The following is a 72,089-nucleotide window of genomic DNA, read 5'->3' as shown; positions in this document are numbered from 1 at the left end:
TGGTCGCCATTAAGACCATGTTGCCGGCAGTCAAAGGGAAATAATATCAACTCACCAGAAGCTCATCGTCGACTTCGTTCAGTAAAGGTGAAACAGGCCGGTATCTCCAGCTTTCGGGACTCAGTGCCGCACCTTTCCGTACTATTCCATGACAATGCGACAGTGAAACTGAGAAGTATGCCGTCATGAACACTTTATACTGATGCGAATGTACCTTCAGACATTAAATGAAGCCAATAAAGATTTTAAAAATTTTATATTCGGGTCATTTTTTGTGAGTCACCTTTAAAATCATCACGTATAGTTAGTCAGTGTAAGTTTTTTCGGCATTTCATCATCAAAATAGCGTAACATAAAACAAACAAGAAAGTCTTTCGTAACGAAGTGAAGTCCCAAGTAATAGAGCAATATCATTTCGTCATTCCGCCACGAACAGTTTCCGGTTCATGAAATAAAGTTCAACAAGTTTCTTGGTTGGCTGCAATTGTTACTGCTAAGCAAAGCCGTGTGTAGAGCCATTGCCCGGGGTGAAAGAACAGTCTCACTGCCCATGAGGAACATCGATCACCAGCATGCAGTGAGTCACGTCTGTAGCCATACAGATCCTCGAAGGTATTCACCACTGGTTCTAAGACAGTTCGGTTAAAAGTCACAATCAAACATTTTCAATGATTCAAAATAAACCTTGATATAATATTGCAGCATCAATTGTTGATACCAAGTCATTATTTAATTTAGGTATTTATGAAAATATCAATAACTCCGTAGTTTAGCATCGCTGATGCACCCTTATCATCCGTATCGCTCCTACGATGAAGCGCAGGTCAACACAAATAACGTAACACGCCCATTCTATGTTCTTAATGGCCGAAAATCAATAAAGCGTGATTCGGTTCACAAGACCACGGGCATCCGCGAAAACAATGTGAACAGTTCTGTAGCGGTAGACTGTTGGGGCTGATGCGTATGGTGGCTGAATCTATCCGCAATATGGAAATTGTCACCTTCAAAGTTGCCGGCCGTTGCATTCCATTCACTTCGATCCATTATTCATCAATACCGTTGAAGGTTTCAGCGATGAGGCCACGGCTGGTTTGAGAGGTTGGCATTCTCCAGAATATCCACCAGTTCATAAGCCGGAAGTTAGCACCAAAGTCGGTGTCTTCGCCGCAAATGGGGCGATGGCGATGCCAATATTTCAGGTCTCGTGGAATGGCACTGGCACGAACCCAGTACTATACAATTTGAAACCAGCAGTACCGCTAAGAAAACCGTCGTTCGTCGCAGAAATAAAGTCGACCAGACGAATACCGAACAGGTCGATAGCGACAGCCCAGTTGGTCTGCTCGGCCGACCCACGATCGAAGTCGAATCCAAATGAACTGCTAAATGTGTTAAACCTACGAGTCGTTATGAGTAACAAGAGGTCAGCTCGAGTATTTCAGGTCGAGATCGCTGAAGTTTTGTTCCACTGTATCCATATCGTTAGTTCCCATCGGCGTTAATACGGTCCGTCTTCAGACATTCATTCGAACAGCCATCGCAACGCGTTAGTCATATGGTTATACTTAACCGAACGTTATTTCGTTGATAATTTTACTTTGCTGTTGCCGAAAATTTCAACATGAAGATTTGGACTTTCAGATATTCAGTTCGTCTCAACAAATAAATGCCAACTTCATATCAATATTCTTCATATATTATTCATTGCGTAGTTTCACTTTCGACAGTATATCGTCAGCAAGAAAACATCAAGATCGCAGCAGGAGTTACAATTCACTGGTTATGCGATATCTACAAAAACAATAATAAAACACGTCACAGTAAAACAACAACAGTAGCGTTTTATGAAGTCACCAACAGCGTTGGCAATATTTCGAAAACAATCGCATATTACCGATACGTTCAGATTCAAGATCGTACCGACACCGAATGATTATGAACGTTCATATAACAGAAACCAACACACGCCATATTTAAATATACGATCGTCAATTGGTCGAAAACGAACACGTGATAACGCCCTCATCAACAAAGGTCACCAACGACAATTTACCAAACAGGCGCCTGTTCACTGGCGATAAATATTCATCTAAAAACAGGGCCGAATTCGAACCGACACGCATTAGCCGTTAAATACTACCGGTTAAAGAATAGCACATGGTTCGAGCCCCAACAGCAGAGGATAACGACGGCAACATACAATCAATGACAACGACACTTCACATAAGAAAGAAGATCAAGCCGATCGAGCAATTAACCCAAGATACTTTTGATGTCATTTCATTCTTCACCAGAAGTGCCTGAAGTGAACGTCTTATCAACGGATTACTGAGTTCCCAAATATACATGGTCAACATACGTCGGCAATACATGCCAATTTCCGACCATTATCAATAATATACAATCCAAATTCGGCTACCGTTTTCGTTATTGCCAAGATAATAATACCGTCACGATACCCGCAAGAAAGCCAACCGGTCAGTTCAGTTAGACCGATGCCAAACACGAATAAGTCAATAATAAAAATTTCATTGTGAAACAATATCAAAGACACTGTTGCTTTCGAAGCCGCGAGACGAACAGAATAACGCAGTTGTCCCGGTTTTAATGTTAAAAGATGACAGAAAGATGAACACTAAATTGGCCTCTGGCGAAAATTGCGAATTTCCTCGTTTAATAAGTCGATTGGGAAGCGATGGCGAAGGTTTAAAGGAACATTAACGCAAACGTTTTTCATCAGTTTTCATAACAGTTATAATTATGAAGTCTTCGAGATGATACCGCGTTTCATCGAAGTAAGTATGTTCGTATGTCTTTTGCTTTCGCCGGCAACAAGAAGATGTAACGGCAGCATTAACGCATCGATATTGAGGTTAAGAGCAGCGGATCATGCCGAAGGGATCTTTTACTTTATCATTGAACAGTTGGTATTGCGTGCGATGGTGTTATCGAAATTTCATTATTAAAGATCATCACTCTTCTTCATTGTAATCAGTGCGTAATACGTACCATAAATATTTTCTGGTATTCGCAGCCGCTCGAAAGCGAACAAGCAACATAAACCGCACCAGCAATCATCAAATATTCAAGAAGTTTAAATCATCAAAACAAACTGTATTATTAGCATTAATATACCACTCAGAATGGACATATCGTTGCAATAACAGATATACTCTGGACTTTTCCCGCCGTTGTTTCTTGTTGTTCATTCAATTGTCAGAACACGCGCAGAAGTAACAGGCCGCCCGATAGCGTTAATTAACATATTTTGTCATCGATAAGTATCAAAGTTATTGGTTTATTAAACCATCAAAGTCATTCATTTTCGGTTCTACGCGCATTACGATATTGTTAAAGCGAATAATAGCCATAGCTTCAAGATATTATTAGATATTGCAATACTGGCAGAGCAAATCATATTTGGGACGTATGAATCATTGCGAAACACCGATCACCTAACCAGCCGTCAATAACCAGGAACACATTGTCGCTTCATAAAGTAATTGAAGAGCAACGAATATAGCCTGCTTCATTTCCACGTTTCGCCTTTAGCCGCATTGTTCGCCAGCTTCGTTCAAACGATCATCAGTTGCAACAGCGTTGTGATTTTCGTTTCAACATACCAGCGGTGATAAAGAAATCAGCATTAAGAAAATAAAATCTAAATTTGACAGTCCCGTGTAGAGATAAGCGATTTAAATCAGGTGATTGAAGTAATACGTATATCACGTCATGCTCTGGTGATGTCAGTGGTCATCCTGAGACGCAAGACGTTACCGCACGTGTTCGAAAGAGACAATGAATGTCAATACCGTTCATTTCACCTTCGCACCAGACGTTCGTAAAAGAACGGTTATTGAAAACGTATAGCTCCGCGTCAACGCAAAGTCGTTATATCGTAGGGCGGTGTAGTCTCGCGCGACAGCATTGATTATCGTCAATGGTCTCGCATTGGTGAGACGTTGTCGAACAATGACGTCATCGAATATCATACCCCAACGTCCGTTTATCAACGTCAACATTGAAACATATACGCTTGTATTATCGAATATCGACTTCTTCGCCGTAATTTCAACATTGTGTTTATCATGCTTGCGTCATCGATGGGATCAGATCTCCGTTATTACAGCCTGACCAGTTAACGTCGTCGAACAACCGTTACATTTGTTTTTCGGCGGAGAAATGTTGTTTACAGATGAGTCCGAAATAACATTTCAATATGTGATGATCAATGCCTATAGACGATGGGGAAGAAAGTCAGTTCGGAGAGAACGTTTGCGCAGGTTCGGTGATTTCAAGGGAATAACGAATCCAGATCACCCGCATATTCGTCGTCTCGGTTAACATTCAACAGGACATGCCCGCCATCATACGCAGCAAGGTTATAACGTTGACTCATATCGCCTGGCTCAACACCGATCTTTCCCGAACATTGCATCTATATTCACGCCGTTTTCATCCCCAAGAGGAAACGTCCCGGACTTCGAACAGAATCATTCGGCGACATTCTTCGATAAGCCTATGCCGCGACGCATCCGCTGTACCAATGATGGTTGATTACACAGTTATTGAGTCGACATTGTCGCCTGACTCGTCCGTTGTGGATCAAGTAGTGACGATTAACGATTGTTACGGTCCGATGATCCCTTCATATGTACTGACATTGTTATCAAACAATCAGATAATGTTTGACAATTAACAAAGTTTCATGCTCATGTTTTGCCCATTGTCACTTTAGCCGAAAGCGTCGACGCGTTAAAGCCTTCATGGCAGCCGAATAGTTTCCGGTAGCGCGTACCCAGTACATAAGAAATCAGCAGAAATTGTCGCCGACGATTTGATCAATTTCGTCGCAAATTTTCTTTGTCGCAGTTTATGAAGAAAGTTGTTGGTTGGTTGTTGGTTGCGTAACGTTGCGATCACATTATCCGGTTGGCGGGGTCCAGTCGAATTCAATGACAGTCCAGCGATTCACAGCATGAACGTCGATCTGTTTTACCAATAAGATTAATCGTCACGACTTTATCGAATGCCGTACGATACATGGTTGTCATCATAATCAACATGGACACGGGTCGAATAGTAAAGAGGCACCGCAGGGTGCTGGTACAAGAATAACCCCTCGCGGAACTCAGTTATTGTTCACCGCTTGTCGTGGTTGCGTTCGTAGAGTTCGGTGGTTGAGGTTATTCTGTTCCGGTGAACAAGAAGTTCCTTTCCTCCAAACAGCCGTTCACTTCCAGAGGTTGACGTAGCCCGGCTCAACCAATTCGCTTCCCCGTGCCGTACGAGATGCCGTAACCAAAATTGTTACTTCGATATTTCATAGCTTCGCCGCTGTTTCAACCAATGATTCAAATCAGCATATGTTTTGCCTGTTACGCAGAAGCAGTACACGGGCATTCCGGCGGGAAATTAAACTCGAGTAGCATATCGCCATTTCTTCGTCCCCGTGACATTCGCGGTGAAAGGAAACGTCAACCACGGCTTATGAAACTCTCGAACCAAAACGACCAAACTGCTCAAACCGCCCCGATTACGTCACTAAGCGTCGGGCTGGTTATCACCATTAAGATATCGAACTTTTGCTGCGTCTATTGCCGATGAAGACCGAAAGACACCAGTACATGTTGATTGAGCGTGGTAATGCTACGGAACACGAAATGCTCGTCGTTCACGTCATTGTTCTTCAATACAGCGAACAGCCAGATCGTGCCGCCACGGAACCGGATCGTCAACCTTCGCAAACAACAGACGCATTCGTTTTCCTCTAACGCACCAAAGTTATTGCACCTTATCGTTGAGCACATTACGCCCTCTTCTGGCGTTAAACAAAGTTTGCGTAAATACTGGCACATTGCTCAAAGCCAGGTAAATACCGTGGTAAAAAGAACACATACCGAAGACAGATTGTATAAACAAAACCGGGTTCTAGGAATACCATCTATTCTGTGAGTAAATGGCGTCATCAAATGAAAACCACCAAAACATCAGCGAGTAAAGAGTCAGTCTCTAAATCGAGAACAAACAGAAAGTTGTTCTTCGTCAGAAGAACGCTTCAAACAACATCTGAAAAGTTGCTTCCATCAGTCTTCGAAAACGACCACTCGTCATTAATTCAAACAGGACAGATACACCGGCAATACCAGAGATCATCCCCCGATCGGCGAAACGCCAGCCGTCACCAGTTCAACAGCGTATCATTGTTGCAATTATGACCGCGACATTACCATTCAATCAAAGGCTCACCCGTCGTTAACATAGTCGTGTAAATGTGCTGTGATTCTTCCGGGGCAAACAAGATGAATACGTACAGGACCGAGACGGCGGACGCGTTCCAAAACAATCAAGGGCATCGACAATTGTCGCCTCAAAAGTGCGAGGTAGATCTCATCAATCCAACTATACACCAGTGACCGTAGAGACTACGACCGCCTAATGAAATACCAGCTATAATCCAGATCATCAGCGTTATGTTCAAAAGACATAGCTCGAAAGACAGATTATAACCACATCAGTTTCAAAGCTTGTCATTGCCTTCGTGGTTAATTGCTCTACCATTTCATACGACAGATTGTAAAGCCCGTTACACTTTACATTTGTTGCCACGCAGCAGCAGCTACCGCGTAAAGCATTGATTACGTTCAATAGATCATTATCGTATATCTTCAAGATCGAAAATTCAACACTTCCATGATCAACCTCGAAACCACGTGCCATGGGTGACTTCCAAACACAACTCAAAGTACCACCACAATATTAAAGGCAAGTCATTGAAGATTTTCATTTCAGTTATGACCTGCGCATATTTAATGATGATTCGCCACAGCCTGCATCCTGCACCGGTTAACTTGCTCTTCGATCTGCAGACTTCCCGAATGACACCAAACAGCAATGAAGTACACTTCCTCAACTGGTCTTTCAGAAATGGGCACCACCGATCATCCATACAGCGTTAACCGTTCATATCGTCTTCAAATCGAAAACGTGACTGAATGTTCAGCATAACGCATCCATTCAAACTTTGCCGACGTTCACGAAATAGCCGACGAGTCTGAAAACCATGGTTTAATACAGACTGTAGACAGCAGAAAGCGAGGAAAAAGGGCAGTTAATATTTCCGCAACAACTACAACTTACGAAAACATTGTCTTTAAATAAAACAAACGATAACTCAAAATAACACGCAGCCCGAACAGGTTCAACCGTTGTTCAAGATACGACGTCTAAAATGCAACAATTATGAAACACGTTCGTAAAACCACGGAACGCATGGCGAATAACAGATTGAGGTTCGAAACTGGTTACCCATAACAAATTTCAGAAAATCGTGGCAACATTGAGCAGTACGTTTAATCCTCGTTGCACGCACAGTAACAACACGCCGTAATTTCGATCTGGAGAATGCTTATATCGGCTTAGTACCCGAGCTTAAGATTTTGAAGGACATGACTTCGGTTTATGTCGTTTCACAGTTTTAAGAAACGTTGCCTCTCGCCCGAGTATAAAGTATTTCGTCTGCCCTTTCATTAGCATCAAGATCAACAGTTTATCCACAAGCAACGACTACCTGTGATGAGTTTACCATCTTCGTCGCGGTAAAATAGCGCATACTACTGAATCTGGCAATTGCAGTTGCAGTTTAAATAAAATAAATAAATGGCGTCTTGAACGGCTTAAATAAATCCAAACTACTGTTCATCTTTGCAGAATATAAGTCGCATTAAAGACCACTATCAACGCCAGAGGTCATTGACTCCCCATTTAATCCGTTTGTCAGCATATTTCATCTCCCTTTACCAGAAGGTTATTTCCATCCAGCGGTGAGGATCAAATCCATTCTCCTTCACTTATAACAGATCATTGCGCATTGATTATGTATCATCGTATGGAATCCTGATTAACCGTGTTTTCAATCCTTATTAGATTTATACAACAAAAGTTCTTCTCTTTGTTCCGTCTTCAGTTAATTATTCATGTCGCATCGAGCTGATCAAGAATATCCGTCTCTTCTTCTTCCTCCCGCTGGTGAGTGCTCGAGTTCACCTTAACCGACAAAGTTGAAGAAATCGAACTAATGAATTGGCAGTGAAACGAAGAATATAACGTACTAAAATGGTTTATAATAAATTTATTTACAGATAGCCAGATTAGAGTAGTGCAGACAAAGCCACCGTCGATCCGACCAATAAAGTTCTGTTAGCAGTTTCAACATATTAAACTCTTCAATATAGTTGACAAACGACTTCCAACAGCCTTTCGATTTCGTTCGTTCTTGTAACATCCATCTTTGTGCTGAAATATTCTTTATGGTCGAGCTTCCGCTACCGACAAATGCCATCGTCTTTGCCGTCACCCGTCGCCGGCATTCTGGGAACACAATGGCCGATCTCGCCGCAGCACTCAAAATCCGCATCAACTTTCATTCCTACGTACCCGATCACAAAGCCAAGCACAGAACCAATCCCCGCGATCCGGACGCCAGCGCATCGTCGCGCAGGCAATCAACAAATCAGTACGCACAAACCCATAACGGTTACAACTCCACCGGCCAGTCGTATCCGACTTGCAAGAGGTCATTACGCGACGATGTCGCATATTATTCAGCTATATCATCGAATATTTATTCAGCGGGCGAAGATCCTCCGTTTTCCAGATGAGTCGCCATCCCAGCTGACCGTATTGAATCTCCATCATAAGTGATCAGTCATTTTCATCGTTAAAATATTAAGACTTAGTTATGAATCGTTAATCATTTAATTATTGGTTTTTAAAGAAATTCGATTTTCATAGATGCACTTTATCAATATGTTCTGTAGATAGATGTATTTAATGATTGGTTTAGATTGTAACTCAGAAATATAGGTCGCGCTCCTTTCAGTGGGGGCTGTTACGGTAACATCGTCCTCCGAGTCGTAGTCCAAAACTTTCAAATTAAAATATAAATTATCGAGAGCCAAACGCTATTGCGTTGGCTATCGTCAGCGGCCGAAATTAGATCCACGCAGGTAGTTAATTGGGGTGCCCTCGCGCTTAGTACAGATTCACCCGCCAGCCCGTAGCTTCTGTATTTCTTCTGTTTTTACCGCTGTTTTATCGGTGACTTCAGTCGATTGTGTTTATCAACAGCCATCTTTATTGTATGGATTGTTTCGAGTCACGACGGCGATATACGCGATGACGTTGAGTTGGTCCAGTCAATATTAAAAGCAGCGACCCATCAAAGTTATCATCATTAACCATTGACTCAAAAGACAGACTCAACTCGTTAACGAATTTTTCGATATGTTTTGCGTCAGATAGTTCTTTATAATTGGCAGATCGACATCAACAGTTATATCGTATTCAAAGGGAAAATATTGCCTCCGAGGGTACAAGTCCAAAAACGTCAAAGCAACTTTTCATCACCGTGTTTTTAACGTAGTCTGTTCTTTAAATATCACAAGCGAAGCGACCTGCGTAACCAACCAGTAGTAAGCAAAGACCGTCCCCTCATTGTCCCGCATGATCTACTCGCAGTTTGGCGACTATAGCCCATTTTTATATTTATTGTTCATCCAGTGTTATTCCTTTCACCATCGCCAGTTCTAACTGCGTTCACCTTCCCATGTTCAATATCTCCATAAACAGGAATAATAGCATCAGCCGGTTAATGATGACTAATGTCGAATGGAGAACGAATCATCGCGTTCAATTCGGCACAACATATTGATCAATCAAACGAAATACGTGATTATCCCCCGTTACGAAAAGACGACTATCGTAGAATAAAGACTGAATCAACATTTAACTTTCGTAAAGAAAGTTACGTTAAGAGATTAACGTCTTTCATCATATGATGGTTTCGAAGATCAGATCATTGCCGTTATGCCGTCAAAGAGGTAAGTTGTGAGTCGCGATTGAGTCGATTGTGGTTGTTTCGCGCGACGATTAGTCTCTGAAGCCCGTATAGCAGCCGACTGAAGAAGAGGCGTTAGCAGGAGGTTAGAGCCCTCGTCGTGAATTGTCGTCAGGTACCTGTTGCCTATACCGCACCTTCCGCCATTATTAAAGATCTCGAGTTCAGCCCGTCCCGGTGATTGTCGTTTGAACTCACGTTTCAACCATCTCCGATCGCTCGAAAGTCGCCTGCCGCGCAAGACGATCATGTAATAGGTTTTCGATTGTCCGGGAATGATCGAAAAGCTGCAGAATTTCAATACTGGCATCGTACAAAGACGGCAGGCCGCAGTCTTCGTTCAATATAGTTGCGATGGAGAAAGTTGTTCCTGCGTCTTCCTGGCGGGGAGCAAACGATAGGTAAATATCAGTATCAGAACGCCCGTTTCGTTTTGTTGTATCGTCAGCCTTTGCACCGATTTTCGTCGTATCATTAGCCCAGTACCGTTCAATGTTCCATGAATCAGCAAAACTTTAAAGCCAGAACCATTATCTTTAGAAATTTATCTCCCGGAATATGCCCGCTAAAGGCCGATTTCAGATGAGCATTGCCGATGCATCTTCGTTTATCAGCAGGATCGTAAAGTCCACCACGTTGTAGTAACTTGAACCGGAACAGTCGAGTCAGGGTATCCGAATAAGTTTCGATGACCGTGACATTGCCGCACAGTTAACAATCGTCGTTCGATGACTCAGTCTGCATCCGAGCTCGATCCCGTGATTACCGTCGTTCGATGCCCGTGCGTGGTCTGTCCATCATCCATATGAGACCGGTTATAAAATAACACCGACATTCGATACCTCTGTCGACTTCATCGTCGTACCGGGAACATGTCCATGTTCGTTGTATAAAGTCTCTGCCAGCGAGTTCGCGACAAACAGCGACGAATGATGCGTGAGAAGCAAACCGTAGTGAACCGAAGCGTTTATGGCGCAGGTTGCGCCGAACGTGCGCATCATCACCTCGTCTGCACAAACACCTCAGTGGTCGTTACGAAAGTCGCCGGTTTCCGTGCAAACGTCATTACATACCATCGTCGCGCCCTTTCATTGCTTCCAGCGAAAATTACCACTTGACGTTTACCCGGTACATGTACTCTCCTTTGCATATCAATTACTGATAAAGACGTTTAAATATTACTAAGCGTTCTAATATGCACGAATCGAACGTTCGTCGGGTACCAGTTACAATACGTTGATAAATTTGCAGTTCATTCTGGGCACCGATATCAGAAATTTGTTGCGCTTTTCTTCACGGCTCGGTTTCGCATGTAGCTGAGCCAAACAATCAAGAGCGAACCGGTTTATTAACGAATTTCTCGCGTTCAGATCACAGACAGCACCAATCGTTAATGGAAATCAATCTCTGACAATGACAGCTTAACATTACAGACCTCGCCGGTTTCCAGCCAGAAAACACTTCATCGGTTTCACCAACTGCACAACAATGTTCGTAAGTCGTTAGGTTTCGCCTTCACGATTAACGAGGGTAGCATCAGCAACGTCGATATTGTCCTTATGCAACGCCGAAGTCAGTAGGTCGAAATCATTTTCGATACACCCCGCTATCACGGTTCAAGACACGCAGGGAGCACGCGAATCATTTTCTGCAAAGCGTCTGGCTGTTAAGGTCTAAAATACAAACCACCTGTCAATCATCCGCAACATTAGCCAAGAGATCTTCATAAAGTTTAGTTCGTACACCCCAACAGGTATGTAAACATCCAGAATATGTAACCTCATGTACGGAGCGTCTTCATGCCACGTAAACGACCTGACTTTCGACTTCGACTTTTGATCACCACGACGTTTCAATACGCAAATTCCCCGACACATCGATACCTGCGCGGCGACACGCATTAATGACGTTTACCAGGTTACGCGATACTTTACCGACGTTTTACTCCGTACATGCGACAGTTCGGCAACATTTTACCGACGTTTACTGTGTTATTTATCGCCCCATCATTTTGTCATTATTAACACCACGACGTTACTCCAGCTATGATACCGTTGTCGATTTTTACCGACGTTTGCTCGTAAATACGCATTACCGACCATACGCTTACTCGTTACGTACCTTATCAACACCATCGACGTTTGGTCGTACGTGACGCACGACGTTTGTTCGTGTTACGGCGAGCTCGCAGACGTTACCAAAATACGCGACATACCTTATCAATATTTACCGACGCCCGTACATTGCTGGCGCCACCGACCGACGTTTACCCGGTATTATGCATAATACCACCGACGTTTGCTCCGTAATACGACATACCATCAATACTTCACCGACGTTTCAAAATACGTGACGGCATTAATGAAATGCATACTTATCATCATACGACAATACGTGACATACGATGCCGTGACACCCGGCATTGGCCACCGACGTTTACCCAGCATGTGACAATACCACACCGATGTACATGACACTTATCGGTCATTTTTACCGACGCCTGTACGTGACTCGGCATACACCGATGCTGGTCATACTGACGTTTACCACCGACGCCAGGCGCTATCGTTCTATCAATATTTACCGACGTTACACCGGGCAATGCACGACGTCATTTCCAAATACGGTGACGTTCGTCATTGATTTACCTGATGCCACCAGGCGCCTGTAACGCAGGGCAACTGACCGCCTGCCCGTTGCGGTTAAGTTGCCAGTGTAAACCGCCCGTTGAACAGGCAATTCGTCTGAAGCGCACTTCCGAGTTCGTGAGACAGACGCTAACCACTAGTTCCGTTCGAAGATGCAATGATGAATGTCGACGACGTTGGCATGGTCACTCTGGCGAATAATGTCATCCCACCACCGAGCCACTTTGTTTTCATCATCAGCAATGACACCACCTTCAGATTCGGTAAATTTCGATATTGTTCTTTCGAGAATCGTTTTAATACTTCCGTTCGTGCTGTTTCTGGTCGAGCCAGCAGTTCAATTCATTTCATTCGGTTTTCATGGTGTCTCTTTCGGAGTTTCGTTTCTTTCTACATCATCAAGAATAAAGCACCTATGTTACGCTCATTTTGCCCATTGTGCCGTCTTTCAACTTCGTTCTTCATCGAAAGTCAAAGATATTGTCACCATCAGTTAAAGTATCATCGCTGCAGGCATTTCGCTTCAAAGCGACGAAGTCCCGTGATATCTTTTACTACGGCATGTTACGCACAGACAAAGATACCAGTCATTAACTTTCGTTTGTATGTTGCTAACATTCCCGCATCCGTTCTTTCCGTTTCCGCCGAAGTTCAACTAATATCAGCAAATTGTTTCGTCCATTGTTTCACCGGTTTTACGTCAGCGATAGGTAAGCCGATATATAATTTGCGTTTGCGTTCTCGCCGTCCTTCCTTTTGCTGAAGTGATTTATGATAAAGACGCTTGCCGTTATCATTGTTCTCAAATATATTCTCCAAATGAGCCTGAAAGATTCAATAATTCGATTGTTGAACGAAGTATCGTTCAACAAGTTCGCAACATAAACCATGACTTCAGGAAGACTCTTCGTTATAGCATTAAGAGCGAGTTCAGCGTACGGTGATAGTCGCTTCGAGACACGCGGCAACGTCGCCAGTCGACCACTACATTTGCGTCGCGACTTAAAGCAGCAAAAGATAATGGCGTCATCATCAAATTTATTCTTCGCTTCTTCTTTCCAGACAGATCCAGAATTTGATGTCGATAGCGTTTCACCGTGTTCATAGCGATTTCAGTTTCGTAGTGCCATCAGTTGTTTCACCATCACGAGCAGATACCGAATCTTCGACAAAGCGAGTATATCAGCCAGCCTACGAAGACTCCGATCATCAATAACGAGCCGAGAATATGGTTTGATTTTCGTTCAAGCCCGAAAGTTATATCATCACCGAATCGTCCTCTGCGCCATTCCCGGTATCGCCGGATTAGCATTAACCCTCCCGAGTTCCGCCGCTGATATCATCGTTAAAGTAAGCAGATATTTTGCCAACCATTGTTCACTTCGTCCTTCGTTTGTTCAGTCATTCGTTCTTCGAAAGAATTAATTTATTCAACGAGCAACTTCCGCAGTTGTACGCAGTGAACTTCCCTCACGACAACATGTCAGCATACCATTTCGCGACCACCGAGATGGATTGTAACGACTGTATCAACCCGTTGGTTACAACGCTTCTGAAGATCGTTATCGTTATTATCCGTTATCAGCAATATTTAACCGCGTTCACCAAACCAAAGTTTGTCACCGTCGTCTGGATATAAATATCATTTAATCATGAATGGTCGTTAAAGCGGTATTATCAGCCGTCAATTCGGATCGTTCGTAAGAAATGGACGAACCGCATAACGTCTTCGAGCATCTATTTCACAAAACATCATTTATTACGAACAGTGCGTCGCAGCCGATATCAACCGGTACTTAGCCATTATTTTCGTTTCACCAAAGTTTATTTTGAAAGCGGGATTCTCGAATAGATGTCCAACGCCGTAAACAGTATATTTGTACGTGAATGTCAATGAGTTAACAAACCACGATCGTTATTTTACGTTCTTTCGGCATTTACAACAAGTTGGTGAAACCAGATTTTCATGTCCGTTAATTCATAAGTTTTCATTGCACTCCAGCCAGATCGGCCAGATTGTCTTCGCGATTGATGAGCATTTATCAGTTCGACCATAACTTCGACAATCGTTCGTTGAGCCCTTACCCTTTCGTTCAGTTTTCACAGAGTTCATTATCATTCACGTAGTAAGCCGATTTTAAAACAGTCTTCGCGCCGTTATGAAGCAGACAATTTTGGCGTATTGAGCCAGATGACGCATTCAAATACACAATGGTTTCGTTCATTTTTAAAGACGCCATAGAACCCATGGTATCACTTTCGGTAGATTCGCAGCAATATTCAATAATACGAACAAGCGAAGCGTTATCATCCGTCATCATGCCGTAATTTGGATCAGGATGGGATTGCATCATTTCAAAGATATGCTCATACGTCGGCATCAACACTGGACCCGCCTTTAGCAGTCGTCTGGAAATGAGGTGCGAACATCACAAAACCATCGGTAGTGAACCTTGCGGATGTACCTCTTCAGCCAGCCGTATAACGTCATCATGCCATGGCCGTATTTCGATTCACAGTTTCCTTTGTGTTTGTCGCCGAAGAATATTTCATACTGTGGCGCGAAATTTCAAACATTATTCGTCGATAACGTCAGCTCGAGGTCCATACCATATTGCACTTTCGGTTATAAAGATTTCAGTCGTCAGGTGCTAACATGAGTTTCGACTTCGTAGTTCGCGACCGTCCAACAGTATTGAAGTTCAACTTCACCAGAAGTATTCGCAAAATTCAGTATGAGGATTTTCCTCGTTCAATATTGCCGATGCCCGTCTTCTAAAGGAGTCTCTCAACCGGTTTCCTCCGGTTTCTCCATAAGAGCAACATCAACAGACGGGATTTTTCCTCAGGTTTCGAATTGACGACTATTTTGCCTTCATCACGACTTTCGCTCTCGTGACCTTGTTGTTGTCAATGCCGTAAGATTCGAAATCATCCATTACTTTGAAGTTCAACGTTATTGCAGGCTGTTCAAAGCTTCACCAGCGATATCAGTTCGCCTTTACACTCACTTGCCGTTAATATTCGCATTTAAGCGTGAAGACCTGTACTAACGTCACCTGGGCATTAACAGTATTACGTTTAGCCGTCATTTCGAGCATGGCGCCATTATCGCCATTGTAGCATATATCTTTCGATTCTTTCGAATTTCAGCAGTCACTTCCAGCCTTAGATCATCTTTCATTTGTACTTTGTCGTTACCTTGTCGTACGGTGAAGCATAGGAAACAAATTCTACATCCATCACTAATATTGTGATATTCATTACGCTTGATTACTGGCGTTTCGCTTCAAGACAGTTAAAGATTTGCTTTTCGCGGTATCCTGATTTGGTCAGAAATTACGCTTCAACACTACCTCCATATTTATGATTACCAAGACCGAATGATTTCTTGAGTTAACAAAAATATTTATCGTCCTTTCTTTTGATTCGACAGGGGTCTCGTTTCGATTGTTTTTCAACAATCGATTACGGATTGATTCGAAGCGTCGGCAGGTTTCGCCGGAAGTTCACGCTCAAAGCTTCACAAACTTATTCGTCATTATACCATCTTTCGATAACGCAACCATTGATTCCATCACCTTTTTGGCAGATTCAGCGTAGAACAAAAGAGCTTCCTGTCTCTTCAAGCCCGGTTTCCTTTTCAGAGCCGATATTCACGATGTCGCACCGTTCGCTCACAACAGTTTGAAGTTGCTCAACCGTTACTCGACGCCGTGCTCATTTTGTTCCGTTCATATCATATAGCAACAATATTTCATCAGTGCACTCGATAAGAGGCCAGCCGCAAATGAAGAAGCTATATACGAGTCAGTAGGACGAGACATTGTTTACAGCGGCTCACCATATGTCTGACATCTCCAGCCGGTATTGAAATTTGTTAGCTTCATCGCGCCGTCAACGCCAGTGTTTGCTTTCCTTCAAAACTCATGGCGAGCAAGGAAACTCATGTTCACGCCAGTTCGTGATGCCATTGTCATTGGGGACCGTTTCGACAGAACAACCTTCCTTTATGACAGCATTTCACCATCGGTTTGGCGTCTTCATTGTTGCCTTCAGAGTCATGTCTTTTCTCAACTGGCGTCGATCTTTTACTGGTTTAAGCTTACACCCGGCCATGGCTGAGAGCGAACAGGCGTTGAATCAATTACGCTTCTGTGCGGGTCAGCCTGTTTTCAGAAAAGCAGCTTCAAGTTTGATATTGTTGTTCACCCGTTCAATATTGCTGTGTAAGCTTCACCATAACTACGACTACCTGTAGTTGGCCCACCATCACGCTCTGTTTCGTGCTGATATTTTGCTCAATTCAGTGTTCAATTTTTCCTTTGGTTTAGCGTTTTCTCGTTTAGCGTTCAGCGGATATGTTGGTTCGTTACCTTCATTTGAAGCGTTCCGACACTCTTGTGGCATGCTGACACCGATTCAGCCATTACCTTCTGATAACTTCAGTCACAGATCATTAAAGTTCAATACACATTCAGTTCAGCTCGTATCCTGGCTTTTGCCACAGATGCCAACACCGTTACGCTGGTTGATAGTCCACGCCGTTACCATTAAAGGAGTGAAGATAAATTCAAATAGTCAAAACACAATTTCACCTTTTGTTAAAGTTATTAAATCACACAATATTTGTCAGCACATCACCTTTGCAGCTTGTGTCCACTTATAGCGAATCACTCGTTGTGCTTTGGCGCAACATTTACTTAAATTCCCGTTATATCACGGTTTATAATGCTCATTTCTGGGTACTGAAGGTCCGGCTAATGAAGTTCTTCAGCAATTAATGCTAGAAAGGTGACTATAAGCTGTCAAAGGCGACGACGGGACAGTAGCGCTGACCTGGTTAACATGCTGGTCGTGCAGACGATGGGCCATGCTGTTGATCACTGGATAGTCTGGTTCAGACCGCTGTTTACAGCACTGCCGTTATGCTGGCGAAGCGAGCGCGGCGTAACTTCAACTGCTCACCATTTGCCAGCGTTACAGAATATTTCACTGGAATACAGTTAATATATTACTGAAAGCGTAAGTTCGGACTAAAATACTGTAGTACAGCCATGGGAGAAACAAACGTATTGTTATTGATGCGTAAAATTGAGCAACACGGGTTCCTGACCACACGAAATCACATGGCAGCGTCCATTTTGCAAGAAAATCGCTTTCATGTCTGTTGCCGTATGCTTGGAAGTATGCCCGTTGCCGCATGTCACACAAAGTTTTCGTTCAGACGAAGCCATTGTCTGGCGCCGTCAACATACCGAGCGGATGAAGATTGTGTGGACAGGCGCCATTGCGCCATCAGAACCTCACTCCCCTGAGTATCCTCGCAGAGGTTGGTTTAAATAATATCTGTAAAAGCGGTAATAGATGAAAGAGTTGAAAAGGATAGCGCATGAAATGGGGTGTCGTTCGACGCCGGCGATGGAGATTCAGATTAAAGCAGCCGTCATTCCAAGTAAAAACTTTCCATTACAGCCGAGCAAATTCGTCATGTCTATGGGAATTGGTTTAACCAGTTTGCCGGTAATACCTGAAAGTCGTCATCCGACAAATTGGCCGCGCTCGCCCATCATTGCCACCGATACGTATCAATAGCGATACAACGAAGAAAGCGTTATTGGCGATCGCAGCAAATGCGTAACAACAACAGGTTAGACAGCATCTCGCGCATAAAATATCATGAATCGAGTCCACCGTTTGCCGATCGAAAGTTGGAGCATGTGATAGCGCCAGTTATTGCCGTGAACGCTGTTAATGCTCAGTGTCACGTTTCATAGCGTTCACAGACTTTGTCCGCAGCACAACGTAAAAGCGATTTAACAGACTACCGTCGTAGCGTTCTTCAGACAGCCGTCATTAGCAGCGTTATGAAATTAATCATTGTCACGCAGGTCGTAACCGTGCGGTGATCACCGATAGCGAGATTGATAACACTAACTTCAGCCACCATTGCATCACCGTCTCGCCAGGTTTTACCCAAACTTCAATCATATTCCTTCGACACTCTTCTGATCGAAGCATCCCTTTCATATCACGTTGGTTTTCCACGAAACACCTCTGGCCTAATAATGTTGCCGAGCAAACATTGTTTATGAATCAAAGGGTTCAGCATTACGTATTAAAGGTTAGTATCAATATGGCCAGTCATCGAATATTGAAGTCAGGTCGAACCTGTCTTATGCATTTGTCGTTACCACCCGCCGATTACAGTATTGCCGAAACAAGCAGTTTGACTTTGCCAACGGATTAGCAGAACAAAGAATCAATCTGAATCAATGTTTAGAATTTACCGTCTGAATGCCACGTCCACTTTCGCCAATACCAGACCGAAAGTAACCAGTAAATACGATACAATATACACAGCAACAGAAACAATAAATCAATCAAAGTTCCGTTCAAACGCATCAGTTTCGTAAACTTCGATGATTATTGAAAAATAACCCGGTAATAACAAATTCACATGGCCAGTAGAATGTCAACGGCATCTTCGAAACGCGTCGCTTCCGATGAAGTCAACATGCTGCATCGATTACCGATCAATATACCATTATTCAATGACGATGGGACTATGATGACATAATTCAGTTCAAATCAACATGTAGCAGTAGCCAGATCGTTAATATCAACAGAACTTTATCAACAGAATAAAACGATATTGCTGAGATCACGCAGTTCATTGCTGATTGCATTTCCTGCCTGAGGAATGTCGATGTTCGATGTCGATGCATGAGGCGATGAAGAAAATCGCGGTCACAGTTCCCGAAACAAAACTACGTTGTACTTAAAACCGAGTATTTAATATCATGGCGCACGTGGCAGTCCGCATATTGGTCACCGTAGATAAGAAGCCGCTGGCCTGGTTCCAGCATTCAATTCTTCAAGTCGTTGTTTGGTTCATCAGGCGTAACAGTAAGCGAAATCTTTTGGTACCAGGTATTGTGATCACCGAATTTCACTCACAGAGTAGCGACTACGTTATCGAACAATGAGCATTGGCCAATTACCGAGTTCATAGATCAGCAGACATTTTCATCATCATTATTGAATTATGAAGAACATTTGAATAAGGGGATTATAATACAGTAGCTAAAGCCGAATATGCGCAGTTGACCAGCACATGACAGGGATCCGGCCATTAATAATGAATCTCGTAGAATAAGTTTGGCAGAGCGAATGTTTTACCACTATCGTTCGATTACAAATAAGGCGTCGAGTAACAGATAAGTTAGCTTCATGTTAACATTAATGGTTTATCATTCGATAAGATTACCGATTTCGTGTTGAGAATAAAGCGGCGCTGCTTTCCTCCGCAGCCTGCGTTAAACAATAATGCGAAATTCCGTCAGGAAGCCGTTCAATTTTTCTGTTCACCATAGCAAATATTCATAGCAACAAGCGTATTATTATTTTCAAATACAAACATTTTGTCATTTACAAATTCACGAAATGAAAATGGTCAAAATTCGTTAAGATGCAGTGAAAGGTGAGTTGCGGGCGAGACCGTGCTCAGCACCAGAGTTTTCGGTTGATGTGTGATGAAAGTTCGAACCGAACATGCTCAACTTTTATGACAAAGTTAATGTAGCGAAAGTTATCGGCTGAAGTCGGGTGAAGAATAATTGGTTGGTCATGATACACGCCGTTATTGCGCACTTCTGAAGATGATGTCCTCGTTCACGCATCGATCACCTGGAGTCACTTGTCCACGAGGTTTCCAGGCGATCGTTATACTTCGATATCGTTGAATGTGTCTCATGGAAGAACAGATTGTAGATCGGCCACGACAACACGATTTGCCGATTTTGAGACACCAGAACTTCCGACGCGAATGTCGGCGTGATTCGGTTTCACACGCCTCTGTTCACATAGTGGAGAAAGGTTCGTCTTTGATGGACAGCCGATGGGGCCCAGATGGTTTCTGCCGACAACTCCACTCTGTACATTGTGGCTCCTTGGGGCACAGATCAGGGCTCCAAGCGTCCTCCACACCAGCTACTGTGAACACAAATCTACGACGGAATGAGTGAGTTAGACAGCATGGTATCAACATTTTCAAATCCACCACGGATCAAGCAACCAAACATTATAAGTTAACCACCGATCATGAGGGCACATGAGTTAATGCACTTAACCTCTAACCCTGAAGGGCCTAGGAACAAACAAACATCGAGGGCATAACAACCTACGGGCCAGGGACCAGTGAACAACGGCTTATCTCACCGACCTCCATGGTAATTTTGAATTGTTTGAATCACTGGCACAAATCTTTTTGTAGCCATTGCTACATTTTGCAGACGACAAGAAAACATATTTAGAAAGTTATCTCCTTCATCACCTGCATTCGCAAACATCGGTAATTTCCGTACATCATATGACTAACAAGTTATTCGAGATAAAGAATTACTACTACGAAGTCCCAAATGAGGTCGGCACTTCAAAGCGGGTACATAGATGTTACTGTTTATAGTTATGGGTACATTTGAAAATAACAGATGAGCGCTCAATAATCAGAAAACGACATTTATGTTTGAGGCAAGATAATATTGGAAATGTTAATCATATACCTCTATCCTATCCTCACGGTATGAACCTCTCTTCTCTACGACTATGTGTGAAACGTGCTGTAGGCTGTTGAATCAAAACTTCCTGGCTCTACCACTCCGGACCTCTGCGGCCCACCAGTCAACCATGGATAATGCATACCGTGAGATAGATAAGTTTAAAATTTGGAAATTTTAACCATAATTAGTATATTGAGTGAGGAATTTATCCTATCTCACGCGATGGATGCCCACCCGTCCCGCCACACATCTCAGATTACTGCCCAAAGACGAGAATGACAGGGCACAGAACGTCACGCGATCATCTGAGCGATCTGCACGCTTATTGAGATTGACAGGACTGCTATCAGGAGTGGGGCAGAGGGTCAGGTATAAGAGGTCAGGAAGTTTTGATTCAACTTAGGCCTACAGCACGTTTCCAACACATAGTCGCAGAAGAAGAAGAGGACCATACCGTGAGATAGGATAAGCATACAAGCCAACACTTCCAACATTATCTCGCTCCTCAAACACAAAACGTCGCTTTCTGACTGGCCGAGCGCCCATCTATTATTTTCAATGCACCGCGCTTATAAGCCAAGCAACACTCTTCTATGCAACCTCGGGCCGAGGCGCCGAATCTCATTTGGGACTTCAGAGTAGCAATTCTTTATCCTCTAATAACATTGAATCACATATGATGTAATGGAAATTACCGATGTTTTGCTATGAATGCAAATTGACGGGAAGGAAGATAACCCCAAATATGTTTTCCTTGTCGTCCGCAAATGTAGCAATGGCTACAAAAAAGATTTTAAAAACTTGATTCAAAACAATTCAAAATTACCATGGGAGGTGTTCGGGTGAGATAAATACGTTGTTCACTGGGTCCCCTGCCCATGGGTTGATGTACCGATGTTTCGTTTATGTTCCCTGAGCTCCTTCAGGGTTAGGGTTAGGCATTACTAACTCATGTGCCCCCTCATGATCAGTGAACAACTTATAATGTCTCTGATTTTACTCTGAACTGCACTTCAGTTAAAAATGCTGATACTCATACTTGTTCAACTTCCACTCAAGCATTCCGTCATGCTATGGTTCCACAATGCTTCAGTATGGGAGGACATGGAGCCCCGATCTCAGCCTCCAAAGAACCCCTGGCCTCCAGCAGTCGCAGGTCAGCCTCGGGCCCCATCACAAACCCCATCAGTTGTCCATGGGGCCAGAAGGCCTCTCTGGTTAAATTTTGCGTGACAACAAGGAGGCGTATGGTGTAGGTCACATGACATTTCTTAGTCAGAAGTTCTGTCTGAGGTTCTCAAATCAGCAAATCATTGTTGTCAGGCTGGTATCCATGGTAACAATTTTCTGTCCTGCAGTTTTAACTTTGTGTAGTTGATGATGTTGTCTACAATCTTTTGTTCTTCCATGTAGGACTACGATGCGTGCTGTCTTGTCAAGAAGTATAACGGTCCGGCCTCTGAGATACCTGTGGACCAGGTGAGTTCCAGGTGATCAGTGCAGCATTGAGACATCATAAAGGGGACATCATGTAAGGGTCTGCACTGTGCTGTGATGGCAACCCTTGGGTTGACTACAAACATCTATGATTGTGGGGTTTGATTGTTGGTCTGCCCCGACTGTGGTTCAGGTGGTAGTCAGCACCATACCAAAAGCGAAGTTGCATAAAGTCTTAGGCACATATTGTTCAGTTCGTGGCTTTCTCCACACATCAAGCTGAAACTCTCAGATATTACTGAGCACAGTCTCACCTACTCACCCACTGTCCCTCACTCACTCACATCTTAGTTTGAATTTTTTGATACATTTTTCATTTCATCAGATTTGTAAATGATGATCCACCAAAATGTTTAAGTATTTGGAAATACACATACATAATTTGTTATGAATTGTGCTGCTATGGTTACAGTGGGTAAAAGTGACAACTTCCTGACTCCAGGAATCAGCTCTTCCTGACAACCTGACCCAGGCATGTGCGGAGAGCAAGATGCCCATCGTCATGAGGATGCAGGAGGTATGTTGGAAAGACAAATATTGCACTTTGATATAACAGAATTTAGTGGTATCTTGTCAGATGATAAACCATTCTGTGTTAACATAGAGCTAGCTTATCTGTATTTTCAGCCGCCTTGATTTCTGCTAATTTTGTAATCGGGCAGTGGGCACGCTCAGTGGTTAAAACATTCGCTCATCACGCCAAAGTTCCCGATCAATTTCCACATGAGTTCATTGTGCGAAGCCCACTTCTGGGATCCACTGTCATGATATTGCCGGAATATTGTTAAAAGCTGCATAATACTAAACTCACTCAATTTGGAATGGAACATGCAGCTGTACTTTCTAAGCATTATAGTAATCCCATATTCAAAATGTTGTAACGTATAATTCCATGTCTGATTATTTGAAAATGTCTTACTGGTCTATAGACCATCTCGGTGGGTTAGTTGTCTCAGTGGTCTTGATGGCGTAGTTCATCTTACTGTATACTCTGGTAGGTGAAAGTTCAGTGGGTCAGTCCCTGGCCACGTGATACCAAAAGACTCGTACTTACTTGTTGCACAACCTGAGTGGATTTCAAACAACGACTAGGAATTGGAATACTGGAATTGGAATTGTCCGAACTGGGCACCCTGTCCTACTGGGGTGTGGTATCTGTGGACTAACATCTGCCGATGCCATGAGCTCCATATTTTCACCCATGATGGTAAATATCTCGGTTTTAATAATAAGTACAACATGGTTTTGTTTCAGGGCTATGACCACAGTTACTTCTTCATCGCCTCCTTCATCGACGACCACATCAGACATCATGCACGATTCCTCAAGCTGACTAGGGGAGATAACTCTGTCCAGCATGAAACTGCAAGGTCTCTGTGCCAATGTCTGTGTTTTATTCTGTTAGTCTTTAAGTTCTGTTGATGTCTGGAGTGTCTGGCTACCGCCATGTTGGTTTGTTTGAGGACTGGATTAAATGTCATATAATGTCCCATCGATCATTGGATGCTCGGAATATGTGATCAGGTGAAATATTTCAGATGCAACATGATGTTGGCTTCTAATCAAGGTAACCTTTGTTTCTCAGAGATGCCGTTCAGGCCGATTCTGACGACTCTACTGTCATATTGGGAATTTGTTGTACATGGATCAGGTTGATTTTTTCAATAATCATCAAGTTTTGTTAAAGAGTGCTTTTAATTTTACAAGAACTGGTGCATTTATGTAACCGTTTTGGGCAGATTTTGGTTGATTTATGTGTTTCTGGATTACAGCATGTATATTGTATGTATTTACTGAGTTACTCAGTCTGGTGGCAGAAGTGGACAATGGCCAAGCTTTGTCCATTTCAAGTTGGTGCATGGATTCCTAGAACATTGATTCCAAAAGATTGATTCTTTTGTTCTGCTAAATGCAATATGTGTTGGCAAAGTCCCTTTTACAAGAGCTTCTTGTTTCCGGCTTGAAGCTAAGATCGATTACATCTGATAAGTTCCTGTAATCAGCAGGTGGTGGGCTTGGCTAGCGGTTAAAGCGTTAGCTCGTCACGCCAAAGACCTGGGTTTCGATTCCCCAGCCAACTCCCCGCCACAGTCCGCAAAGTAATTCAGTGACAGAGATGTCTAATGCATATTGTGCTTCACAACTAGCTAATACATGTGCTGAACCCTTTGGTTCATAAAGCAATGTTTGCTCAGCAACTTGTGAGTAGCCCTAAGGATCATTAAGGAGTGTTTCATTGGAAAGGGATACCCAACCAACGTGATAGGAAAGGGATACTTGATCAGAAAGGGTATCGGAGTGCTATGGTTAGAGTTTGGGTAAAACCTGTAAGAGGCAGTGAGATCTGTGAAATGAGAATTAACAAGTTAGTGGTATGTCTCGCTATGTAGTGTCCACCACTGAAGTATAGTTCATACAAATGGTTGACCTGCATGACTGTGGAGACAAACTTCACTAACACTGCTTCTGTGGCAACATGTCTAGAGAACTTTACAACAGTAAATCTGTTAAAATCCTTTTTTGCATTATTGTATTTTCTACAGACTTTTTCATCCAGAAAATCTGTAAACCCAGACATATGGAAACTAGCCTCTGACCACGCAAGGCTATTGGTAGCCTTTCACAGCTGTAATAGCCTAGCCCTTTATCCACATACTCAACTTCAGTCAGTAAACAGTGGACTCGACCATGATATTTTATACGCAGAATAAAACTTTTTGTAATCTAACCTGTTGTTGTTACATTTACTACTGATCATAATAACACTCTTCGTGTATCTCACCCTATGTGGTCACAAGTATCAGTGTATGAAATAAGGCAAACACCCAGCCAGACATCAGGATTGGTAACTTCAAAATGTTACCAGCCCAAAATGGATTCAACCAAACCAGACACCAAGATATGATGAATTTGCTCAGATGTATGGAAAGTTTTTACTAGCACAATTGGCTGGCTAGCTTTAAATCTAGACCTCCATCGAAAATCTCGGCGGTCGGACGGGCCTTATTTCATACACTGCAAGTATCCTTTTCTTCTTCCTTCCTTTTCTCACCCTTACAAGGTAATTATTTAAATAACCTCTGCGAGGGATATAGGGTAGGTTCTGTTGACTGTAAGCACCTGTCCCTTAAGTCTTCATCCGCTCAGTATGTTGACAGTAGCACCTGTAGGTTAGTGAGCTTCCTCTGGACAGGAGAGCTGTGTGACAAAACGCAGCAAAGAGAACAGTGCGACAAAACGCACCCGAACACATACAGCTATGGACATGAAAACTTTGATTTTCACTTGCAAAATGGACGCTACATGTGATTTCGTGTATGTTTAAAGTTAAGTTGTGTGTTTGTACCTCAATTTTGCAACATGTAATAATGTAATACGTTTGGAACTCTCTCCCATGTGCCCTTAAAAGCTCTGACACAACTGACATTTTAAGTCCAGACTTAAAACCCACCTTTTCTCAGTATATTATGTATAACTTCATCTGTAAATACTCCAGTGTAAATATTCTGTAGCGCTTTGAGCATGCCTTAGGGTGAGTGAGTGAGTTGAGTTTTACGCCGCACTCAGCAATATTCCAGCTATATGGCGGCGGTCTGTAAATAATCGAGTCTGGACCAGACAATCCAGTGATCAACAGCATGAGCATCGATCTGCGCAATTGGGAACCAATGACATGTGTTAACCAAGTCAACGAGCCTGACCACCCGATCCCGTTAGTCGCCTTTTTTACGACAAGCATAGTCGCCTTTTCTAGCAAGCGTGGGTTGCTGAAGGGCTATTCTAACCCGGACCTTCACGGGTCTGCATGCCTTAGGGTGTGGAAGGGGCGCATTATAAATATGCATTGATTATAATACAGGAATTTAGAATAGAAATGTTGCATAAAAGCAACTTAATTGTTCACTTATAAAAGTGGACCTAAAAACACAAAGGTGTGTAAAAGCATTAAGATAGTAAATTGTGTAATTTAATAACTTTAATAAAAGTGGAATTTGTCTTAGTTAGAATTGTGTTTTGATATTTGGAGTTATCTTCACTCCATTTAATGGTAGCAGAGCGTGGTTGGGCCTGTAACCCAGCGTAGTTGTTGAATGCGAAGTAGTTTCAGTGTTAGCATCTGTAATAAGAATAGGATACAGGTAAGTTTGAATATTATTGTGAACTTTAGTTGAATTTAGTCTGTGAGCAAGTTGTTAATCAAGTCATGGCTGAATCAGTGTCAAACATGCCACAAAAAGGAAGTGATAAAATGGAACCTTCAAATGAAGGTACAGTATTAGACCAACATATCCGTAACCTTAAACAGGAAAAAGCCAACACTAAATGTGCCTTCACCAAAGGAAAAATAAATTGAACACTTTAGTTGAACAAGATATGTCAAAACGAAGTGCAATTAGGGAAGGCATTGATCAAGTTAGTTCACTACAGGTGAAAGTCATGGATATTATGGTGAAGCTTACACAAGCTTACACAGATGCTCATGATACAGGTAATGTGAACAAGGTGGATGCTGAAATATCAAAACTTGAAGCTGAAACTTCTAAAGTGATAGACATTGCACAGAAGTATTTAGATAGTGGTTCAAGCACTTGTTCACTCTCTAGCCATAGATTGTCCAGGTTGTTTAAAAGTGATAACAAACCTAAACCCAGTAAAGATCAAACTGTAGTTGAAGAAAAAAGACATGACTTCAATAGAAATATGAAGGCAACAAGTGGTATGAGCAGAGATAACCGTGATGAACAGAAATATAATCATAAGGAAGGTTATTCTGTGAAACAGTCCCAAGTATGTGGAAATATAGGAAGCATCACAGGTTTGCGTGACACTGAGGATCAGTATGAGTTTCCTTATCGCCATGAAGGTAGGTTTGAAAACAGAGGAAAGCAAAACACTGCTGTTGGTAATGACATGTGGAAACAACTAAAACGTGTTTCAATACCAGTGTTTTCTTGGGATGTCAAGACATATGAAAGTTGGAAGGCCGCTTTCATGACATGTATAGATCAGTCTCCTGCAACTTCAGTATATAAAGCTTCTCCAGTTGCGACAGTATCTTATCAGGTGAAGCACTGAAGGTAGTAGAAAGTTTAGGCCATAGTGCTGTTGCATATGATGTTGCACTAGACAGGTTAAAGAGAAAATGTGGTAAACGGCGTCAGATAGCGATTCATATAGAAGAGTTGAGCAACTTCAAACCTATTCGTGAAGGTGTTGCCAGAGATGTTGAACGGTTTGCAGACATCGTAGATGTTGCTGATGTCAATCTGAAAGGAAATGATAGACTTGAAGAGTTAGGAAATGCTTTGTTCTACACTAGTCTACTTAAAAAAGGTGATGGAATCAATGGTTGCACGTTATCAGAGAGATGGGTTTATGAAAATGACAGATAAGAGTTTGTGGAAGCTTTGAGAACGTGGGTTATCCAGGAAGCAGAATTCCTCACCATTGCTTCAGAATCAATCCATGGTGTTGTTGAAAAAGGTAAGTCAGAAACGAAAGTTTACCAATCAGATCAAAAGAAAAGGTTGTCATGTACCTTTGTTAGCTCAAAAATAGAATCAGGTAACACATTCCAGAGTAAAGACAGAAGCTGCAGTCTTTGTAAAGAACATCATAAAATATGGAGATGTAGTGTGTTTAGAGCCATGGAGATTTCTGATAGATGGGATGCTGCAAAGAAAGCAAATCTTTGCTTCCGCTGTCTTGGTAGAAACCATAGTAGTAAAACATGTAAACGGATATCACAATGTGGAATTGGTGGATGTAAGAACAACCACAATAGATTGCTTCACAGTGACAAAGGTGGCACATGTGATAGGAATGACAAAATGTGAAACAGGTCTAGGATAGAAAGTGAATGTCCTAAGACTGGAAGTGATACTGAAGAAATTCGAAAGAATCAAAGTGAAAGGTCTCTCGCCACTTTACCTAATGTAGTACAGAAGGCAGTAATGGCACTTCGAACTGTACCAGTGATACTTTCAAATGGCAACAAACATGTCACTGTTAATGCCTTGTTAGATGACGTTAGTACAAGGTCTTACATAAATGCAGATGTAGCAGCAGAATTGGGTCTGCAAGGACAGTTACAGAGAATATCTGTTAATGTATTGAATGGAAACTTTTGAAACTAGGCCTGTAGACGTTAGACTTCAAAGTATGGATGGTTCTGTAGATAGAAATCTTACAGCATTGACAACAACAAAGGTCACAGGGAACATGAAAGTCATTGACTGGGAAAAGTATAAGAACAAATGGCGTCATTTGCAGCACATTGAATTCCCAAACAAAGGGAAAAGTCCATCTGTTGATTTGTTGATAGGTATTGACCACTTAGATTTGTATTGCTCTTATGGAGAGGTTCAAGGAAACCCGGGAGAGCCAGTTGCAAGAAGGACTCCTTTAGGATGGACATGTATCGGTAATATTGAGACAGGGAAGAATCCTCATACTGGATTTGCAGATGCATACTTCACAAATGAGGTAGAAGTTGAACTGAATACCTTGATGCATAGGTTTTTGGATGTAGAGAACTACAAGTCAGAGCTCATGTTAACACCTGACGACAGGAATGCTATAGCCAAAGTGCAAGAGACAATGTTGTATGAGCATGGACGTTATCAAGTTGGCATTCCATGGTAAGATAATGTTCAAAATTTGCCTCACAATTATGAAATGGCTCTTCGAAGGTTGATAAACATAAAAAAGAAACTGTAAAGATCAAAATACAGCCATGGCATATGATGACATTATACAACAATATTTGCAGAAAGGGTACATCCGCAAAGTTCCTTCTGATGAGACAACTGATTGTGGGAAGTGGTACTTACCTCATTTTCCAATCATACGCCCTGATAGACTGACTACTAAAGTCAGATTAGTCTTTGATGCGACAGCAAAGTATGTAGGCATATCTTTGAATGATGCAATCCATCCTGGTCCAAAATTACAGCATGATTATTGGATGTCTTGCTTCGCTTTAGAAAGCATACAGTTTCACTTGTTTGTGATATTGAGGCCATGTACTTGCAAATCAAAATACCAGAAAGTGATACCATAGGTTCCAATGGCGATCTTTAAAAATGAACGAGCCACCTGACATATACGAATTTCGTTGTGTAGTATTTGGGGTCACGTCGTCTCCTTTCTTAGCTCAATACGTCACGCAAGAACATGCAAAGAAATATGCTGCAGACTTACCACTAGCAGCAGAGACGGTAACAAAATCAACCTACATGGATGATAGTATGGACTCTGTAGAAACTGAAGACAAAGGGGTAGAACTCAACAGACAGTTGTCAGAGTTATGGTCCAAGGCCGGAATGCATGCTCGGAAGTGGTTATCGAATTCGTGTAAGGTTCTCGAGAGAATACCACCAGAAGACAGAGCATCTGAAGTTGATCTGAGCAAAGGTTACTTACCTTCAATGAAAACACTAGGACTATTGTGGATTGCTGAAACGGATGTGTTCATGTTCAAATCTGAACTTCCTGCAACTGACGTAAAAATCACAAAAAGAACCTTCTTGAGCAATATAGCAAAACTCTTTGATCCATTAGGGTTTGTTGCTCCATTAACCTTCACAGCTAAAATACTGCTACAGGAGATGTGGACATCTGGTGTTGACTGGGATGATGAAATAACTGGAGATCCGAAAACAAACTTTCAAAATGGCTAGACGAAGTAAAGAAAATGCATGCTTTAAAAGTACCGAGGTGTTTGTGCTCAGAAAACACGTACCTTATTTCATATCATGTGTTTGTAGATGCGTCTCAAGATGCTTATGGTGCTGTTGTGTATGCAGTTCATCCATTTCTTACAGGCAAATCAAGTCGCTTAGTGGTAGCTAAGAGTCGTGTAGCACCACTGAAAGCAACAGGTATTCCTTGATTAGAATTGATGGCCGCCACAGTTGGTCTGAGGTTAGACTTGACAGTGACAAAAGCACTGAACTTTGAAATTCAACAGGTTAGATTTTGTTCAGACAGTTTAAATGTACTGTGCTGGATAAATAGCAATAGCAGATCTTTCAAAGCATTTGTAGCCAACAGGGTTGAAGAAATACAGTCGGTTACCAATCCATCTCAGTGGGGGCATGTTCCCACTGAAATGAACCCTGCTGACATGTTGTCATGAGGAGTTCCTGCATTACAACTGCTTAACAGGAAGTTATGGTGGTCAGGTCCTGAATTCCTCCCAAAAGAAGAAACAGAATGGCTAGAACAAAAAATGACATAGCAGAAGGACAAAGGAAAAGGTGACAATGAAAAGTTAGCAAAAATATCTGCTTTACTTGCTGTGAGTAATGAACAATCATGGAGACTTGAACCAAGCAGATACTCAAGCTGGCAAAGACTCAGGAGAGTTAATGCATGGGTCTATAGATTTCTGGACAATTGTTCATCACAAAAGCATGAGAGAACAACAGGTGAACTCTCTCCAGAAGAAATTGAAGATGCGGAAATTACCCAGAATTACCCAGCTTCAGAAGGATAAATTCAGTGATGAGTACACCAACTTTTCAAAAGGCGAACAACAATTATCAACTAAATCAAAACTCCTTAGCCTTCAGCCAGTTCTTGATGATCAGGGTCTCATGAGAGTAAATGGTCGGTTAAGGCAAGCTGAATGTCTTTCCTTTGGATCAAGATTCCCAATTATCCTGCCTCGAGATAATTGGGTAACCAAGCTAATTGTAAAGCACTACCACGAAGCTGGAAATCATGTTATGGGAACAAACCAAACACTATCAACACTATTGTCCAAATTCTGGATCCTGTCTGGAAGAGAAGAAATCAGAAAGTGGGAACGTGAATGTGCTATATGCAAACTGAGCTTACCAATTGATGGCACCATTATCTGCCTTTAGAGTGCGGCCTTCACTTCGAGCATTTACTGATGTAGGTGTGGATTTTGCTTGACCATTCCTGACCACTAAAGGACGGGCAAAGAAGAGACAAAGCGTTACTTATGTCTCTTCACGTGTCTCAAGGCGAGAGCTGTCCACCTTGAAATTGCCTTTGGCCTAGATACAGACTCGCTCTTAAATGCTTTCTATCGCATGGTAAGCAGAAGAGGTCTTCCTCAAGTCATGGTTTCTGACAATGGTACGAACTTTGTTGGAGCAGTAAAAGAACTGAAAGAGCTTGTTCAACAAATGGATCAAGACGTCGTTGTGAGATCTCTTGCAAATAGAGGAGTAAAATGGTTCTTTAATCCTCAACACACTCCTCATTTTGGAGGAATATTTGAAACAATGATGAAAGCAGCAAAGCGTGCTATCTACGCCATCCTCAGCAAGAGGGACGTTGGCAGGAGCAGAAGCACATAAATTCAAGACTTCTCACATACCAGTCAGCTTACCCTCAAGATGAGACACCACTGACGCCAAACCAATTCATTCATGGACAAGCTGGAGGTATATTTGCCCCTGAATGTGTGGATTCAACAGACTTCAACCCGAGAAGACGCTGGCAGAGGATTCAAGAACTTGTGCGGTATTTTTGGAAAAGATGGATGCGGGAATGGTTGCCAAGCCTCAACACCCGCAGGAAAAGGAATAAACAAGGTCGAAGCTCTCACAAAAAGCCCAAAGTTATTATTTGGAGCATCTTTTTCTGCATCTTATTCATTAACAATGCCACTTAAGCAAAAAACCAGATTTGACTGAAATTAATGCAGATATGCAGGAACTTTGTCAGCTTTTATTGGAAATGCCTACGAAAGATGATATAAAACAACTGATGAAGTCGATGGTCAACGAATATCTTGACTCATTAAGAGAACAGTTGAAAGACGAAGTTACAGAAACTGTGATCTCCAAAATGGGCATGGCGCATAGACGAGGTTAAAACTGATATGATGGTCTTAAAGAAAGAAAACGAAAAGCTCCGAAAAGACATAGAAAAAAACCAAGCGCAAATGGATGAAATGGAATTGAAATTTGCTGAAGTAGCTTCTCGTGCAAACGAAGCTTTTAGACAGAGTAATTAAAACGAGCAATTCTCCAGAAAGAACAATATCAAAGTGTTCAATTTACCCGAATCTGAAGGTAAAGATGTGAGAAAATATTCACGGAATTGATGAAAAGTAAAGTAAACTCTGATGTAAACCAGGATGACATATTGGCTATTCATAGAATTGACCATGCCAACATCCAGTTACAAAATCGGTGTTAATAAAATTCACATCTTCAGAGGCAAAATCTCGAGTTATTCGTTTGAGGAAACAGATTCGTGAGAAGTTGGAGTCGAAGTTGGCCGATGATGTTACTAAAACTAATGTTGTCCTCATAAACAGACTCAAGAGTCACGCTGGGATTGAAAGTACCTGGAATTTCAACGGGCGGGTTTACGCAACAACAACCACAACGGGCAAACGGTTCAAGTTTAACCCCTGCGACGACATTGATAAGGTTACAGGTAAACGTCAGTAAAATGTGCCAGGTATGTCGCATGTACAGGTAAACGTCAGTGAAGTGTGTCAGGTATGTCGCATGTACAGGTAAACGTCAGTGAAGTATGCCAGGTATGTCGCATGTACAGGTAAACGTCAGTAAAATGTGTCAGGTATGTCGCATGTACAGGTAAACGTCAGTAAAATGTGCCAGGTATGTCGCATGTACAGGTAAACGTCAGTAAAATGTGTCAGGTGTGTCACATGTACAGGTAAACGTCAGTGAAGTGTGTCAGGTGTGTCGCATGTACAGGTAAACGTCAGTGAAGTGTGTCAGGTGTGTCATATGTACAGGTAAACGTCAGTGAAGTATGCCAGGTGTGTCACATGTACAGGTAAACGTCAGTAAAATGTGTCAGGTATGTCGCATGTACAGGTAAACGTCAGTGAAGTGTGTCAGGTGTGTCACATGTACAGGTAAACGTCAGTGAAGTATGCCAGGTGTGTCACATGTACAGGTAAACGTCAGTAAAATGTGCCCGGTATGTCGCATGTACAGGTAAACGTCAGTAAAGTGTGTCAGGTATGTCGCATGTACAGGTAAACGTCAGTGAAGTATGCCAGGTATGTCGCATGTACAGGTAAACGTCAGTGAAGTGTGTCAGGTATGTCGCATGTACAGGTAAACGTCAGTGAAGTGTGTCAGGTATGTCGCATGTACAGGTAAACGTCAGTGAAGTGTGTCAGGTGTGTAACATGTACAGGTAAACGTCAGTAAAATGTGTCAGGTATGTCGCATGTACAGGTAAACGTCAGTAAAATGTGCCAGGCATGTCGCATGTACAGGTAAACGTCAGTAAAATGTGTCAGGTGTGTCACATGTACAGGTAAACGTCAGTGAAGTGTGTCAGGTGTGTCACATGTACAGGTAAACGTCAGTAAAATGTGTCAGGTATGTCGCATGTACAGGTAAACGTCAGTAAAATGTGCCAGGTATGTCGCATGTACAGGTAAACGTCAGTGAAGTGTGTCAGGTGTGTCGCATGTACAGGTAAACGTCAGTAAAATGTGTCAGGTATGTCGCATGTACAGGTAAACGTCAGTAAAATGTGCCAGGTATGTCGCATGTACAGGTAAACGTCAGTAAAATGTGTCAGGTATGTCGCATGTACAGGTAAACGTCAGTGAAGTATGCCAGGTGTGTCACATGTACAGGTAAACGTCAGGGAAGTGTGTCAGGGGTGTTGCATGTAGAGGTAAACGTCAGTAAAGTGTGTCAAAAGTCAAAAGTCAAAAGTCAAAAGATGTTTATTGTATGAAAGGCCTCCGGCCCATATACATGAGAGTTACAGCGATAAAGGAATATTCTGGATATTTACATATATATTTAAGGGTATACAATTCGCTTTATAAGAAGATCTCTTTTAGCTAATGCGTATTTTATATATAAGGACAATTGAGCAAGAATATTTTCATTATTGGTTTGTAACAAAGATATATATGCATAATGGGGCTGCTTTGCAAGAAGATGGTGCGGTATATATTTCTGTCTTAATTCGTGATAACAAGGACATATCAGGGTAAAATGAATTTCATTTTCTATTCCAACGTTACATAAAGGACAATATCGACGTTCTTTCTGGACAGAGGTTTTTCTACCCTCATTAATCATTAAAGATAACAAACCTAAACGATACTTTACGAACATTGTTCTTAAACTATAAGTTGTAATTATTGATAAGTATTTTTCTGGCTGGAGTAACGTTTTAAAGGTCCTGTAATATTCATATCGTGAGCTTGAATCTAGGGTGGATTTCCATTCTTGATTGAACATATCTATTGATCTAACACGAAATTCATTAATAAACCAGTTCACATCGCCAATTGTTTGGCTCAACCATACGAAACCGAAACCGTGAGAAAATAATAAATTTCTGATATCAGTTACCCAAGTGTGTTTTCCTAAATTATCCAGATTTAAAAGCATATTGTAAGCTAATTTTGGCAGACGTTGTTCGTGCATATTTAGAACCTTAAACCAATATTTTAAACATCTTATGTGAGAATTGATATACAAAGGAAGGGGGGGTTACATGTACAGGTAAACGTCAGTGAAGTGTGTCAGGTGTGTCACATGTACAGGTAAATGTGAGGAACTTGTGTCAGGTGTATTGACGACACACAGGTGTGACTCATGTACAGGTAACATTACCTGGGGTGACAGGTACGTTGGGTGTGTCACACGTTCTGGCACACCCAGCCCTCGCCTCCGCCAGATCCCCCCTCACAGAAGCCTTCCTTCTTCAGTTCCTCACAGTCGGGGAAGTTGTCGAACTTGCTCTCTACACACACATCACATTCAATGTCAGTTTAATGCCTGACCCTCTTGTAACTGTAGAACTTGCCAACTTGTGTACAGACACATGATATACAAGGGACATGATACAGTACGACGTGGAATCTGACAGAATTATCGAATATCAGTTGTTATTTTTATAACCAGTTTTACATGCATCATATAGTTGATGGACAAGATACACACTGGGCATCAGGGCATTGTGAAATGCAAGGATCGAGCTCGGACAATATTGTTCTGGCCACGGATGAATATAGACATCGAACGTGTGATTGACAACTGCAGTACTTTTCAACAAAATAGAATGTCACAGTGTAAAGAGCCAATGATTCCTACTGAAGTTCCCAAACTGCCCTGGCAGATCGTGGCTACAGATCTGTTCCAGTTAGATGGTAGAGACTACCTAATAGTGGTGGACTTTTACAGTCGCTTCAATGAGATTGCCCTGCTGGTAAACACGAAATCATCAACAGTGATAACTCATCTGAAATCCATCTTTGCTGGGCATGGCATACCTTCCAGGATCATTTCAGATAATGGACCACAATACTCGTCAACAGACTTTAAAAGTTTTGCTGATTCATGGAACATTGAACATGTGACTTCGTCACCACTGTATCCCTGGGCTAATGGTCTGGCAGAGAAATCAGTGCAAACAGTGAAACGACTTCTAACAAAAGCAAAGCAGAGCGGGTCTGATCCCTACTTGTCGCTGCTTGCCTATCGGAACACTCCCATAGGAGACACAGGGTGCTCTCCATCGCAACTACTCATGGGTAGAAGACTGCGAGATAACCTGCCGTGTAAAACCATCTTGCTGATACCCGAGACACAAGAAGGTAACAAAGTCTACACAGCTTTGTCAGATTCCAAGGACAATCAGAAATTCTATTATGATCGATCTGCACACAGCAGAGCTGACTTTCAGAGCGACGATACCATCAGGATGAGACAAGGAAGACATGGGATTCCGGCAACAGTCACAGGACGAGCTGAAACTCCAAGATCGTACTATGTGAAGACAGCAGAAGGTGCAGAGTATAGGCGAAACAAGAGAGACATGATACCTGACGAACAGAATTCACGACAGGAGGCTCCTAGCCCTCCTACTAGCACCTCTACTAGTCCAGCTGCTTCTGCAAAGATAGAGATATCATCGCACCAAACAACCACAACATCGACTCCAATCGCAACTCCTAACACATCGCGGCAACCAACTGGTGTCACATCGAAGGGTCGTCTGATCTTCAAACCATCACGCTATGATTTATGCTGATGTGGAAAGACTTTTATTTGTTAATCTCTTAACATGCTTTTCTTTACAAGAAAGTTTAAATGATTGATTCAGTGCTGACTATACAGTTAGTGCTAACAAGGGACTGTTTATTTCTTTTCGTAACAACAGAGGGGATGTCACATATTTCGTTTAATTGTGAATCAATATGTTGTACCAGATTGGAACACGGTGGTTCGTTTCAGTTCTCCGATTCGACTGGGGGTATATAAAGTTGCTCGTCATGTGCTTAATGGCCTGATCACTTGTGTGTCCTGTTTTATAAGAATGTGAACATATAACACGAAGGAGAGGAAAACAACTAGAATAACACAATTAGAATTAAAACTAGCGTGGGAAGTTAAAAGGAATAGCACTAGTTGGACAATACAATATAAAATAGGCTATAGATCGCCAGCAACTACAGGTAGATCACCATACTAGGGACCATGGGGACTTACAGTTCTTTTGCTACCTGCATGGACCCTAGTTGGATTTACACCGTCCCTTCAGCAGCTGGCGATTGTAGGATAATTTAGCCGATATTTAAAAGAACAAAGATACTACATTTAAAAACTTGGTACGTGAAAAGTTTACTTTGAACGTTTTTGGGACTTACGTACCCTCTCAGGAGGGCAATAATTTTACGCTACTTCAACCCCCTTTGAGGATACAGCCACTAACAATTTGATAATCTGATCTACCAATTATAAAACCTTATCTATTTACAAAACACTTATCAAAATTCATTTAACAAGTTAAGTCTATCTCTTTTAAAAAGTCAATAATTTAATGATAATTAACTTTATTAAAAAGGTCCTTTGCTGTTTTAATATTGAAATATTTATCCCTTATGATAGAGTGAGTGAGTTAATATTTAACGTCACATCGGCAATATATCACCCAAATCGTGACGAGAACAATCCATACAATAAAAGATGAAAACATTTGGAAGATAAAACCTGTCGACGATGGTCAGTACAAATACTAGAGAATCACCGATATGAATATAAAACTAGCGAGCAAAGCTAAAACATTCCAATTAAAGAAGAAAATACAGTATAAAACACGGGCTATAGATCGCCAACAACTGAAGGTAGATCACCATACTAGGAACCACGGGGACTTACAGTGCCTTTGCTACCTGCATGGATCCTAGCTGGATTTACACCGTCCCTTCAGCCGCTGGCGATTGTAGGAAAATTTAGCCAACACTTACAATAACACAAATACTACGTTTGAAATATGATAATTTATATTTTAATTTGAAAGTTTTGGGACTTACGTACCCTCTCAGGAGGACAATTATTTTACCGTACTTTAGCCCCCTTTGAGGGTACAGCCTATAACAATCTAAGTTACTAATCTAAACTACCAATCATTAAAATACATCTATCTACAGAACATATTATTAAAAATTCATCTATGAAATCAATTTCTTTAAAAAAAACCAATAATTAAATGAAAATTAACGGTGTTCCTTAACTAGATCCTTAACTGTTTTAACATTGAAATATTTGTCCCTTATGATGGAGAATTCAACACAGTCAAGCAGGATATGCTTGACGGTGACTTTCTCATCACAAGAGATACAAAACGGAGGATCTTCGCCCTTGAATAAATATTCGTGAGTATATCTAGTATGGCCAATGCGACATCGTCGCATAATGACCTCTTCAAATCTGGACTGACAACCCAAGTAGGTGTAACCGATATAGGGTTTTATTGCATGCAATTTATTGATACCTACCTGGCTGTCCCACTTCTTTTGCATCAGATCACGGATGTAGGTTCTAATGCTAGCTTTGTAATCAGAGTATGGAATAAGAAGTGGTGTCACAGATTTATTGAGTGCTGCCTTGGCAGCAAGATCAGCCATTGTATTCCCAGAAATGCCAACGTGGCTGGGTAACCAACAAAAGACGATGTCGCATTGGCCAGTAGCAAACTCATTATAAAATTCAATAATTTCTAACAAAAGTGGATGTTTACAAGAAAGATTTTTAATAGACCGAAGGCACGAAAGAGAATCGGAAAAGATTATGTATTGTTTATATTTACGGTGTTTATTAATATATTGAAGAGTTGTTAATATGGCGTTAGCTTCTGCTGTGAAAATAGAGCTGTTATTTGGTAGTCGAGAAGATATTGTTCTGGATCCAATGACAGTGGCACATGCCACTGCGCCACCATCCTTGGACCCATCTGTAAATAAGAATTTGTATGTATTATATATATTTTTTAATTGATTATATTCTTGTTTATACTGTAATTCATTAGATTCAGATTTCTTCAACTTTGTCAGAGTTAGGTGAACTTCAGGCCTCACCAGTTGCCAAGGAGGAGAAGAAAGAAGACGGGATAGAGCTATATTGTCCAGCTCAATGCCGACAGCAGAAATGAATGGCGTAATTCTTAGCCCAAGAGGCGGAACAAGAGAAGACTTTTTGTTGTATAAATCCTAATAAAGAGGATTGAAAACACAGTTAAATGCAGGATTAGACTCCACCATATACGATGAAGCCATAATCAAGTTCACACCAATGATCTGTATAAGTGAAGGAGGGTAGTTTGATCCCCTCCCTACTTTGAATTGGAAATAACCCTTCACAAATCATAGGCCTTTAGGCATTTAGCTTTAAGGGATTAAATATGCGGCAAAACAGTTAAATGGGAGTCGAAAATTAGACCCAAGAACTTGGCCTCCTTGACAACGTTGATGGGAGTGCCATTTAAAGAAGGTTCTGGGTCTTTATGCGGCTTATATTTTCTACAAAAGTGTAGACAATTAGTTTTGGATTTGGAAAATTTAAAGCCGTTTTCAAGACGCCATTTATTTATTTTATTTAAACACAACTGCAATTGCCGTTCAATAGTATGCATATTTTTACCACGACAAGAAATATTAAACTCATCCACAAAAAGTGATCCATCGATTGAATCGTTTAAAACCTTGGATAAACTGTTGATCTTGATACTAAATAAAAAGACAGACAAAATACTGCCTTGAGGGACACCCTGATTCTCATTGTAATGATCAGGCAGGGTTGAACCCACTCGGACTTGAAATTGTCTGTTTCTTAAAAACTGTGAGGTAAACGACCCCTCAAACCAAAGTCATGTAAATCCTTCAAAATGCCATGCTTCCAGGTCGTATTATAAGCATTCTCAAGATCAAAGAAATTGATACAGCGTGTTGTTTATTTACTATTGCATTTTTAACAAAGGATTCTAAACGTACCAAAAAATCAATGGTACTACGATTTTTCCTGAAATTTGTTATAAGGTTAATGGTTTCAAGATACCAAGTCAATCTATTATTCACCATACGTTCCATGGTTTTACAGACAATGTTTCGCCAAATTTATTTGCAATTTTAGACTTGTCAGTAATTAAATTATCGCAATCTTTAAGATGGTGAACAGCAGTTTTTGAACCTTTGCCTTTAATTCTTTGAACCATGTTCCATACCTTAGACATTGGGGTACGTGAATTAATTTTGGGGACATAATTTCTCTAAGATAGTCGTTTGTTTTGTTTAAAGGTACGACGCGCCTTTGCATTAAGTATTTTACATATATTTAAGTTATGGACAGTTGGATGATTGCGGAAATAATGCTCTGCCTTTTCCCTCGCTTTTCTGGCTTGTCTACAATCTGTATTAAACCATGGTTTTCGTTCATGTGGAGTCGTAGAGGACTTTGGTATACACTCATCAGCTATTTCATTTTGAACGTCAGCAAAAGTTTGAATGGGATCAGTTATATCACTGAAACATTCAGGTCGCAGTTTCGATTTACAAATAGTCTGATATAAAGACCAGTTAGCCTTCAAAAAGTTCCATTTTGTATACGATGGAGAATCAGATGGAGTTATTTCTGAAAGGATAGTTGGGAAGTGGTCACTTCCACAAAGGTCATTATGAACAGACCAATCAAATTCATTCAGGAGGTTAGAATCTGCAAGAGACAAATCCAGAGAAGAATAAGTGCCAGTTGCAGGATGCAGATAGGTGCTTGAATCATCATTAAATATGCACAGGTCATATTTGGAAATGAAATCTTCAAGTATTTTGCCTTTAGTATTAGTGTTAGTACTGCCCCAGAGTGGGTTGTGACCGTTTAGGTCACCCATAATAACACATGGTTTCGGGAGTTGATCATAGAGTGATTGAATTTCAGTCTGCAGAAGTGCCGATGAAGGCTGAATATATTGAGAACATAATGTAAATGCTACACCCAGAGTAAGCTGCACTGCGGCAGCTTTGAGATAAGTGTTAAGTGTAACAGGGCTATGAATAACATCCTGTCGTATAAGGATAGTAGAACCTTCAGTGGCTCTATCACCCAGAGGGGAAAAATAATGATAAGCTTTAAACTGATGTAAGTTAAAATAATCTGTCTGTTTCAGATATGTCTTTTGGAGACATAACGCTGATGGTGTTAAATCCTGGATTATTAGCTGTATTTCATTAAAACTGGTCCGTAGTCATCTACAGTCCACTGGACGATATGTCTCTTGAAAAACCTATCTTATAGTTGGATTGATAGGGGATCTACCTCGCACCTTTTTGGAGGGCGACAAGTTGTGTGCCCTTGATTGGACGTTTTCGGACACGTCCATGTCCTCGAGGGATCCATATTTTTTAAATGGTTGAATTTTATCGTGTGACCCTTTTGAGGCTCTGTCACTTTGTTTCTTGGAAGAATCTGGCTTCGGTTTGCTTTTGATTTTTACGATATGTTGAACTTTTGACGTAGATTGAGCCCTTTGAGTTGAATGAGAAAATGTGTCACGGTCATAAGATTTACTTTTGGTTGTAGTGATACCTTGTTGAGACCTTGTTGACGGCTGAGAAAACGTTTCATGATCAGGGGATGTCTCTAATTGTATTTGAGATGTATCTGGCAGTGATTCTCCTGTTTGAGAAGATGTAGTAGGTGAGAAAAGGTTAGGAGAATCCGTTTTTACCCAAGTCAAGTTTGTCTGACAACTTGCAGATACTGTAACTACTCTAGATGTTGTTTCAGGCGTTCTTCTGGCAATGGAAGAATAGCTTTCTGTTTGTTCTCAGTTTAGGACTTGTCTTTTTGCATCTGCAAAGCTGATGTTTTGGGTGAACTTTATTTTATTAATTGCCATTTGCTGTTTCCAAACAGGACCTTCCTTAGAATAAGATGGGTGATTCCCTACGCAGTTGGTGCACTTTTTGACACTACTGTCACAATCTTCTGTTGTATGTGTCTTTTCACCACAGTGAGCACACACAACAGACAATGTGCAAGTATTTACACCGTGGCCAAACTTTTGACATTTGAAGCACCTAAGAGGGTATGTATGTCTCAACATTAAGGTTACAATAACCTGCCTTCAGTGATTTTGGTGCATTAGGGAGAGAAAAGGAAAACAGATACGTGTTGGTTTTAATGGTTGTGTCGTTTTTACGGGTTGAGAAACGTTTAACATAGAGTACACCCTGATCCTTCATCTCGGAGACGATATCCAGTTCCGACATGTCAGCCAGCAATCTCTCACGATCTCTAACAATTCCCTTGCTCGTATTGAGGGTCTTGTGAGCCGTGACGGTGACAGGAATGCCGACAAACGTTTCGGTGTTCAAAAGGCTGGTTGACTGCTGTCTTTTACCACACTCAATCAACAGCGCACCAGAACGTAATCTTTTAATGGTCTTCACATCGCCGGCAATGCCTTGGATACCCTTAGACACAGCAAAAGGGTTCAATCTTAATGGTGTCATATCTTTTGTCTCAATGACAACAAAACGTGGCCAGTAATCAGTTGGTTTGGGCAGTTTGAGGTCGTTATCAACAAGGTCAGTTTCAAAAGGACTTTTTTTTTGGTTGGGGTTTCATAAGCCATGGTTGTTGTTTAGATTTCATCATCCGAGCTGCCCACTCACCACGGAATATCACAGGGACAATACTGAAAATAAGCGGCTCTCCGACTTGCAGCACCAAGGATACTCGGATATACTCAACTGGAAGAACTAAAAGTTTAATTTTCCCACCAGATTTGCCCATTAGCCACTGCCTTCTGGCATACGACTCTAGGCAAAAACACATATGAAATAATACTGATTTGGAATCATTGGTTCAAAATAGCTTGGCCAAGCCTGAAATATCAAAGTAATATTTTTGATTAATTTTGAGCATCTCGTAGTTACAGCACAGGGCTCGGCGTGACCAGCAGATTGGTTGAACCGGGCCCATTCAACCACCCGTCTAGGTGAAGTAAGGGGCGAAGTGGTGTGTTGGGGAAAGGAACACTGTTCCTGGAACCAGTGCCCTCAACCACCAGACTCCCGTCCTCCACCGACAGAGGGGCGCAACCCACGGCAAACGGGTTGGTGGACCAAATATCCCCCTGGGTCCACACGGGGGGTTGAAGAGCTCTTAGCGTTACCCAGCACCCACCACGAGGAGGTGGCTCTTCGCGGGTGCCTCTTTACTATTCGACCCGTGAAGATCCATGTTAGAATTGGTCTATGGTAACCCATGCTTGTCGTACAGAGGCGACTAACGGGATCGGCGGTCAGGATCGCTGACTTGGTTGACACATGGCATCGTATCCCAATTGCGTAGATCGACGTTCATGCTGTGAATCACTGGACTGTCAGTACAGATTCGATAATTTACAGACCCCCGCCATAAAGCCGGAATAATGCTGAATACAGCGTTACACAACCAACCAACCAACCAACCAACTTTCTTCACTATTCAGCTACAGCTTCAGAAAACACGACCAAGACAACATGCAAATTGATAAAATCATTAACGTGAATTTCTGCTTTGTTTCTTATGTACTGTTCACTACCGAGGAAACTATTCAACTACCATGAGGAACTGTACGTGTTGCTTTCAACTAAGTATTTCATCGACAAAACATATACTAGGCACATAAAGAAACTGTGCATTGTCAAAACATTATCCCAGTTGATAAGTACGATAACAATGTCCAAGGTACATATAAATTGTAATGGAGGGATCATGAGACCATAACAAGTCGTGAGAATTTCAACTGAAAAGTCAATCACACTGACGTCACGAGTCCACAAGCGGGACAGGGGTCAAACGACCATGTCACAGGCTCAATAACGGATATGTCAACCATCGGCATTGAGAACAGCAGTGCATCGACGAAGCATAGAGCCTATCAAAGGAAGGCTTGTGGGATGTCACGCCAGATTCTCTCAAGTTCTGTTCAAAGTCAAGGACGTTATCTTGCGGATGAGGAAGACGGCGTAGACGTCGATCCATCTCGTCCCAAACATGTTCTGTCGGGGAGAGATCCGGTGAATTTGCAGGCCAAGGCAGTAGGTCAACGTTGTGGTGTTGCAAGAAATCCATAGCAACCCTTGCCGTATGATGGCGGGCATTGTCCTGTTGGAATGTTAACCCAGGGCCTTGACGTTGCAGAAAAGGAATCGCCACAGGTCGAAGAATCTGATCCCTGTAGCCCACACCAGTTAAGTTGCCCTGAACAATTACCAAAGGAGTCCTTTGGCGTTCGGTTATTCCACCCCAAATCATCACAGAACCACCACCAAAGCGATTCCTCTCCAAGACACAGGCCTGTGCATAACGTTCTCCCATGCGTCTATAGGCGCGTTGACGTCCATCACTATTGGAAATGTTAAAGCTGGACTCATCTGTAAAAACAACATTTCTCCACCAAAACAAGGGTCTGCGGACATGATTTCGGCACCACATTCGGCGAGCTTGTCGATGACGTTGTGTCAGGATAGGCCGTATGGCGGGACGTCGTGGTCTGATCCCGTGATGACGTAAACGTTGTCGAACTGTGTTGGGGTGGATACGGCGAAGTCCTGGGATGGTCCGGGCAGTCATCGCTACAGTCTAAAAACTTGTGGCCAAGATGTGTCGCCCTTATCCATATGTCCTGTCTTGGCGTTGTTACATGTGGACGTCCAGAACGTGGCCGATCGATGACGTCATTTGTGTTCTGGTAACGTCTCACCAGTGCAGAAATGGTGTTCCGGTGGCAGTGGAAATGTGCAGCCACTTGTCGTTGAGACATTCCCCCCATGCACCATCCCTACGGCCTCTTGACGTTGTGCAGGCGAGAGCCTTGGCATGCTATGCGTTTCAATAGCCGTTTAACTTTTTTGAACGATCGCAAGGGCAGGGGTTGAGCTTTCCAAAGTGACAGTATTGTGTGGCATTCATTTGCTCTGTTTCTCTTTCCCGGACTGCACGTGCAACAACGTCTTGCACGTCTCAAGGATGAAACCACTGACATCACAGAACGTGGCACGTGCATGCATGTTATACATGTCACTAATCTCTGAGTTTAAATCCTTATGTGTCTACACAGGTTTGATAAATTTAGATTTTACATTTTTGTATGCACAGTTTCTTTATCTGCCTAGTATATTTAGAGCAAAATCACAACTCGTGTCCTTTATTTTAACTAGTAGTCGATTTGAGCCAAAATAGCGAACTAATGCAGCTAAAAAAAGTAGAAACGTGAAACTGAAACGGAATATAATTCATTTGCATGCGCTTTGCTGTAATTACTTTACCTTGGCATTTGGTGAGTTGGGTTGTAGCTTACCATAAGGGAGCGACCAATTAATGTTCCTGGTTGTGGTGGCTGGATTTAGGTGTCAGGTGTTTTATAATGGTTCATTCATACATTCCCAAATATGGTTGCTCCTCTACTTGAAATATGTCTTGCAATATCTAATAATATCTTAAAATATAGCTAATTATTCCTTTTAACAATATATGTATGTATGCGCATAAATAGAACCAGAAAATATATGATGTGAATGGCATTGGATTATTTTTGATAGTTTAATAAATATGCTTTAATTATATGTGTAAAAATATAGTAAATTGTATATATGTATGGGCAGCCCTGGCCACTTCTGCGCAGTGTTTATGTAATAATACAGTGAATGGTTTCTTTAAAGTAACAACGGGAAAAAAGAAAATTAAATTATATCACAATTATTTTTTAATGATGTTATGTCCATTCTGGGTGGGTATGTAAGTATAATAATACAAGTTTGTTTTGTGGATTTAAAACTTCTTAGATATTTGTGTTATGCAAATTTTGAGAGTTTATAAGAGATTGGTATGTTGCTTGTTCGTACTTTTCCGAGAATATTTCTTCTGAAATACAAGAAATATTTATAGGTACATGTACACACTGATTACATTGTAAGAAGAGTGATGATCTGTAAATAATGGTAGGGTATATTCAGTAACATACCATCACACACAATACCAAGCTGATATTGTCAGAGTTAAAAGGTCAAATGTAAGTTCTCACCCCCTAAACTTTCATGGTCCCTGAGCAGTTAGTGGCTTCCTTTTCATAACACTCTTAGCCTCAAAGTAATGTTACGTTAGTATTACTGCCATTATCATATACGATTTGCCAGTAACAGAAACAAGACATACAGGGCATACTTACTTCAGAATGAAAAACACGGGAGAGTTTGTACCTCATCTCAGAAGGCTATAGTTATAACTGTTATAGAAACTATTGAAAAACGTTTCGTTAATGTTCCTTTAAACCTTCACTTAATTAAAAATCCCCTTCCCAATCGGCTTGAAATAAACGGGAAATTCACTGAGCCCTTCATAGGGCTTGAATTTAGTGTTCTATGCTCTGTCATCAACAACATTAAAATTTGCAGGACAAGCTAGCGTTTAGAGTTGTCCCCCCTTCACAATGTGCTCGAAATAGTCGTCTGCAGCCAAGCAGCTGAAGTGTCTTTGATAAAATATTGTTCCTGAGATAAATTATGCCTTCATATCTACTTTTTTGTGTGACTTATTCATTGTTTAGCATCAGGTCCCAATGACCTCAATAACTGAATTGTCTGGTCCAAACTTATTTACAGGTATCATGTGGCTGGAATATTGCAATGTGTAACAACTATGCAATAACGAAAACAATTATGCCAGATTTGGATTAGCGAATATGTGTAATAAGCGTAGTCAAGGAAATTAAAACATGCAATATTGACCCACTGCCCATAAGTATGAAGTATATATTATTATATATATTTAGAACTCAAAAGAACATAATGAAATCCATTGAAATATAGATTTTATACTCGTTCCACTTCAAACACTTCTGGTTGAGAGAATACAAGTAATAACATAAAAAGTATCTTAAGGTTAGTACTGTCGATCAACCCAGTCTGCTCTTATATGTAAAGTGTGATTTGCCATGAGCAGCCAACATGAAATCTGAAGATTCCATTGATTGTATATTTTACCGTGTTATACCTCTACTGGTTGAATGGGTATGTATAATACTAATATTGTAAATATTCTCTGAAAATATGCGATATTGTCCAGTTTCAGATTCAGCCCACAATTTTTAAATGTGATCTTTATGCTATTAGTATTAGACTTAAGAGACCCGCCTGAGGTGCAGTAAATTGTCATTGGGTGACCTTTATTATCACGTGGGGGCGTCACGTGTTTGTGTTTTCATTAGTGGCAATCAGCGCCATATTTACTTATCTCTTGTGTAATTTAGTTTCTGTTATATGACTCCCTCATTGATTCATAATCAAATCAGTGTGATATTTTATCTGCGATCTTAGGGCAAACTCTGACTTTATTATCAATAATATACGATTGTTTCGAATAAGTAAATATACCGGAAGCAGTTGTGTATGTATGTTTTAGTGACTCGCAAAACATACTATTTGTTGTTTACCTTGACGTGTTTTGTGTGTTTACTGTAAGATATCACCTGCTCAAGTAGATATGCTCTACAACCTATACAGTCTGAAAATGATTTTCTTACTTTTTGCTGGCATATACTGAATCAAAGTAGAAACTACACAACCATATATGGAATAATATATAATAGAAAGGATCCAAGAATGTGGTATAGAGGTTATCATTTATTTGTTAAGGATGAACTGAGAATAATCACAAAGTCCAAATCTGTTCCATGTGCTGACAGAATTTTCAGCAAAAGGCGTAAACAAAGTGTCAAGTCGCAAGAAATTAAATCTGATGTTTCAAACGTTCAGTTGCGTATATGGCCATATGATTCTTGCGTTTTGCAGGTAATTCCTGTTCGAGATGGATGTATGGGGTCTGGCATTGAACTGGACCATGTGCTGCCATTAATGGAATAGGTTCGGGGGCCAGCACTTGGTCGCGGTAACCTGCAGCTTTAATGGTGCGGTCCCAGTGGCGACCTCGGGAGCTCGACCGACTAGACCTCGCAAACTACTCGACCGGTCTCGACCTGGGGGGTATCTCGACCTCAAAACGACCTCCAAACGACCTCATAACGACCTCGTAAGGACCTTTACGACCTTAGTTCGATTTTAGTTCGACTTCAGTCGACCTATCTCGACTTAGGTCGGCCAAGTTGAGAAGACCTGTACTCGACCAGCTAGACCTGTATATCGACCTAATTTCGAATTAATTTCGTCCTGAGTCGACTGGCCCGACTTCACCGCGACCTGTGTTCAACTGGAGCGACTGGTTCTCGACGGAAATTCCATTTTTCTGCCGAGTAGACCCTTGGTTTCCAAATTGTATAAATTACTGGGTTCATTTTCACCAGGTACCCATTCAATTACAGGACTACAAAGTAGTAACATCACCATCAGGAACCCCGACGTAAACCTGGTGAGCCCCGAGAAGCGAAGACTGCTTACCATTTGGGTGCAGATAGCCTGGCACCTGCTTGAACTGGTGGATGATCTGGAGAATGCCAACCCTCCTCCAAAGCCAAAACCTCAGCCGTAAGCACATCAATCCTATCCTTGAAGCCTTCAAAGCTGAGTATTGGTCAGATTAATGGGATCAGAGTAGATGGAATACTGTAGCCCGTGCTTTCAAGGAAAGGTGGCAATTTCCATATTGCACCGGTGCGTTTGCTGGCAAGTACATACGCATCAAGAAGACCCCCCAAAACGGGTCCCTCTTCTACCACTACAAGAACTTCTTCTCTATTGTCTTCACTCGCGGATGCCGACTACAAGTTCCCGTGGGTCAACGTTGGGGCCAAGGGATCAGCATCACACGCTGATGGTTTTCAACCATTCACGAGATCGGATGGAGGGCGATGACCGCGTATTCCCAGTATGGTGTGCCATACTTCATCATCGGAGACGATGCCTTTCCACTCCGCCCCTGGATGATAAAGTCCTTTTCCATGCATCAGATGGACCCCGATCAGCAGATCTTCAACTGCAGGTTATTATTCTTTTCCATAAATACCTAAATTAAATAATAACTTAGTATCTTTGGGTGTCTGCAATATTATATCAAAGGTTTTGAATTTTGAATGCATTTGACTTAAAAATGTTTAATTTGTGACTTTTGTAGACTGTCTCGGGCCAGACGAGTGGTGGAGAATACCTTCGGGATTCTGGCTATGAGGTTCCCTAAACAGATATCCCAGGCCTGACTCACTTTACACAACATGCTGAGAACGAGGAACCGGAACAGTCAGATGAACCTCATAGACCGGGGAATGGGGACTGTTCACTCACCCCAGGCAAGTGGCGCTCCTACACACAGCTGCTTAACGGGATAACCGGGGTACGAGGAACGTTACCCCACTAGATGGCGCCAACCAAAGAAACTATTTGAAGGACTATTTCATGGGTCCAGGAGCTGTTCATTGGCAAGAGAAGATGATATCCAAATGACTTTAAAGTGTACTCTATTACTTAGGACTACTTCATTTACAAAGGAACTCTTGTTTGTTTTATATTTACACTATTTACAATTGGTAAATGCGAAAAAACACACAATGAAAACTAACTATATACATGATGAACAAAGATGTATTTACATTTACACTTAGCAATGGATGGAAAATACAAAAAAAATATTAGATAAAAAAGATTTTAAATCTTGTATTGGAAACTCATTTAAATAATCTGAAGGTAACATTTCACATCAGTATAAAGTGTTCATGACAATATATGAGTACCAAGTTCTACTTCTCAGTTTCACTGTCCTTGCTGAGAGTCCTGAACATCCTCTGAGGTGTGTGTAGGGTCCAAGAGACCGCTTGGCAGGTACAGAGATATACCTGCTGCAGCACTGGAGTCAAAGCTGGGGAAGATACCAGCCTGTTTCGCTGCTTTGCGGCGTGTTGGAGAGGGTGGTGTGCTCAGGGTGGACCTCTGGGTGGCAGCAGGTTGGTGTGGAGATGATGTGCTACCACTGGCTGCCGCTTGGCTTTTATGAAGCGTCTGGGAAGATGGCGACCATTTATGCGGTCGGCGTGGACTCGATTAGGTCGTGTTGAGGTCGAGATAGGTTGACTTCAGGTCGACTCGGTTGACTCCAGGTTGAGTCCAAGTCGAATCCAGTTCGAGTTGGTTGACTCAAGGTCGAGTCGAGGTCGAGTCGAGGCCGAGTCCAGATCGACTCTTAGACGAACACAGATCGGCATGTCAGGCCAGCTCGACCTTCAACTCGACCAACTCGACCTAATGTCGACCTAAACTCGACCTTTTTTCGACCTACCTCGACCTATTCTCGACCTGGTCTCGTCCCCATCTCGGACCGAAGGTCGAGGAGGAAGTCGGGGAACATTTTTGACATGTCAAAATTTTTTCTAAAACTTGGTAGACCTGATTCGATCTGACTCGACCTGACTCGATTCGTTCTGAAACACCACCATTATATCACAACCACAGATCTCGCTCGTTCTCTCGTCATGTCTCACAGCGAGCGAGATCTATGGTAGTGATATAGTGGCGGGGTGGTTTAGAAAAATCAAAACAGTCTGTGAGACATGACGAGAGTACGAGCGACATCTGTGGTTGTGATATAGTGGGGGTGTGGTTGAGAACCATCAAAACAGTCTGTGAGAGATGACGAGAGAACGAGCGAGGTCTATGGTAGTGATATAGTGGCGGTGTGGTTGAGAACTATCAAAACTGTCTGTGAGACATGACGAGAGAACGAGCGAGATCTATGGTAGTGATATGGAGACGGGGTTGTTGAGAACCATCAAAACAGTCTGTGAGACATGACGAGTGAACGAGCGAGACTGACTGACTGACTGAGTTTAGTTTTACGCCGCTTTTAGCAATATTCCAGCAATATCACGGCGGGGGACACCAGAAATGGGCTTAACACATTGCGCCCATGTGGGGAATCGAACCCGGGCCTTCGGCGTGACGAGTCAACGCTTTAACCACTAGGCTACCCCACCGCCCCGAACGAGCGAGATCTTTGGGTAGTGATATAGTGGCGTTGTGGTTGAGAACTATCAAAACAGTCTGTGAGACATGACGAGAGTACTAGTGAGATCTATGGTAGTGATATAGTGGCAGAGTGGTTGAGAACCATCAAAACAGTCTGTGAGACGGTAACATTATGAATAATATGTGTGATATGTAGATATATTGACGTTTTAAGAAATACTTGTTCCGAGTTGTTTTTAAGTCGTTGGACAAAACTGTGAAGTCTGACACGTCATTTCCTCCTCTCCTTCTGTACAATGAGAGATGAATGTAACTAGTTGGTCCACCATTTTCACATTGTGATCGCCAGGATAGTGAACGTTTCTCCTTCTGTTCAATGAGAGATGAATGTAACTAGTTGGTCCACCATTTTCACATTGTGATCGCCAGGATAGTGAACGTTTCTCTTTCTGTACAATGAGAGATGAATGTAACTAGTTGGTCCACCATTTTCACATTGTGATCGCCAGGATAGTGAACGTTTCTCCTTCTGTTCAATGAGAGATGACTGTAACTAGTTGGTCCACCATTTTCACATTGTGATCGCCAGGATAGTGAACGTTTCTCCTTCTGTACAATGAGAGATGACTGTAACTAGTTGGTCCACCATTTTCACATTGTGATCGCCAGGATAGTGAACGTTTCTCCTTCTGTACAATGAGAGATGAATGTAACTAGTTGGTCCACCATTTTCACATTGTGATCGCCAGGATAGTGAACGTTTCTCATTCTGTTCAATGAGAGATGAATGTAACTAGTTGGTCCACCATTTTCACATTGTGATCGCCAGGATAGTGAACGTTTCTCCTTCTGTACAATGAGAGATGAATGTAACTAGTTGGTCCACCATTTTCACACTGTGATCGCCAGGATAGTGAACGTTTCTCCTTCTGTTCAATGAGAGATGAATGTAACTAGTTGGTCCACCATTTTCACATTGTGATCGCCAGGATAGTGAACGTTTCTCCTTCTGTTCAATGAGAGATGAATGTAACTAGTTGGTCCACCATTTTCACATTGTGATCGCCAGGATAGTGAACGTTTCTCCTTCTGTACAATGAGAGATGAATGTAACTAGTTGGTCCACCATTTTCACATTGTGATCGCCAGGATAGTGAACGTTTCTCCTTCTGTACAATGAGAGATGAATGTAACTAGTTGGTCCACCATTTTCACATTGTGATCGCCAGGATAGTGAACGTTTCTCTTTCTGTACAATGAGAGATTAATGTAACTAGTTGGTCCACCATTTTCACATTGTGATCGCCAGGATAGTGAACGTTTCTCCTTCTGTACAATGAGAGATGAATGTAACTAGTTGGTCCACCATTTTCACATTGTGATCGCCAGGATAGTGAACGTTTCTCCTTCTGTACAATGAGAGATGAATGTAACTAGTTGGTCCACCATTTTCACATTGTGATCGCCAGGATAGTGAACGTTTCTCCTTCTGTACAATGAGAGATGAATGTAACTAGTTGGTCCACCATTTTCACATTGTGGTCGCCAGGATAGTGAACGTTTCACCATATTTCTCTACAAGTTGTCTTGTATATCCCCAATGATATACTTAACCTACCGTTTCAGTATTGATATTTGTACTGGAATGGTTTCGCTTCTCCTCGACGAAACATCACGAAAATATGTCGTCCTGATGTACATCAAATGCCCATTACGTGGCCTCGGCCTAGATTTTCGAAGCTCTCTTAGCGCTACGATAGTCGTAAGTGCCATACATTAACATTAACTTACGACTATCTTAGCACTAAGAGGGCTTCGAAAATCTAGTCCCTGGGCTACAGTGACATGGTGCTAAGCACAGCGGAGTTATGCCCCTTCCTTTGGGAGTACATACTCGGTCCTTCGGCTTTTGACATGAAAGAGAAAAATCTATTTTCTTCATTTATGCAAGCCAGATTAATATTGAATGCATAACGTTATATATAAGCATGCAAACCCATTTTAAATATATTTATGTTTTCGGATATGAGGTAGAAGGACGAGTGTTACACTATTGGGTGTGCATAGAATAATATCACCATATTATTCTCAGTGGACCGAGAAACTATAACAAACAAACAACGCTATAAAACAACCTGGAATTTTCGGCCAAGAACAAATAAATAATTAACTTACCTCTCTCAGCACTGCTAGCTGTCGCGCTCTGTGTATGAAACTGGCATATGGTCACGCTGGACAGTATCACGGATTAACGAGCTGAGCTCCAGACAACTGTGACCCCAGGCTGACCAACTGTACAATGCCGCCCTGCCACAAACAGGGTAATATCTCATAGTAATGACTCGCCTGTCCACTGGAGGTAGCATAGACGGTTCGAAAACAGCAGTAACTCAGACTTAACAAGGGACAATGGCACATCCCCCTGTCCACTGGTGGCATGATGGACGGACAGAAATCTGCTTATAAGGACCCACTGTGCAGTGGTCAGGAGACTCGCCTCGACCGCCTCAAGGAGTACATCTCCCTCTAGGAGCAGCATCTAGCCAGCCAGCCGCCCTGTGCTCTACGCTCTGCTGATGTTCCTGACCCCCCTCGAGCCCTGCTGTCTGCCACGCCTTCCTGCAGCTCTGAATAAAACCTGATCACCTTCCTTTGCTGTGCTTGTGTTCTTGTTCTGCCCGTGCAACTCTGTTACACGAAGGGACGAGACACTTGATTTGGTGCCGAGACCAGGATTTGAAGACCAGGAGTTCGTGCAGCATCGGTGAGTAACTAAGGTTGTTTGTATCTTCACTACGAAATGGCAGCTCCGGAATTAGGAGAATTTTACAGGGAATTGCAGGGCAAATCACGGGGCAACTTTCAAATTTGTCAGCAGCGTTAGGAGCTCAGGGCATTGCTAGTGCTGTACCAAATTTCCAAGGAGAACCATCCTCCTTCCGTCAATGGGTTAGGTCAATAGAAAAATGGGCTATTCTGACTAATGCTAATGATAACCAACGCAAACTAATTGCTTTCCAAAGTAGTTCAGGGACCGTTAGCGATTTCATACAAAGGTATATGAATGATCATGATCAAGCCACTTGGGCAGCATTAAAAACAGAATTAGCTCAAAGATTCGCTGAAATTACGGATGCTCAGCATGCTTTCATGTTACTTAGATCTATCAGACAGATGTCAGGAGAAAGTGTGCAAATGTTTGCAGAACGCCTACTCAATTTAGCTGAGGAAGCTTATGCAGGATTAGGCCAGGCTGGGAATGGGGCGGCAGTAGAAAGGCAACTGGTAGGATTTTTTTTTACTGACGGGTTAGCGTATGATTACCTCAAGAAAAAGATTATGAGAGAAAATCCAAACAATTTGGCAGCCGCTGTAACGTCGGCAACACAGGAACAAAATCTTAGGGCCCGTTTTGACCTTAGGCTAGGCAAACAGGGTAGGACAGAACCTCTTTCTCGTAGGACAGAACCATCCCCGTGAGGCGTTAGTGACTCTGTATCACCAAATAGGCATTGGGGCAACAATCACAATAGACAGGAAGAAGCAATGGATGTCAGTCATTTCAGGCCACAACCTCGTTGTCATAACTGTAATAAACCAGGTCATAAAGCTAGGGAATGTCGTCAGCGTAGGATTGTAAATGGTGTCTCCCAACAAGCTATGTCTCCCCCCTCCAGATCCAGACAGATCACGTGTTGGCACTGTAATTTACAAGGTCATATCAGAGCAGACTGTCCAACACTCCGTAGGACACGCCGGTCCTAGTCCCAAACCTCAGCGTAGAGTCAGATTCACAAACACTAGTACGGAGAATTCTTTAAACTAGACCCTCTTCCTCAACGAGAAGCCATTGAGGAAGAAACTGACCCTGAAACGTTTTCAATCAATCTAGCTGGTAGACCAAATTCTTGTAGCATAAAGATAGGAAAGCAGAAGTTTAGATGTTTAGTGGATTCAGGCGCGAAGTATCGATCATACATAGAAGAGTATTTGAGTCATTAAAAGGGGTCAAGTTAGAAAAAAAAAGTAGCCTTGCAAGGGGTAAATGGGAATTCATTGATAGTAGACGGAAGTGCTAAAATTCAGTTTAAACTCCGAGGTCTGTCCCTTGAACACAAATTTTATGTCGTCAGCAACATGAATCGCAATGTTATCCTTGGACATGATTGGTTGACAGAAGCTGGTGTTAGGATATATTTCGACCTAGGTAGTATGAGAATAGGCAAAACTTACATCCCTTTAGAAGAAGACATCCATATCTCATCACTTGTTAGAGCAGCAGCTAGAGTGACCTTGGCCCCTCAGAGTAGGTATGTAGTAAGGGCAAAGGTCAAGAACAGAGATAATGTAGGAACAAGCCAAGAGTATCAGTTTACCGCACTAGAAAGAGGATATGTAAGTAATGAATCAGGACTTTTGGTTAGTAATAAGCGTAGTTAAGGTTGACAAGAAACAAGACCTCCCTGTTATGATAGTGAACAATACCAACCGACATATTAGGCTTAAAAGAGGCTGTCTACTTGGTAAGATAGTAAGCCAAGCATCTGAAAATGTAGTTAGCCTGACGGACTTGTTAGATAATGACAAAATTCCCGTTGACAACCAAGAAGACATTGACTTAGCTTCAGAGAATCAGGTTGACATTCAGAAACTCATTGACAGCAATTTGGACTTATTCGCCACAAATGACATGGACTTAGGGCATACTGATACGGTTCGCATGAAGATAGACACCGGCGACCACCCCCAATCAAAAGAGACCCTACCGAACTCCCTGACCAAACGTCCCATTGTAGACAAGGCCATCAATGAAATGTTAGACGCTGGCATCATTCAAAGATCTCGATCTCCTATTCCTTTCCGATAGTAGTTATTCAAAAGAAAGATGGTGGAAATAGATTCTGTGTGGACTTTAGAGCGTTGAATAAGATTACCCGTCCTGTGAGCATCCCTCTACCGTTAATCGACGATATTCTAGTTCAATTAGGCGAAGCGAGGTACTTCCACGACTCTGGATTTAAAGTCAGGATATTGGCAAGTTTTGATGGATGAGAAGGATAGAGAGAAGACTGCTTTTGCGTGCCATAGGGACTCTTTGAATTCTTTGTAATGCCGTTTGGATTGCGTAACGCCCCTCGATCTTCGTAGAATTGATGAACATTGTACTAGAAGACATGGAAGCATTTGCCCTAGCGTACTTAGATGACATTCTAATTTTTTCAAAGACCCGGAGTGAACATATTCAACATATTCAGGCGGTATTTGACAGGATCAGGCAACATTCCTTGAAACTAAAACTGTCCAAGTGTAGCTTTGCCAAACAGGAGACCAAGTACCTGGGATTCGTGATCAGCGATCAAGGGATCAAGCCGGATGGAGACAAGGTCAAGGCGATCCGAGAGATGAGTTCCCCAACTTCAGTGAAGGAGGTCAGAAGTTTCATTGGTATGTGCAGCTACTACCGGCGTTTTATTCCCAACTTCTCCAAGATCGCCGAGCCCATGATTCAACTCACAAGGAAGTATGCCAGGTTTGTGTGGTCTGACAAGTGTGAACAAGCGTTTAGGTTTTTGAAGCAGAGCCTGACAGCTGTACCATTACTGACATACCCGAACACCAACCGACCCTATGTACTCTACACTGATGCCAGCGACAACTGTGTTGGCGCCTGTCTCACCCAACTTCACCCGGCTGACGATGGAAGCACCGAGGTAGAGAAGCCAGTCCACTTCCTGTCCCACAAACTGTCCGACACCCAAAGCCGTTATTCGACAATTGAGAAGGAAGCGTTCGCCATCCACTACGCCCTGCAGAAACTGGACCACTACCTCCACAATGCCAACTTCGTCATCAAGACGGACCACAAACCACTGAAGTACCTGTTGGAGTCACCAATGCAGAACAGGAAGGTGCAGCTCTGGGCCTTGAACATAGCAGGATACAACTGTCAGATAGAATACATCGCTGGGACAACCAACACCGTGCTGACCTATTATCCAGAGTCCCGGACAGAAACAACTTGACACAAGAGCAAGCTGAAGAAGAGACAGAGACAGAGATTGAACTTGACGGACCTAAGAACGCTTTGGAGGTCAACGTGATTGATTCAAGCCATGGATCCCTCAAAGACTACGCCAGTTGTGAGCCTCCAGAGTCTAAGGATAACCACAAGCCCGCCACTTCATATGGTACCCTCGACATGAAAACTGAACAAGCCAAGGACCAATCAATTCAAGGGATCAAGGAACAGCTGAACCAAGGACAAGGTGACAAGGCCTCTTTGAAGAGATACATGTTGGTAGACGGACTACTATACTTCATCAGTGAAGTGGACGACGAGCCTAACCCGAGGTTGTATATTCCTGAACATCTGCAGCCAATGGTGGTCAAGCAATATCATGATGAAAATGGACACATGGGCATTGACAAGACATTTGATGCCATCAAGGTGCGGTACTACTGGCCGAACTTATACAAAGGTCTGTACTCCTATGTATCCAGATGTGTCACTTGCCAAGCACGCACCATGAAGAAGCAGAAGCCACCCCTACAGGAAACGGATACGCCGCCATACCCCTTTGCCAAGCTCAGCATGGATCTTAGCGGTCCTTACCCCACCACGCCTCGAAACCGTTACATAATCAGCTTTGTGGACCACTTCAGCGGATGGCCAGAAGCATTCCCAGTACCGGACAAGACTGCGGAAGCGGTGGCCCATCTGCTCATCGAGGAAATCTTTCCGCTATGGGTCCGTGCTGCAGCTCCTGACAGACAACGGCTCCGAGAACTGCAACCGTGTGGTAAGAGAAACACTAACAGCCCTAGGCATTCATCATGTGACCACATCCTATTACCATCCTCAATCCAATAGCCGAGTCGAACGTTTCCATAGAACACTTCATGATGTGCTAGCCAAGAAATTAGATGACAATCTGACAACTTGGGATCTTCACTTGAACCAAACGCTAGCTGCCATCAGATTCAACATCAGCGAATCCACCAAGTGTTCACCTTTCTTCCTCCTGTACAACCGAGATGTGGTGTTGCCACTAGACAATTTATTGCAACCCAGGCGAAAGTACCAGGGAAGAAGACGAACACAAGATGGCCCTACAACAACAACACAAGTCGTTTGTTCTGGTCCACAGGAACATGAAGAAAGCCAAGCGTCGACAAGCCAAGTATGCAGATAGGAACAGCAAGCCAATCCGCATCAAGGTTGGAGACCCAGTATATTATAGGTTTCATCAGCGCAAGAGCAAGCTACAGAACAGATGGAAACCATTCTACCGTGTCATTGATCAAACGTCACCAGTAACGTACATCATCCGAAACCAGCTTGACGGGACCACCACCAAGGCACATGCTGAACACCTACGCATAGCTGACATTGATGAATGGCATCCCCTAAGACTAAAGATGGGCGAACCAAGAGAAAAGCACTTATGTAGTTTCCCCATCCGATTCTAGCTCTGACGAAGACCACCCACAACCATCGTGACCCCTTGAAACGAATTGCTAAACGCTATCGTAGGGAGAGATCAGATTCAGAGGATGAAGATAATATCCCTTAGCCGAATTAGCTAAAAGATTGAGAAACAGTAAGCAAGATAATTACAATAGTAACTCTGACACCCCCTCTGACCACCCTCCTGACGAACAATCTGACATGACCCCACCTAGTGACGAACCAATGGACATCGTGAACACGGTGAACAGTGTTCAGACTAATGAGTCTGAAAGAGACCTGAAGGTCAAGACCCTTCTGAAAGCCGTAGCCAGCTTATTATAGGGCTTCGTAATAAGACTGGAGACAGGTTAACTTGTGCATAATCATATATGGTCTGTTTGTTTGTTTTACTATTACCTAATTATTGACTCAGGTATGTGTAACGTCCTATTCCATCCCCAGGTCCAAGTTCTTTCTCATTACTAAGGTTATAGTTGACCACAGGCATTATATAAGGACGATACGACAAGACGGACAGATAATAATGATTGCAAACTATGACCCTGCGGCATTAACTTACTTGAATTAAGTAGGGACTGGCTATTTGACGAAGTAATCACGGACACGGACTATTAAATCTCTCTCAACTGACCTGGCGACATTACGGACTTGGATTAGATCAGAATAGGGCGACGACTGGGAATTATGTAATTATGACAATATATCTATATATATTTTTTTTTGTATAGAAAATGTGAATAAAAGTAGTATATGGTTGTTATGCTTCATTGCAGAACACAACATGAGTGTTCTCCTACTATTATTGTTTGGCATAGCCAGCAGTACTATGATGTATGAGAACGTGATTTTCCAAAAGCTTAATGATATCACGACTACACGATCAAAGTGGACACTTACTTTGGTAATTGACTTAGAACCATACTATGCCTTCATGAAAAAATGTCGTAATGACATTGGAACTGTGACCTTTGTTCTACGTGATTTGATTCAGAAACATTTGGGTGTCAAGGCACCAAAAATAATTCACTTGTTTACTAAATTAGACGCAGATGCAGTTAGTCTCAACAATACCCTGACAGCATTAGGTAACAATTTTAACTTAATATCAGCGACTGACCAGACCCAAACGATCAGTGTTACCTTTTGTGGGAAGAGCTTTAAGTTTTTTATTTGGTACGGTTTCAGAAGCCGATTTGTCTGGCATAAAACGAACTGTTCAAAACTTAGCAAATAACCAAGAACGCTTATCTCATGTAGTAGACGAAAGTCTCACTATTCTAAATACCTCCGGGTAGAAATAGCTGGAAACAGGAATAAGATAAATGAAATTCTCGGAAAATTGCGCTCTGTGGACAGACAGATAAGCAATGTAACGCATATGTTAAATATACGTATCATAAATTTAGAATGGGCCACAGCCACGTATCTCCAAATTGAATTAGCAATCCAAGAAATAAGGGACACTGTTCATCTTCTAACAGGTTATCTAGAGCATATCCAATTACAACTAAATATGTTATCGTTAGGACACATGTCCCCAAGTACTATTACCCCAACATCATTATTGACCATTCTGAACGACGTTAAAGTACATCTACCCCAAGATTCAAACTTCCAGACGAGCCTAACGAAGCCCTTTGGGATTACTATAAACATTTAAAATGTAGCACTATTCTTTACGACGACAAAATATTGGTCCTTGTTAATGTACCCCTTTTGGATATTAATGGACATTTCGAAATTTACAGAGTTCACAATCTACCCGTCCCAATCACTATTAACGAGATCAATAAGCAGGCAACAAATTCAGTTCACAATATGTTATCCCAGTATAGATTAGAAACAACATTGATCGCCGTAAACGCTAAACGCGTGCCCAGTACTTACTGCTAAAAGAATCAGAAAGCAATACTTGCACACACCCTATGTCTAAATATTGTTTTATCGAAGTCCGGTATACCCCATCAATTTGAGTCAATTGTGCGTTGTTGCCTTGTTTGCCCAAAATGCGCCAAAGTAAAACTATTTTGTGATACAGACGTCCGACCTCGGGCCTTGTTGCCACAGGCAACCTATATAGCCAAGGGTCAATGGGCTATTGCCAGTACAGATGTTTCAGTATTTACAGTTGTGTGTAAGGAAGATGTAAGACAAACTAGAACCCTCACTGTAAAGCCCCATTAGGCCTAATAAGATTAAATGAAACATGTTCTGCCTCCAATAATCATCTAACGTTATTACCCTATTATCACCGTGAAACGTACCATGCAGTAAATGATAATTTTCAGAATTTAATCAATAACGCTAATATCTCCGAAATACTAATGCTGGAACCTTTATGTATACATTTTAATAATTTGACTTTTCGCTAAAGTGCCTGCGCCGCTTAAGGACGTTAAATACATTCCTATGAACCACCTGGTACAACAGTTACGGGATATAGATACCACTATGGTCGAGATGGATACAGGGCCTGTAACACATTGGGAATATTTTCTGGCAGTAATAGTGATTATCGTAGCAATACTAGGGGAATAGTAATGTATAGAAAATTTCTCGAACCTGGCTTGCCAAACTAGTAGGTGGTAGAACACAACCTGACGTTACATCCGATATGGAGATGGTACCGGTCAACACGGAAGGTGCGAGTAACACTTTCAGACAGCGAGTAAGCGTCTCGCCCCTACCGGATGGAGAGAAAGCAGAGGACCCCGGCGGTCTACAACGGCGCCGGTTATCCGTCATCTCTATCCTGGACTCGACTCCTCTCCACGGGAGCAATAAGGACATCCATCCAGGGACGAACGGATGACAGCCACAGGTTACGAGATGAACATGATACTGATGTTAAAAGGACCCTGCGTGCTAGAAGGGGCCCGACCGAAATAAGCCAAGTGTTGCTTGACTCTCATGCTTTCCAAAACCTTCGGACTTATTCTTGGTGTGTACATATTACTAGCATCCTAATGTGTGTATGAAGATGTATCTAACGTTATAAAACTCTGGGTGCTTTGCAGCCCTGGTGAAGGTAGGCCTGGCGACGCGGTAGCCTATAACGCCCTAAAGTCTAATGGACCTATCTTTTGAAATGTAAATAATTCCTCCACTGTGTGTTACTGTTGTTATCGGTAACAGTGCCCTACGAGCTGTGGTAGGCCAATCACAACTGAGCCAAGTGATGCGCGGTTCACACGTCTTGGAATCCTCGGACTCAGTTTTGTGTGTAAATATTCAGCATGTGTGTAACTGTGTCATCATCATAACCGGGACCCTTCCCCCTGTCAACGGATCCTGGAAGAGGAGGTAATATGTCGACCTGCTCTTTGTATAACAAAACAACAATACCAGTGTATGTGTGTGTTATGTTGGTGTGTTTTTACTAGTAACTTCCATGAGCATTAACGCCTGGTGTTGCCTCCACGACGAGCGCCCGATAACCCAGGTCACGGCTCTGACTATACATGATACTATGTTGGTAATGGGAACTATATATCGTATATTTTGGGTGAACAGAAATTGGACTATTAAACCAGGAACTGAAATCACAACGCATGGGACATCCTCTAGACGAACATTTCACGCCTAAATAATTGGTTCCCCAATGATTTTAAAAGTGTGGGGCGAAGAGTGTTACACTATTGGGTGTGCATAGAATAATATCACCATATTATTCTCAGTGGACCGAGAAACTATAACAAACAAACAACGCTATAAAACAACCTGGAATTTTCGGCCAAGAACAAATAAATAATTAACTTACCTCTCTCAGCACTGCTAGCTGTCGCGCTCTGTGTATGAAACTGGCATATGGTCACGCTGGACAGTATCACGGATTAACGAGCTGAGCTCCAGACAACTGTGACCCCAGGCTGACCAACTGTACAATGCCGCCCTGCCACAAACAGGGTAATATCTCATAGTAATGACTCGCCTGTCCACTGGAGGTAGCATAGACGGTTCGAAAACAGCAGTAACTCAGACTTAACAAGGGACAATGGCACATCCCCCTGTCCACTGGTGGCATGATGGACGGACAGAAATCTGCTTATAAGGACCCACTGTGCAGTGGTCAGGAGAGACTCGCCTCGACCGCCTCAAGGAGTACATCTCCCTCTAGGAGCAGCATCTAGCCAGCCAGCCGCCCTGTGCTCTACGCTCTGCTGATGTTCCTGACCCCCCTCGAGCCCTGCTGTCTGCCACGCCTTCCTGCAGCTCTGAATAAAACCTGATCACCTTCCTTTGCTGTGCTTGTGTTCTTGTTCTGCCCGTGCAACTCTGTTACACGAGGAAGGCGATAATAAGTGGTGCACTTGTACGCGATGCCGTTGAGTTTTGGGACAATAGCGTATGTTTAAACAATCAGAAAACAGGCATTATTTTGTTCACAAACAGTTACACTAGAGACATTTTAAAAACACAATTGCAACACGCTACTTTTATCGGTGTTTGGTAGAAAGTTGAGAGAATTCACGCATAACATAATCTCGGACACCACTTAGAAGTGTTTTGTGGGATAAAGATGGCACAGATATGTAGGCGAGGACTTTTCTAGCTAAGTGTTTACAGTTACATTTACACCATCAGATAGGAAATTAGAAACTACACGTTTCTGCATATTTTTAAAGTCTGAGTTGGAACTAGCTACATAGTGCCTGGCGAGCACAACGTTCACTTTCCTTGTGAAATTGTCGGTCTGTAAACTAGCTGTTCATCCAGCAGGCCAACCTACATGGTGCCTGACAGTCAGCGGGATGTGTATACCTCGCACTGCCGCACTGGGTCACGTCACGGTTTTTATTAACATGTAATACATTGTACAACATTCTTATTTCTGTACACAACATTGTATAACACTCAAATTGAGTCGGTTGCCTTCCAACAGAATTAGGAGATTTAGATCCCCAAAAGGGGAACCCAAAACAAATTGCAACAGAAACAAAATTAATTGTTTTTGTTTCTTATTCAAACATACTTTATAAATCACATACTAAAGTTATAAGAAATCCGAAGTAGGGAACATTCTCAAATTTAAGGGTAATCATTATGCCTATGATTATATTTTTTTGTAAAAGTGAACAAGTGTTTCATTTTTAAAAAAATATCTTGAAACTATATATTTTAAGCATTATATCAAATGGAAGGTTATATAATTCTATCTTTAACATGGAATAAATATGATATTTTTAGTTTTGACAGAACAAATAACTGAAGGGTTATAAGCAAGTTTTTCTCATAATGACTCCGAGAAACGTAGAACTTTTCATAAAATGATAATTTACAAAAAGGAATTTCGGATAAATAATAGCAGAATTTATTATTTTTTTCTTTGTTTTGAGTAAAGTGTACATGTGTAATACTCGTGTTTTGGGTGAAATAACATAAATTGTACTTTTAAATCGTCTCTCGCTCTAATTATCTTGGCCTATATGTTATTTCAGTAAATCCAAAACGTACTGCCTCGCCATTGTTGGAAGAGTCATCTATCTGAGATTGCTACTTTTCTACTTAAATGGCAACATCAAAGTGCGAATGTGGCAGGTGTTCCCGATTAGCTCAGACTGCTTAAAGGATTATTTTACTGTAGAAATGACAGTTTCCATCAGATATCGTGATGAGAATCTGGCTGCGACCACATGTGTTTCAGTGTCAATGTTCTTTCTCTCATTAGTCATAAAAAGAACATCGGGGTAACGGACATCGGACTTCGGGGTAGCGGACATCGGACATCGGGGTAACGGGCATCGGACATGGGGGTAACGGACATCGGACATCGGGGTAACGGACATCGGACTTCGGGGTAGCGGACACCAGACATCGGGGTAACGGACATCGGACATCGGGTAACGGACATCGGACATCGGGGTAACGGACATCGGACATCGGGGTAACGGACATCGGACTTCGGGGTAGCGGACATCGGACATCGGGGTAACGGACATCGGACATCGGGTAACGGACATCGGACATCGGGGTAACGGACATCGGGGGTATCGGACATCGGGGTAACGGACATTTATAAGGTTTTAGTTTACAAGAAAGCTTAACAACACAGCTTTATGCAAATCACGAAAAGAAATTCTCAAATGCATTCATACTTGGGTGAAATGCATATGTTGCATTTGAACACTTTCTAAACTGGCATTGTGTAATCATAGCTTTCGGCCGTTGGAGCCGTGCTAATTAACACTTATCAGAGGGGTACACAAAGTCCGCAGTCTAGACTAACAGTTGTCCGACTTTCATTTTTTGTGGAAGTCGCGGTGGCTGAGCGGGTTGGGCGTCTGACTTTGTGTGCTGGCGATTTGGTGCCTGACTCTGAGAGTGTAGACTCGAATCCCTGATGGAACTCAATTCAAAAAGTACGAGAATTAGTACTTTACTAAGAAATTGTAATCCCAAATATAACATATGTTGCTATTAAACTTTGTCAGTGTAGGTATCACCGCCATATATAAGACAAACAATGTGCGCTGTGGTCAAACAACGGACTCAGTTAGCTGATTAAAAACAAGGGCTCCTGCCCTGGGCGCGAGATGAACAGATAATAGGCGCCTCTCGGGTAATCTCGAAGTAATTAATTACGGCTCGTTATTATTCCTTTATGAATTTATAAGAAATAAAAGAGATTTTAATGGTAACATCACAACTACAGATATGAGAAAACAATAAAGTGACAGAAAAAATAACGTCTTAATTAGGAATGTTTACAGAGTTTTCCGAGCCGGACGGAATCTGTCGCAGATAACGTGAGCAAATACGTGGGACAGCTACTCTACACGACTATACTGTCTCACAAACCAATCATCGCGCCATTGTAACACGGTTAATGAAAGGAAGAACAAATAGACATCGAGCTTTACGGTCATCGTATCCATAAGCGTTTACCCCCTTGATGCCATAGGGCCATATATGTCCAGGGTATTAAACTTCACTTTTAACTCGAATAATATATCACAGACATCACAAACACAAATACACCATGCAGTTTGGACATATGGGGAATTTTCCTGTATCATGTAACACCAAGTGGCATCTGAGGTAAAGCAGACATTTGTGGAAATGATCTGTGAAAATTAGGTACTGCAGTACATCTAAATCGTCATTTTTGACACAACATGAAATCGCCATTCAATATTTGGTGTATGTTTGAAGTGTAAATTTCAGATATTTCCTCGTATTTTAACAATAGAACTTTAGTGATCCCTGATGTCTGTTTGTCATCAAACCAGCAAAGGTTACACTGAAAGGTCGCTGATTACCCTAGAATCGGTTGTGATGTTTTGGAAAATACACGAACACGAACGCCGAAGTAAGCCATCCGCCATTTTGGATAGTGTTTACAAACTCACGTGTCGTCCGGCCTTGAGACACCTATTACATGAAGTATACTTCACGCTCAGCTGCGACAAATACATCACAGGATTTCTCATACATTTTAGAATCAAACAACAAAAGGTGTTTGTCATCGATAAACGTGTCTAAATATACTTGGTGTGAAAACGATGGTTGCGCTCATAAGGCTGGGCTGGTATGAAATATGAAAGAGAAAACCAGATTGTACACGGTGTAGTTATCTCTCGAAATTTAAGACATCATTCGTCTATTTGTTGCATGCATTGTCTCTGTACTTTTAGAATATGCACAGGGGAGAGTTTTGTAGGAGGACGTTGGAAATTTACTAAAATAGATACATTACAATGATTTCGTGAATTCAAACAAAATTGTCCAAGTTACCGTCCTGAATGACGTCATGACCGACGCAAAATCACGCACAACGACAACGGTATTTGCGGTATTAATATTTCTGACTACTTCTCTTGTTTGCAATGAAACACAAATGACAATACACAGATAATCATTGGTTATTTTTTTCTGATTACTTACATCACGCATTTATGTTCAAACGATCCCTGAATCAAGGGAAGGTCCCTCGCAAAACGTAAACAAATCAGTCATCGGTAGTGATGTCATAGCCAACATTGTTGTACATATTTGGCAGTTTGAGGTGGAAGTCGGTTGAATCAGAGTAAAACACAATCTCTCCATCCGACTGCTCACAGTTTCAGTATTATAATGTATATTTTCATCTTTTAAATATTTTTTGGCGGCACTGAATTCATTATCTACATCAGTATCCACATCATGCGTGGATATAGGCAATGCGATTGTATCCTTTGAAAGCTTTTCTTTGTTTTTCATAAGAAATCTAGTCATCAAGCGTAGTACACCATATTTATTACCTTTATACAAGTGTCAGAAGAAAAGGCGTTGGTGTATCTGCAACATGTACTTCAGTTCCTGTGATGTGCAATATTCAATATTGTGATTTCATGTCGGCAGGTCAATAAACATCAATTTTAATTTAATCTTATATGTAAAGCTTACAATGATAATTTAAGAGAATGTTTGATATGTTTTATCAAATGTATATGCACATAGTTTTAAAGGAATTGTCTTGGTTATGGAATTTGTTTATGCCGTTATACACAGAACAATAATGTATGATGACTGGCCAGGTGCACGCTTGACAATCGTTTTATCATGTACTCGCCATGTTTTCTATGATATAATCAATTTATTATTATTATTTTATAATATTGTGATGTTGTCATGACAATAGACAGTAACTATATTTCGACAAGAATTTAAAACATATATCAACCTGCCATGTCTTCCTTCGGCCAAACCTTACATTATTCTGATAGTCCCAAACACAAGGAGCTCTTTTTCTTTCATTGTATACTTGAGATTGGTTGTTTAGTTTGTTGGTTTACGCCGTACTGAGCTGTATTCAAGCTATAGATATACATATGGCGGCGGTCTGTAAATAATCGAGTCTGGACCAGACAATCCAGTTAGCAGCAACATGAGCAGCGAACTACGCAGTTGCGATACGACGACATGTGTCACTTCCGGGGACTCACGTGATCCATCAGCAATACGGGGGATATTGTGAGTGATTGGGTCGGGGTAAACACTTGCCGCATGGACAGGGAAGGCTCCAGTATTTCTATCATGGCGACAACACGAAAAGGAAAAAAGTTCAGGATGTATCTGAGATCTGAAATATGTACCATGAAATCGTGCATCTACGACAGTGACAGTGACATCACCGAAACGATTGATGTTTTTTTGTTTTTTTTGTTGTTTTTTTTCTTTTTTTGTTTAACGCCGCACCCAGCAATATTCCAGCTATATGGCTGCGGTCTGTAAATAATCGGGTCTGGACCAAATACTCCTGTGATCAATAGCATGAGCATCGAGCTACACAATAAGGTGAAATTTGTCATAGAACTCGGTTAATAATGGTGCAAAATAAATAAAAACTGCGTGTAATATTTCTACAAGAACTGACTTACATATTGGATAGGGCCACCCATTTCGCTATTACGTGATGTCACATTTTGTATAATTTCAACATTTCTCGTAATTTGTGATTCTACCAAAACGTATGCAGTTACAATGTGGATATAGGAATAAAATGGTTCATCGTGAACGAAAACTCAGAAAAAAGTGTCCTTATCCACAGTCCATTCTCTCCAAATGACCTCAGTTACATTGGGGGTGGTCGGGTAGCCTAATGGTTAAAGTGTCCGCTCGTCACGCCGAAGACTCGAGTTCGATTTCCCACATGGGTGCAGTGTGTGAACACCCAAAAGCAGCGTAAAACCACACCCACCCACTTATTACTTATGAGCCATGACGTCAACTAAAATGTTGATAATTTCAGTAATTTCATTACACTTGAACATACGCTTGAAGAACTGTCGCACAGTGCGGTTATCTGTGTACGATAAAAGCGGCGAAATTTACTGTTTTTAACGCATAACAAAACTTCAGACAAGATTTAGCAGTGTCTATTTTTCAAACCGCGTATAAGCATTTGCACTCGAGTTAACATAAGACAGGAAATGTAATATTCTACATTTCTGTGTAATTTTATAACTGTAGGTAGATCCAGTGATGCGAGAAGGATGTTCGACTTGTCAGATCTTATGGAAATGTGCGTCAGAAAATAAAACTTTGGCATCCAGGGCCTACATTTTCGAAGCTCTCTTAGCGCTAAGATAATCGTAAGTGCCATACATTAACATTAACTTACGACTATCTTAGCGCTAAGAGAGCTTCGAAAATCTAGGCCCAGGGGTTTAACCAGTTGTAGTTTTCAAACCTACTAAGTATTTGACTTGAATTTATATACCCTCGGATAGGAAATTTAACTTTCTATATTTCTGTGTAATGTTTGTAGCCGTAGGCCGATCCAGTGCCACGCGAGCAAACATTTTCGCTGTACTTTCACTTTTTAGAATTTATTAAAATGTGCGTCAGTAACAAATCTCGGCATTCAGGGGACTAGTGTAAGACCCTGGCCGCAATGCCGTGACGTCATCAGTAGTGTGACGTCACTGTCAGTGTACGTTGAGCGCCAAATCTCTTGGCGAACCGCTGCACTCTGAGGTCACAGAGTGCAGCGAGATGTAAACAAACCGTTTGTTGTTGTCTATTGTGTGATTAATTACAAACTAATGAACATAAACATGTCATGACAAATGATTTACGTAGAATTATATTACGAAATGCCGTGTTAATATACCAATTACTTAGGATCTGTATTTACACTCACCTGATCAAGTTCCAAACACAACAAATGACAAAATATCTGAAAATGTTTCACAAGTTTTATTTTCCTAACATACGTCAAACATCCTCACCTTAATGCTGAAATATAAAACACGATGACGTGAACGTCACACACCACGTCAGTGTCAGTAATGACATGTACTCCATGACTGTCTACACCAACACCACACTGACTTCAGTGTCCACCACGTGACACCAGGAGATCCGACAGTTGAGGATGTCGCCTGCCTCTCGCCACGTCGGTCGCTGTCTGCCCGCGGTTGTTCCAGGCGTTGACGTCCACCCCGCCCAGAGACAGGACAAACTTCACTGTCTCCCTGTCTCCTCCCCAACAGGCCCAGTGAAGGATGTTGTCACCGTTATCGTCCACCAGTGACACATCAGCACCTCGACTCACAAGGAACTCCACCACATCCCTGTGTCCCCCCAGTGCTGCCCACATCACCGGTGTCCTGTTCCACCGTCCTCCTCTACTGTTGATGTCCACCCCGTCCAGAGACAGGACAAACTCCACTGTCTTCCTGTCTCCTCCCACACAGGCCCAGTCAAGGGTGTTGTTACCGTTATCGTCCACCAGTGACACATCAGCACCTCGACTCACAAGGAGCTCCACCACATCCCTGTGTCCCCCCAGTGCTGCCTCCATCACCGGTGTCCTGCTGCTCCTCCATCCTCTACTGTTGACGTCTGCGTGACCCGCTGACAGGATCCGCCTCACCTCCTCCAGGTCACCGCTCCTGCTGGCGTAGTAGAGGTCGCGGCCTGCTTGTGATGGAGTCGCTGTAACACAAAGTAAACTGTGTACACATTGGGACATCTGCGTTGTACATTGTTTACATCACAGAGTGTTGATACAGACATGGACATAGATGCATCATTTAAACAATTCCACGAACACTTTGGGGAAGGACGACAACTGGTTAATGTAATGAAGGATTGTTTGTTGTTAAAATAAGCCTTTCTATCAATAATATTCTGTGTTTGGCTGGAGAGTGTTCATGTTTGGTGGACAGATATAAGCATATTACACTGGTTTACTGCGTCTGTTTTATGACGGAGTCGGATCCTGACAGCCCAGTGACTGACATCATGAACATCAATCGATGATACGTCTATCTATCAACTTGTTAGTAGGGTAGGGGTTAGCTACCACCTGCTGTGTTCTCCCACCTACCGTCTATCTATCAGCCTGTTACTAGGGTAGGGGTTAGCTACCACCTGCTGTGTTCTCCCACCTACCGTCTGTCTATCACCTTGTTACTAGGGTAGGGGTTAGCTACCACCTGCTGTGTTCTCCCACCTACCGTCTATCTATCAGCCTGTTACTAGGGTAGGGGTTAGCTACCACCTGCTGTGTTCTCCCACCTACCGTCTATCTATCAGCCTGTTACTAGGGTAGGGGTTAGCTAGCACCTGCTGTGTTCTCCCACCTACCGTCTGTCTATCAGCCTGTTACTAGGGTAGGAGTTAGCTACCACCTGCTGTGTTCTCCCACCTACCGTCTGTCTATCAGCCTGTTACTAGGGTAGGGGTTAGCTACCACCTGCTGTGTTCTCCCACCTACCGTCTATCTATCAACTTGTTACTAGGGTAGGGGTTAGCTACCACCTGCTGTGTTCTCCCACCTACCGTCTATCTATCAGCCTGTTACTAGGGTAGGGGTTAGCTACCACCTGCTTTGTTCTCCCACCTACCGTCTATCTATCAGCCTGTTACTAGGGTAGGAGTTAGCTACCACCTGCTTTGTTCTCCCGCCTACCGTCTATCTATCAGCTTGTTAGTAGGGTAGGGGTTAGCTACCACCTGCTGTGTTCTCCCACCTACCGTCTATCTATCAACTTGTTACTAGGGTAGGGGTTAGCTACCACCTGCTGTGTTCTCCCACCTACCGTCTATCTATCAACTTGTTACTAGGGTAGGGGTTAGCTACCACCTGCTGTGTTCTCCCACCTACCGTCTATCTATCAGCCTGTTACTAGCGTAGGGGTTAGCTACCACCTGCTGTGTTCTCCCACCTACCGTCTATCTATCAGCTTGTTACTAGGGTAGGGGTTAGGTACCACCTGCTGTGTTCTCCCACCTACCGTCTATCTATCAACTTGTTAGTAGGGTAGGGGTTAGCTACCACCTGCTGTGTTCTCCCACCTACCGTCTATCTATCAGCCTGTTACTAGCGTAGGGGTTAGCTACCACCTGCTGTGTTCTCCCACCTACCGTCTATCTATCAACTTGCTACTAGGGTAGGGGTTAGCTACCACCTGCTGTGTTCTCCCACCTACCGTCTATCTATCAACTTGTTAGTAGGGTAGGGGTTAGCTACCACCTGCTGTGTTCTCCCACCTACCGTGTGTAGAAGACGTTGGTTTGGCCCCTGGGAGCAGATGGTCCGTCTCGCTCCCACCCTGACTGGGATCAGTGGAGTCTGAAACAGAGAATAGCCTGTTTAGTAAACTATATAGAGCACATTAGCTTGTTTAGTAAACTATATAGAGGACAATAGCATTACAAATCCTGGGCAGGTATACAACAAATAGCCTGTTTAGTAAACTATATAGAGGACAATAGCCTGTTTAGTAAACTATATAAAGCACAATAGCATTACAAATACTGGCCAGGTATACAACAAATAGCCTGTTTAGTAAACTATATAGAGGACAATAGCCTGTTTAGTAAATTATATAAAGCACAATAGCCTGTTTAGCAAACTATATAAAGCACAATAGCAATACAAATACTGGCCAGGTATACAACAAATAGCCTGTTTAGTAAACTATATAGAGGACAATAGCCTGTTTAGTAAACTATATAAAGCACAATAGCATTACAAATACTGGCCAGGTATACAACAAATAGCCTGTTTAGTGAACTATATAGAGCACAATAGCATTACAAATACTGGCCAGGTATACAACAAATAGCTTTTTTAGTAAACTATATAGAGCAAAATAGCCTGTTTAGTTAACTATATAAAGCACAATAGCATTACAAATACTGGCCAGGTATACAACAAATAGCCTGTTTAGTGAACTATATAGAGCACAATAGCATTACAAATACTGGCCAGGTATACAAAAAATAGCTTGTTTAGTAAACTATATAGAGCACAATAGCCTGTTTAGTAAACTATATAAAGCACAATAGC

General features: G+C 42.1%; 1 protein-coding gene and 1 long non-coding RNA gene across 2 annotated transcripts in view; both read right to left on the bottom strand.

Annotated features, from left to right (window-relative positions):
- Nucleotides 1-35,952: 35,952 nt before the first annotated feature.
- On the bottom strand, nt 35,953-50,205 carry LOC124274647. Its single transcript, XR_006897989.1, has 3 exons — nt 49,654-50,205; nt 48,347-48,349; nt 35,953-35,964 (listed from the first exon to the last, which is right to left on the bottom strand). It is a non-coding gene; the product is annotated as an uncharacterized LOC124274647 (long non-coding RNA).
- Nucleotides 50,206-68,971: 18,766 nt separating this feature from the next.
- LOC124274648 (histone-lysine N-methyltransferase EHMT2-like) overlaps nt 68,972-72,089 on the bottom strand; it is an 11,648-nt gene continuing 8,530 nt past the window's right edge. Inside the window, exons 4-5 of the mRNA XM_046710007.1 lie at nt 71,292-71,369; nt 68,972-69,727 (exon numbers count right to left, since the gene is read on the bottom strand). Coding sequence (XP_046565963.1) covers nt 69,123-69,593 — 471 coding nt within the window. The 5' untranslated portion in view covers nt 69,594-69,727; nt 71,292-71,369 and the 3' untranslated portion in view covers nt 68,972-69,122. The remainder of the gene's footprint in view (nt 69,728-71,291; nt 71,370-72,089) is intronic.

Source organism: Haliotis rubra, unplaced genomic scaffold, assembly GCF_003918875.1.
Source record: "Haliotis rubra isolate DU_JTF1 unplaced genomic scaffold, ASM391887v1 Scf1926, whole genome shotgun sequence".
Taxonomy (NCBI): Eukaryota; Metazoa; Mollusca; class Gastropoda; order Lepetellida; family Haliotidae; genus Haliotis; species Haliotis rubra.
Note: the sequence above shows the minus strand (reverse complement) of the source record. Positions and strands in the feature narration are given on the sequence as shown.